This window comes from Delphinapterus leucas, chromosome 8, assembly GCF_059928025.1.
Source record: "Delphinapterus leucas isolate spDelLeu-1000000601 "Yukka" chromosome 8, BTC_Dleu_Yukka2, whole genome shotgun sequence".
In the NCBI taxonomy this organism is placed as follows: Eukaryota; Metazoa; Chordata; class Mammalia; order Artiodactyla; family Monodontidae; genus Delphinapterus; species Delphinapterus leucas.
Genome location: NC_143136.1, coordinates 2,469,510 through 2,540,583, shown reverse-complemented (window position 1 = coordinate 2,540,583; position 71,074 = coordinate 2,469,510). Strand labels below are relative to the sequence as shown.

The 71,074-nt window shown below is 51.4% G+C and overlaps 1 protein-coding gene across 1 annotated transcript; it reads left to right on the top strand.

The window, feature by feature from the left end:
- Window positions 1–15,186: 15,186 nt before the first annotated feature.
- Window positions 15,187–64,895, top strand: TWIST2 (twist family bHLH transcription factor 2). The gene is made up of 2 exons (XM_022568133.2): window positions 15,187–15,884; window positions 64,183–64,895. Exon 1 carries the CDS (start codon window positions 15,367–15,369, stop codon window positions 15,847–15,849), a length of 483 nt encoding a protein of 160 aa, XP_022423841.1. The 5' UTR covers window positions 15,187–15,366; the 3' UTR covers window positions 15,850–15,884; window positions 64,183–64,895.
- The last annotated feature ends 6,179 nt before the right edge of the window (window positions 64,896–71,074 follow it).

Sequence of the window (71,074 nt, the reverse complement as noted above, 5' to 3'; positions counted from 1 at the left end):
ACATGAATTACCCCATGTTTGGTGGAGCATAAAAAGGGGTAGTTACCACACAAGCAGGCAAAAAGAAACAGCTGAAAGTTAATGATCTCTCAGATGCTGAATATGGGTGTATTAGATTGAATGGTGACCCTCAAAAGCTATGTCCAGGTCCCAATCCCAGGAACCTGTTACCTTACTCGGAAAAGGGGTTTCTGCAGAGGTAACTTAAGTATCTGGACATGAAATCATCCCAGGTTATTCAAGTGAGTCCTAAATCTAATGACAGGTTTTCCTATAAGAGATACATAGAGAAGACAGACACAGAGGCAGAAGTGATGTGAGGCAGCCACAAGCCAAGGATGCCAGCAGCTGCAGAAGCTGGAAGAGGCAAAGAAACAAAATCTCCCCTAGGGCCTCTCTACGGAGGACTTCTGTCCTCCAGAGCTGTGAGAGAATACATTTCTGTTGTTCTAAACCACCAAGTGTGTGGTAGTTTGTTATGGCAGCCCTAATCAACTAATACCATGGGCTCACATGACAGCTCAGCATCCCTGGCAATTCTAGACACAAGGGGAGTCTGCACTCAATGTTTTCCCATGGGCCTTTACCAAGTACTTTCAAGAAAGACGGAGGGCAGGGAAGGAGACCTCGAGGGTCTGTCTCAGTGGCGCACAGGCATGAGACCCTGCCTGCTTCCTTCTTTATTATGGAACCAAAGCCAAGCTGGGGGAGGGCCAGCCCCCGGGGCCCAGAAAAGATACTCTACCTCTGAGGAAAGAAAGAAGCAAAGGCTATCTCTCTTGTAGGAGGAGCTGATGCTGCACATCAGGCAGAAGTCTGCTTCTCAGTGCAGGAGGAGGATCAGGAAACTCTCTCCCACCTGAGACCCTCCCACACACTAAGAAAGCAGGGTTTGGTTGTCATGAGGGAAGGGCAGGAACGTTGAGAAAGCCTCATTCCTGAGACCTAGATGCACACCCAAGGCTGAGACTAGAGCAAGAGAACTGAGAAAGTTCTCTGGACCCTGCCACGGTGTGTGCATCACAGACAACCACTGGCAGAGGGTCAAGAATGTGGGGAAATCTCCTCTTTATGGTGTAGAAGTACAGGGAAAACAGAGCTGAGGGTGAAGCGGGAGCATGGAGGAAAAGCCTACAGCACTCCAGGCCCAAAGTAAAGACAGGGAAGAAGCACTCCTCCAAGGAAGAAATTCAAAGCCCATAGTCACTAATGGGAACCCTAGCAACAAAAACTCCACACCCAACTCAACTACAGAATGACTCAAATCCCACAACAGCAGTCTGTCAGAAGATGCATATATGCCCACTTCCAGGCATAAATGCTATTTGCCTCAGTCTCTGCTGTTCTTTCACATATAGTGTCCCAAATTTAAAAAAAAAATTTTTTTTTTGGAGATACACAGAAAGACTATAAGAGATGACTCATTGTCAAGAGATAAATAATCAGAAAAACCAGACCCAGAGATGATCTAGATGATCAGACAGGGACTTAAAATAACTGTAGTTAATATAATAAGTAACTTATTTAATATAATAAATAAGATAGAGGAGAAGGTAAACAATGTGTCAGAACACGAGAAATTTCAGCAGAGAAATAAAACAGAAAAAAGAACAGAAATAAAACAGAAATTTCAGCAGAGAAATAAAGCAGAAAAAAAATTAAAAAAGGAGTCAAATGGAAATGCAAGAAAAAAATTTTTTTAACCTACCATATCAGAGATGAAGAATTCTTTCAACAAGCTTATCAGAAATGTGGATACAGCAGATTAAAAAAACTGTCACTGAACTTGAAGTTAGGTCAATAGAAATCATCCAAGCTGAGACACAAAGAAAAAAAAGAAAAAGCAGGAAAAAAACCCCCTCAAAAAACAGAACTGAACATCCATGAACTGTGGGGAAATAGGAAGCAAATAACATATGTAATTTTAGTCCCAAAATGAGAAGGGAGGGAGCGAGAGAATTGGGTAGGAGAAAGATTTGTATGTCAGTAGTTGATAATAGACAAAATTAAAGAAAAACAACAAACTAAAAATCAAAGATGCTCAAAGTATCTCAAGCAGAAAGAAACAAGTAATGACACATCAAGATACATCACAGTCAAATATTTAAAAACCAGAGATAAAGATAAGGTCTTGAAAGAAACCGGAGAAAAAAATATACGTTGTATACAGAGAAACAAAGGTAAGATTACAGAAGACTCCTTGTCAGAGACCTTGTAAGCCAAATGAAAACAGAGAGACATTTTTTTGAAAGATTGAAGGCAAAAGTTGCTGTCCAACCAGAATTCTATAAACAGTGGAAATGTCTTTCGAAAGAGAAAGCAAAACAGAGAGTTTTTAAGACCAATAACAACTGAGTTAATTCATTCCTCGTCTGCTTTCACTACAACAAAAATATTAAAGAAAGTTCTTCAGGCAGAAAAAGTATGATACAATGATGCCAGGTGTATATCTGAGCCTACACAAATGAATGAAGGATACCAGAACAGGTAAAAATGAGTAAACGTAAAATTAGATTTGAATCTCTTTCAAACATAATCAACTGCCTGAAACAAAAAAAAAGTAATGATATGGTGGACTTAAAACATATGTGGAGTCAAAAGTTATGACAACCAAAGTACAATGAATAAGAGGAAAAAATGAAAATATACTATTGTAAGTTTCATGCAGTAGTATGTGAAGTGAAAACTAGTATTTGAAAATAGACCATGATAAGTTAAAGATGCATATTGTAAAGCCTAGGACAACAACAGAGAGAAAGGGGTGGGAGAAGAAGAAATAAGCCAATTTAAGGTAGAACTGAATACACAAGATCATTTAATTAACCGGAAAGAAGACAAAAATAGGAACAAAGTACAGACAGAAAAAATCGAAAACAACAAGCAAGACACAGATTTAAATTCAGCTATGTAAATGGTTATTTTCAATGTAAATTCTCCTTTTAAAAGACAGAGATTGATTGTAAAATCAGAAAGAAAGCAAGACTCAACTATATACTTAAAAAAAAAAACCTTTAAGTATATTGACATAGAAAGATTAAAAATAAAGAGATAGGGCTTCCCTGGTGGCGCAGTGGTTGAGAGTCCGCCTGCCGATGCAGGGGACGCGGGTTCGTGCCCCAGTCCGGGAAGATCCCACATGCTGTAGAGCGGCTGGGCCCGTGAGCCATGGCTGTGGAGCCTGCACGTCCGGAGCCTGTGCCCCGCAACGGGAGAGGCCACAGCAGTGAGAGGCCCGCGTACCGCAAAAAAACAAACAAAAAACAAAAAAAGTAAAGAGATAGAAAAAAAATATATCATGCAAACACTAGTCAAAAGAAAGCTGAAGTGGCTATATTAATATCAGAAAGACTAAAATTTAGAACAAGGAATATTACAAAGAAAAAGAGGGACCTCATAAATTGATACATTAGCCAATTCATCAAGAAGGCATAACAATCTTACTTGTGTTTGTCCCCACTAACGAAACCTCAACATACATAAAGCAAAAGCTGAGAGAACTAAAATGAGAAATGGACAAATCCACAATGATAGCAGGAGATTTCAACACACCTCTCTCCGGAGTTGATACCAAAAATATATACAAAAAATTAATAAGGCTGTAGAGGATTTTAAAAGATCAATCAATCTGACCTAATTGACATGCTTTAGAACACTACACCCAATGTTATTTTCAAGTGTATACTGAATATTCACCAAGATAGAACATATTCTGAGCCATAAAGCCAGCCACAACAAAATTTAAAAGATCGAAATAGTACAAAGTATATATTTTAAGTGCAATGTAACTAACCCAGAAATCAACAACAGAACAATATCTGGAACCTCCCAATATTTGGTTATTAAACAAGTAATCCAGTCAAAGAAGATGTACAAGACAAATTAGAAAAAAATTGGAGTTAAAAAGGGGAAAATACAATATATCAAAATTTGTAGGATGCAAGTACATCAGTGCTTCAAGGGAAATTTATATTATTAACTTCTTATATTAGAAAAGAGGAAAGTTCCCAAATCAACTACTTAAGCTTCCAACTTAATAAACTACAAAAAGAAGCAAATTAAACCCACAGCAAGTAGAAGGAAGGATACAAAGATAAGACCAGAAGTAAACAACATAGAAACAGAAAAACAATAGAAAAAAATCAATGAAAGCATTAAATTGATTACCACTTATACAGACTGAATAAGAAAAAAAAGAGAGAATACATAAAGTACATATATTAAGAATAAAGCAGGGACTTCCCTGGTGGCTCAGTGGTTAAGAATCTGCCTGCCAATGCAGGGTACATGGGTTTGAGCCCTGGTCTGGAAAGATCACACATACCGCGGAGCAGCTAAGCCCGTGAGCCACAACTACTGAAGCCTGAGCGCCTAGAGCCCTTGCTCCACAACAAGAAGCCACCTCAATGAGAAGCCCATGCACCACAATGAAGAGTAGCCCCTGCTCGCTGCAACTGGAGGAAGCCCGTGCACAGCAACTAAGACCCAACGCAGACAAAAATAGATAAATTAATTAGTTAAAAAAAAGAAGAAAGCAGATACTACAGAAATTAAAGGGACAGTTAGAGAATGTTATTAACAATTTCACAGCAATCAAATTTACAAGGTAGATGAAATGGAACAATTCCTTTAAAGACACAGGCTGTCAAAATTCTCCCAAGAAGGAACAGACAACCTGAATAACCCTACCTCTATTAGAGAAATTGAACTTACAGTGAACTGAATTTCTTTGGATTCTACACAGAAAAGTGCAGACACAGGTGGCTTCATAGGCTTCTATTATCAAACATTTAAGAAAGAAATAATATCAATTCTATACAATGTCTTCTAGAAAATACAAGTGGAGGGAACACTTGCCAACTTATTTTATGAGGCCAATTTTATCTTGATACCCAAACCAAGGAAAGATGTTACAAAGAAAAAAAAAAAAAACACATTAGACATTAAAAACTCTTAAAATATTAGCAAATTAAATCCAGCAATACATATAAAGGATGATATATCATGTTTAAGTAGGATTCACTCCAGAGTTGCAAAGTTGGTTCAACATCTAAAAATTAGTGAATGTAATTTGCCACATTAACAGACTAAAAAAGAGAAAACAATATGATCAACTCAATGATGTAGAAAAAGGATGTGGCAAAATTCAACACCTATTCATTATAAAAACTCTAAACTAAAAATAGAAGGACATTTCCTCAACTTGATAAAGAGAATCTATGAAAAACTTACATCTAACATCACACTTAATTGCAAGAATCTGAATGCTTTCCTCCGATTGGGAAAAAGGCAAGGAGTTCTGCTCTCAGCATTTTGTTTTCTTTTTGGCATTGTATAGAGGTCCTACCCAGCACAATAAGGCAAGAAAAAGCAATAAAAGGCACATAATAGAAAAGAATGAATGAAAACTTTTTATTCATAGGCATGATTGTCTATGTAGAAATGCAAAATACAGAAATACAGGATAAAATTTACCATTAGAGACAATCAGTACATTCACAATGCTGTGTGGCCATTACCACAACCTAATTCCAGAGTATTTTTATCAGCCCAAATGGCAACCGTACACACATTAGACACTTCCTACTCTCCTCTGTTTTAAAATGTACCTGGGATTTGTTTTAATTAGGTACAGGAAGACACACAGAAATAGATACGACTGTCATGAAGGATGACGTTTTTATACCCACAGATCCATAGAAACAGGAGGCAGGGCCACACGGGGAAGTACCAGGGGTGGTTAAGAGGGAGAAGAGAGGGGGAAATGTGGATGGGAGCCTTTATTGTGGTTTTTGTGTGACAGGCTAGGCAGGGCAGGGTAAGCAAGCTGAGCCAACTTCAGGTTAGATAGTGAAACACTTTGAGCAGCCGGGGCTGCAGAGGGGGTCACTAGTTGTTGGCAACTGGTTCTGGGGTGATTTAGGGCAGGGACTATGTTCGAGACTGATAAAATGAGTAGGGTTGGGATTTGCACTCGGGACTGGCTGGTTTGCATATCAAAGAGATGTCCTCAGGCAAGCTGTTTGCTATCTCCAAGAATCCACTGACTCTAGGAGGGGCAATCCCTCTCTGGGTCCACAAGGCCCCAAGATGTCAAAGCATCATAAAATACAGAAAATATAACACATGATTAACACACCCCCTCCTCCTAACCCTTGGCAGCTACTAATCTGATTTCTGTCTCTATGGATTTGCGTCTTCTGGATATTTCATATAAATGGAACCATACAATATGTGACCCTTTTTCTGGCTTCTTTTGTTCTGCATAATGTTGTCAAGGTCCATCCATGTTGTAGCACACATCAGTATTTCATTCCTTATTTTATTTTATTTTATTTATTTATTTATTTTTTTGCGGTACGCGGACCACTCACTGCTGCGGCCTCTCCCGTTGCGGAGCACAGGCTCCGGACACGCAGGCTCAGCGGCCATGGCTCACGGGCCCAGCCGCTCCGCGGCATGTGGGATCTTCCCAGACAGGGGCACGAACCCGTGTCCCCTGCATCGGCAGGCGGACTCTCAACCACTGCCCCACCAGGGAAGCCCTCATTCCTTATTTTAAAAAAATTTTTATACAATTTTCAAAGGTTACTTTCTGTTTACCGTTATTACCAAATATTAGCTACATTCCTCAGGTTGTACAATGCATCCTTGAGACTCTCTTACACCCAGTAGTTTGTACCTCCCACTCTCCCACGCCTATATTCCTGTAGTCTGCTTCTTTTTTGTTATATTCACTAGTTTGTTGTATTTTTTAGATTCCGTATATAAGTGATATCAAACAAGTACTTCATTCTTCTTTAAGACTAAATAATATTCCATTGTATGGCTATACCATGTTTTGTTTATCCATTCATCCATCGATGGACATTTGTGTTGTTTCCATATTTTGGCAATTGTGGATAACTCTGTTATGAACATTTGTGTACAAGTTTTGTTTGAACACCTGTTTTCAATTCTTTGGAGTATATACCCAAAGGTGGCATTGCTGGGTCACATGATCATTCTATAATTAACTTATTAAGACATCACCAAATTTCTCCACATCCTTACCAATACTTGCTAGTTTGTTTTCTGTTTGTTTGTTTGTTTTGTTTTGTATTATTATAGCCATCTGCAGCTGGTCTTATATACATTGTTGGTGGGAATGCAAAATGGTCCAGCCATTGTAAAACAGTTGGGCAGTTCCTTCTTAAGTTAAGCGTACACTTACATAGGACTCAACAACCCCACTCCTAGGTATTTACCTGAGAGAGACGAAAGCATGTCTAAACAATGATTTGAATGCAGCTTTATTCATAATCACTGAAAGCTGGAAACAACCCCAATGTCCATCAACTGATAGATGGATAAACAAATTGTAGTGTCTCCATACAACGGAATACTCAGCAATAGAAAGAAACAAACTATAGATGCATGCAACAGTGTGGACGAATCTAAAAAGCATTATTCTAAGTATAAAAAGCCAGACACAAAGGGCTATGTCCTGTACAACTTCGTTTTTATGACTTTCTGGAAAAGGCAAAACAGGAACATAAATTAGATCTGTGGGTGCCAGTGGCTGGGGAGGGGGAGGTGACTGACTGCAAAAGGCACAGGGGAACTTTATGGAGTGATGGCAATGTTTTGCACAGTTGTCAAAAGGTATCACATTTTAAACTCACAATGGGTGCAGTTTATTTGCAGGTATGTTATACCTTCAAAAAAGGAGATAGGGACCCAGTTCTCCATCCCATACTTAGATCCGCTTTCCTACCTTTGTATATGGAATATACTTGCTTGCTGGCTGGGGATCTCAGTGTCTCAAGACACACAACGAGGGAGTCAAGAGGGTGGCGTGGTGGTGAGGGAAGCTGGGCCACTTCTCCACCCACCCCAGAAGCAAGCACAAGACTGTTTTCTGTTTCTTGGGTTTGTTACTTGGTGTATTCAGCTCCTCCATCACCTTCTCTCCTCCTCCTTCACCTTCCTCTCCATTGAGTTGACCATCTTCCTTCACTTTGAGCATAAAGAAAACAGCTAGTTATGTGAAGGTTCCCATCATGTGCATGGTTATTGATTATATACCAAAATTTTACTCACGGAATTTAAAAAATAACAATATTCCAGATTTTTTACATGACTTTAAAAATGGAAAATGAGTAAAAACATTTTCTTCCTCTTAAATTGCAAACCTCTGTACAGCCAAAATATGAGTGAGTGTGATCCCTGCTGCTCAGCCACGAGTTAGCAGAGGCCACGGGTTTCAGAATGGATCCAGGGTACAGAAGTCCCACCCAGCGAGTGTGATCCCAGCTGCTCAGCCACGAGTTAGCAGGCCACGGGTTTCAGAATGGATCCAGGGTATAGGAGTCCCACCCAAAAGATGTACCACATACCTACAAAATATTTCCTGTGCGACCCAGGGAAATAAAGGTGACACTTTCATCCTTTGATACTAGTGTTCATTAACTTTTCCTCCGGGGGGAAAAAAGTATCCGTCAAAAAACTAAAATAAAGCTAGTTTCCCTTTATATTCAGAGTTCAGATGGCGTCTCCTCGGAGTTGGGTGCGAGGCCCTTTTTGAAGAGGGGTAAGGAAAAGTCAGCAGGGCTGAAGAGGGAAAAAGCAGAATCGGAGGGAGAAGCCTGGAGCCAGCAGGCCTCACGCCCCTCCCGGCTTCCAGCTCAAGGGAGCCCAGTGTCCTCCCCAGCACTTTCACCCGTGAGGAAGGGAAACTGAGGTACACCTGGGTTGTTATTTATCCATCTTCCCTAAAGTAGGAGATGAAGAAATGAAGTAGGAAAATGGAGTCAAGCAAAATAATTAAAAACCTTCTAAAAAATGTGTAGCCTGGAGAAGTTACATCTCACCCCTTACCCCTATGTAAACACACACACACACACACTCACACAGACACACACACTCTCTCACACACACACTTACTCACTCACACACATTTTCTTCTTTAAACAAGGACAGCCAATTGTTCTGTGTCCCGGTCACTTGGGAGAGCTCTGCGCCCACTTCCCCACCGCTCTGGTGGCCTCTATAAAAGAGAAACTTGCCATACACCCTGAAGTGTTTCCCCCAGAAGACTTCTTTGATGAGCTTTTATACTTAAGACATAACCAGAGTTTTAACACATGCACGTTTAATTCCAAATTTATTCTTTGAAACATTTGAGGTCAGATCTGTATGTTTATTTAGATAAGCGTTCAGGACTTTTTCAGTCGAATTTTCAACTTGTGCAATTAAAGTTTTCTGAAGAACATTTTAAAACATGTATACAGTTTTAATTTAAGATCTGCTAAAGCTCAAAAGTGTCACGTGGAAGAGAGACCATAATTTCTAATTATAAAGTATTGGGGAACGATACATTCACATGACCTTTCCAGGAAAGTTTACGACCAGGCCACAACAGGACAGGGGCTTCATGAGGGGTCAGGGCACGTGTGGTCACCAAGGCTCCCCTGCACATTACTTAGATTAAAGAAAAACCCAGTCCCCAGGTTCTGGAAGTACCCACCCTGGCCCTGGTGTTTCCAAAATGCCACAACGTGTCCAAGTGTGACATGAAGCTTAAGTTCCCCAACCCGGATATCAGTTTCTGAAAACAGAACCTAGACCTTGTCGTGTTAAGGGAACCTCACGAAACTTTCACTCCAAGCCATTCTTTCACAGAGGGGAAACTGAGTCCCGCTGAGACGAAGGGACTAACCCAAGCTCATCCTCTGGTCGGCGACGGAGCACTGAATCCTGATTCCTCCTCAGTTCTTTCTCTGCTCCTGCACAGACTGGACGTGGCTGGGTTTTACCTTTTTTTCTTACAAGATGGAGCAGTGTTTAAATTGCATGTCTTCCTGTTCCCAACTGGTAAACCTAAAAGTGAAAACATAACTAGATACAGCAAGAGGAAAAATGGATGAATGCAACCTCCCCAGCTGGCTGTCACTTTCCAACTTCTCTCAAAGTAAAAGTCGGTCATCACATCTTTCCTTAGAACTCTCCTTCAGTTCCCATTGCCTTCAGAAGGAAATCCAAACCCTGTAATTTGTCCTATGAGAGCCTGGCTCCAACATTCCTCCCAGGTGCCACCGCAATGTACACGCCTTGCTCATGGGCCCAGCCTCTCTTCCAGGCGAGACCTCCCCAATCTCAGGGCCCCCAGGCCCCCAGCCACATGGTGGAAGTCCAGCCAGTCAGGGTTCCATGCTTACCTTCTCTGCTGGGGCAACAGAAGAAAACTTGTTTAATTAGTGCTGCCATCCCAAGATAATATGACACTGAAGTGTCACGCCTGTCATCCTCAGGCACAAGGGGGGGGGCCCTTGTACTAAGACAGAGTGAGGCTCACACACAGAGGGAAGCAGAGCTGCAGGGTGAACAGGGAAAAGAGAGACACAACATCACTGAAACTCCTGGATCCAGCTAAGCCTGAAGCCAGCCAGAGCCTGAGCTTCCGAAGTAGTGAAGAAATTCCTTTTCTGTTAAGCATGTCAGATTGTGTTTGTATCATCAGTAACCAAGAGAGTGCTGGCCACGGATCCCCTGAGCTCCCAGGTGCAGGGACCACCCATTGTGGGGACACCCATGACTCTTTCACCCCGTGGATCTTGACACATTCTCATCTCTCCTGGTAGACTTGCTCCCCCTTTGCTGATGTCTTCCCCAGCACCCCAGACCTCAGCCCGGGTCCAGCACACTCCACTACACCCCTCAACGTGCTGCATTGCGACGTCTCTGCTGCCTGGCTCCTACCCCACTTCTTAGCGTGGCATGAACCGCACAGTCAGTGATAATGAAACAGCCTGCACTAATACTCTTCTGTCTTCCATCAATTCCTCCCTCCAGTGTACAATAAAATGCGTGTTTTTATCAGAGTGTAACCATAAGTCCTCTTATCTCTCCACCCATCAGAGTCAACAGGATCTGCTGGGCTCCACTGGAAAGTGCAAAGTTTGAAGAGCCGTGGGGGAGGGAAGGAGAGGGCAGAAGATGTGACAGATTTTAAGATTAAAAACAAACACGACAGGACGGTGAGAACTTAAAGGAACTATCTGAAAGGGGTGGGGGGCCGGGGAGAGAAAACAAGCCTTCCTGAGTCATGAATTCAAGTCAGGCTAAGTTAAATCCAGCTACTCCTAGAACCACAGTGGATGGCAGCCTCTCCCAATCCACCGTGGTGGGAAGCTCCCGGGCAGTAACACGATCCCAGCAGGACCAGGAGTCCCTGAAAGCTTCCTTGCTCTCTGGTGTAAAAAGATGCACCGCGTTTATCTTGTACACGTCTTGCCCCAGACCTTAAGTCAGCCATTTCTTCAAGGAGAGGCCACCATATGGACACCAGGGGTGCTCACTGCCCCTGGGTCACTCAAGGCGTCTGTGCTTTTCCGACGGTCAGGGTCAAGAAATACATTGTTTAAGAGGAAATACATTATGAGCTCATACTGATATTTCCAACAAATTTAGAAAGCCATGCCCTTACCTAACTTCTCTCATTTTATATTTGTATCTCTTTTCTTTTAGGGTGGAAATCTCGTTTCCCAAAGATGTAAACATAATAACTTTCTTTAGCTCACAGTTTCAGAATGACAGCAGCAATACTGTTACTAGAAATATGAATACCGAAAACAGATTAAGCCTTTATGCGGTTCTTTTCTCTCTCCTTTAGTCTATCCCTCTAGGGATGGATAGAGTCAAATCACAGCGTTTAAAGTGATCTTAAATTATTTCTGTCTGCATGGTTAAGCCACCAAGATGATACAAAATTAGGTACATCTGTCTGATTTTGTTTTTGACTTTTTAGGGTTTTCTATTTTTTTCTCATTTTGGTTTAATTTTTAAATAATTATGTGAAACATTTATATGGTTTCAAAGTCAAATCTACATAACAAGGTTTATGCAGAGGAGCCTGGCTTCTGTCCCAGACCCCTACACCTTGTTCTCTCTCTCCCATTCTTTTTAGGCCATGGTTGATCTTTCTGGTGTTGTTTTTATTTATTTTTCATTCTTATTTTTAAAAATTTATTTATTTATTTTTGGCTGTGCTGGGTCTTCGTTGCTGTGCGCAGGCTTTCTCTGGTTGCGGCGAGCAGGGGCTACTCTTTGTTGTGGTGCGTGGGCTTCTTGTTGCGGTGGCTTCTCTTGCTGCGGAGCACGGGCTCTAGAGGTGCGCAGGCTTCAGTAGTTGTGGCTCACAGGCTCTAGAGCACAGACTCAGTAGTTGTGGCACATGGGCTTAGTTGCTCCACGGCATGTGGGATCTTCCCAGCCCAGGGCTCGAACCTGTGTCCCCTGCATTGGCAGGAGGATTCTTAACCACTGTGCCGCCAGGGAAGCCCTCTGGTGTTGTTTTTAAACTGAAATTAGGTATACATTCCATGTGAAAAAAAAAATCATAGGATGAGTTTGTTGCTGATTTGATCTTAAAGGCATTAATAAATGTGCGGCAAAGGCCCATGTTATTCCCACATTACAAGTGAGAGATGTCAAGAAAACAAGGCACCCTGGGAAGAGCCCTAGTGTTCATCTTCTACACTACGGTCCACAGTCGGGGTGTCTCAGAGTTCTTTTGCAGAGAACAGGGCCCACACTGGCTAGTTTATGCAGGAAACAACTTATTAGGGAATATGACAGAATTGCAATGGAGCTGATAAACAGACTCTAGACAGGGCTTTTGGGACCGGCTTGCAAACCATACTGCAGACTTGGAGCCACTGCCTCACTGTACCAGGAAAACAGTGATTCCAGAACCAGCCTGGAATCAAGGAGCTACTGCTACTGCCACACTCCCAGCTTGCTGGGTTCCACTCCAGAAAAGGGTTGCTTTTCCCCCTGCCTCTAGATGTGAGCAGACACTGCACTTCCAGGAGCAGCCGAACATCTCCACCCCAGGACTGCATCTTGCAGACCAGGGCTGCCAGAGTTTGAGAGAGGTCATTTGTAGCTTTTCAACTCCTGCAGTTCGGGAAGGATCTGTAGGAGAAGGACGGAAAGGACCGTGGAGCACCCGTCCACCACGTACAACTGCACACACTGGAGGAACCATCCTTTCGAGCCTTGTCGTGGTAACATTAGCCGCGCGAGGCAAGGGTCTAACTGTTATAACGAGGGCTTGTCCTATGCCCTCTTGAGCGATTTTTCAAAGGGAAATTTCTAAAAGGGATTTTCCTACAGGAGAATCTTACCTGTAGGTGATCTGTGCCTTGGATATCAGGTGTTAGCCCCTTGTAAGCCCAACTCCACCCTATTGCTGTGGCTTAGGCAGGTGATCGGCTCTTAGACGGGACTTCCAGAAATTGTTCTCATGCCCGTGGGCAGCTGGGCAGACAGAGTGGGGTGGTGCACCCTACAAGGCAGGCTCCTCTCTTCCTTACACGCTCGCTCTCTGGGCTCATAGGCAGGGGGAGGGGGGAGGGACGTCTCTGGGCTTATGTAAGCTGGGCGGGAAACGGGGGTCTGGACCCTCGGTCTCCGCAAACTGAGTGACGCACGGAGTTGGAGAGCAGCAAGTCGTTGCTGTTCCCATACGGCGCAGGCCCTTTAGACGCGCAAAGCCTCGGGAAGGCTGGGACCCAGCGAGGCCAGGACGCTCCCCACGCCCCTCTCACTCTCTCTTTTGTTCCTTAAGTTTTAATTTTAGACTTTTAAAGAGACATGGAAAGCTATTTTGCTGCGCTGGGTAATCTGAGCGCCATACCAGAGCTGGAGAAGGAGGTGGTCAGGCGCGGCAGGCTGGGCGCGGCGACTCCCCAGGACCCCGTAGTCTTAGGATCCTGTAGTTTTCAGATCGTGAAGCCCGCGGGTGGGGAAGAAACTGCAAACCAACAGCGCTCTGACGCAGCCACAGAGCCTCTCCCCCCCAGCTCTGTCTCCCATTGCTAACTGCGGGGGTGGGAAACGTCCCCCTGGGCCGCCCGGGCCGCACACGCAGCCGCTCGCCCTCGGGTTTCCTAACGCGGTGGGCGCGGCCGGGCCCCGCGGAGCAGCCGAGGCCCAGCCACGCCGGCCCCGAGTTCAACTGCAGTAAAAGGGCCCAGCCCGCCCTTGATCACGCGGCTCGCCTGACAGCCCCGCTCAGGCCCGGGTCTAATTGAGCCCTGGTCACCTGGGAATAGGTTCAAAGGCATCCAGGCCGTAAACCACCTCCAGGCCCCGAGCCAGAACGGCCTGGCGAACAAAGAGCCCCCGAACCACTTCAAACGCGCCCGCGCTCGGCGTCCAGATGGCGCGGGGCCGACGTCCCCGGTGTCGCCCGCCGAGGCCGGGCCCCCGCTCTGCGGCCGCCCGGGCTGCCCCGCGGGCGCCCAGCGCAGGGGAGGCCGCGCGGCTCCCCAGACCGCCCTCTGTCCACAGCCGATTTGCGAAGGAGATAGTGGGCCCCGAGGCTGGGGCCCCGCACCGCGGCCTAGAGGGCGCCCCCGCCCTGCTCCCGCACCCCCGGCGGGGGCCAGGCAGGTGGGTGCGGTGGGCGCCGGGCGCTCCCGCGGAGGCTCGCGGTGGCGCTGAGGTTTTAACGCACTTAGAAGGACGGCCTGCTAAGGCCGTCGGGGTCGGGGCTCCCCAGCAAGTTGGGGTGAGAAACTCCCCCATACAACTGCTGGGCAGAGCAGGCCGCGTCTCCACGGATTCCCGCGTCGCGTGCGTGGAGAGCGGCGTCTCCAAGGGCACCCGCGTGTCCGCACGCCCGCTGTCTGGGCGCCGGGGCTACTGGCCCCGCACGTCCCCCACCCCTGGCCGAACGTGCGGGCCACAGCGCGAACTCGCTGTGCGCCCCGGAGCAAGCAAGGCGCACACTGGCCCGGGCGCCCCCGGGGGGGGTCTCCCCGCCGCGTCCTCACCTCCTGGGAGCGCCTCCAGGGTAGGACTCGCCACCCGCACCCCTCGCGGCGCGGGAGAGACCCCGCAGCCCGGCGGGTTTCGATCTCCAGTTAAGGAGCAGACAAAGCCGGGTCGGCTGAGCCCAGGGCGCGGCGCGGCCGGAGAGCGGTCAGGGCCCGGGATGGAGGCGCGGGCGGCGCGCGAGGGCCCGGCACTCGCGGGTGCCCGCCGCGGCCGGGGCCTAAGGGGGAGGCAAAACTGAAAGTGCCGCGCCGGGGGGCGGGGGCGGCCAGCGAAGGCCCCAGAACTTGCCCTGCCCCCGGGCGCGGCGGCCAATCAGCGCGCCGCCCTCGCTCCTGACAACTATTTAGCAACCCAGCCCGGCTAGGGTTTCCAAAAAAGTTAGAATAACTTCCTCTCCCGGAGACCTCGGTTTTGCACAAGCCGGCCTTGAAATCAGAGCCTTTCGAGCAGCTCGGAGAGCGTGTGCTCGGCGACCGCGGGCTTGGCCAGCGGCGCGCGCTCGGCGCCCGGCGCCCCCAGCCCCACGCGCGCCGGGCGGGCGCCATGGAGGAGGGCTCCAGCTCGCCCGTGTCCCCCGTGGACAGCCTGGGCACCAGCGAGGAGGAGCTCGAGCGGCAGCCCAAGCGCTTCGGCCGGAAACGGCGCTACAGCAAGAAGTCGAGCGAAGATGGCAGCCCGACCCCCGGCAAGCGCGGCAAGAAGGGCAGCCCGAGCGCGCAGTCCTTCGAGGAGCTGCAGAGCCAGCGCATCCTGGCCAACGTGCGCGAGCGCCAACGCACCCAGTCGCTCAACGAGGCCTTCGCTGCGCTGCGCAAGATCATCCCCACGCTGCCCTCGGACAAACTCAGCAAGATCCAGACGCTCAAGCTGGCCGCCAGGTACATAGACTTCCTCTACCAGGTCCTGCAGAGCGACGAGATGGACAATAAGATGACCAGCTGCAGCTACGTGGCCCACGAGCGCCTCAGCTACGCTTTCTCCGTGTGGCGCATGGAGGGCGCGTGGTCCATGTCCGCCTCCCACTAGCGCCGCGCCACCCACGTCCGGACCGGCGCGCCAGGGTAGGTGCTGCGCGCGCGACGGGCGCCCTCCTCAGCGGGCGGGCCCCGGCGGCGAGGATGGGGTGCGCTTTTCCTCCTAGCGACAGACGGGGGTCGATCGGGAAGCTTCCAGGTGCCGGGGCACCCCTGTGGTTTTGTGCAAGCTCCCAGGCAGGGTGTCAGTCGCGAACGTGCCGACTGGTGACAGTGGTATTTTCCGTCCTTGCTTCTGTGGAGGTGGGGGCCTGTGGGTGAGTGTCGGGGGAGTGGGCATCAGAAGAACTGCCCGGAGCCGGCCGGGGCAGAGATCTGAGGACCAGCTTACCCACTGCGTCTCTCGGAGCGGAGGCCGCCCGGGAAGCTGCCTGGGCCGTGCCGTGCCGTGCCGTGCCAGGCTGTGGCTTCGCCCCGTTCCCGGGGAATGGCAGAGCGCGCTCGTCGTGCGGACACCCAGTTCTCCTCGACTGCTCTTGCAGGGTGTCCCGGCCCGCGCCTCGGGGACCCGGCCGTCGGCGCCCTGGCCCGACCGGTGGGCGCAGAGGTGCGGACCGGCGGCGCCTGGGTTTGCCTGGGGAAGGCGGGAGGACGCTGCCCTTTGCTGGCGGCTCCGGGGGCCAGTGCAGCCCGAAAGCCGGGGACCATCCGCGCCCCGAGCGCGGAGGACAGGGCCGAGGCTGAGGCGCGGAGACCGGAGCGCGGACACCGCCGCTGGGAACCCCGGCTGCCCGCAGGCAGGTGGAGTGGACCTTGGAGCTGGGAGCCTCTGGCCCCAGCCTTGAACCTCGAGAGTCTGGGAGGGGGCTCTAGCCGCGCTGCGACCGAGCGTTCGGCCCTGCAGGAGAGCGCGAGGGGTCCAGGCTGGGAAACAGGTTTGCAGGGAAAGGGAGGAGGTGCGACAGGGCCCGGCGCCGGAGAAGGCAAAGGGACACGGCTGCCGAGAGCATTGGAAGTTCTGGATTCCTCTAGTAGAGCGCTCAGGACGTCCTGCACCGGCCTCTTTTCACCAGACACCTTAGAAGCCCCTTAGGCAATGTCTAACTGCGGAGATGCTGTCCTGTCCTTTCCAGAAGGCTCTGTGACCACGCCTCTCTCAGACGATGGAGTGAAGGGTGCAGGATTTTTGGTGGAGAGAGAGCCGGGTTAGAAATCCTTCGTACTTGGTATGTTTTAGTTTCTCGCTCATCGTGCAGTGTTTTTATTCACGTCTCCACTTCACACAGAAGGAATTTAGATTAATCAAGAGCGTGCAGCCGCCCATTCTCCCAAGCATATCCATTCCTTTCCTGTGTGTTTTATAATATCTGCAAATGTTTTTGCTGTGGCTCTGAAAGGCTGATCTAGCACAGGTGGATTTTATTTTATTTTTTTAGTTTTTATTTCTGTGCCACTGAAAATTCTTTTGGTGAAATAGGCCCCTAAGACAATAATCATTTTATAGGCTTTTTAAAAAGAATTTTTAGCAGAGAATAACTTACGGGGATCTTCTCCTATCTTTGTCAAAAGCAGATGGAAAGTGTCTCAATCACATATTTCCCTAGGAAAGAAAGTTTGGATTGGCCGAGTACTAAAATGCTACAGTGGGATAATACATTAATTCTGGTTTTTGCTGCCTAAATTATGAGCTTCCATTAGTTAATTCCATTTACCCTCTCTACCATGCATAGTTTATAGCACATCTGAAATAAGAACAAACAGATGAGGAACGTCGTCTTTTTAAAACATACACATATATAGCTTTGTTGAAGAAAAAAGTCAACAGAATTATCATTAAGACTTCCCTCCAGAAAATTATTGAAAACAAAAGCAAGAGGTATTACCTTAATGCAGGAATTTCGTAGGATCTTTTGAAATTCATTTGAAAAGAATCGCATTCCTAAAACAGAGAATCAGACATAGAGCACAGTTCACATTATATAAAAATAAAAGGTATTACTTATAATGAATAAATGAAAAGCATTAAGAGTTTTCTTGGGAAAAAAGTCCCTGACATGTAAGAGATAAACACATTCAGCTGGAGAGCAAGTGATCTCCATGGGGCCCATTTATTTTTATTTTTCTGTACTTGAATATAACTGACTAGGTCTGATAAACCAGTTTCCTTAGGTGGATAGATACCCACTCTGTACAGAGGAGAAGGGAAATGGGAAAATCTTTGACCCACTGATGATCCTGGGCGCACCTTGTTTTTACTTATCAGGCATGTTCGACAAGCTTCTGCATTCTTTCTGTTTTTAAGCTGCTAGTCTGTATGAGTATAAATACAGTCATAATTGGTTTGATTTCCTGAAAATGTTGCTCCATGCCATTTGTTATTTATTTGCAACATTTTTAAGACGCATTAGGTGTATGTATTAGTAAGGAATTTCTAGACCTTTCCATAGATTGTATGTGATTTTAACGTCTATTGAGCGATATGAGACAAGCTGTGTCTAGATGAGCAGCAGCCACATTAGACGCCGAAATTGCCCCTTGATGTAAAGAGAAACACAGGAAGAATCAGAGTACTGCTGGTGCTAATGTTTATCCTGACTCTTTCCTTTGGCCTGGTATTTAAAAATACAAATACACAATAAATCAGGTGTCTTTGGACAGTCAGCAGGGTTCATCTAATCTGAACATCTCCAAAGGAGTTTTCAGTTTTCTCGTTAAATGCCTGAGTCTTCGGTGCAGGGTTGGCGGGGCACCTGGCTGGGAGGGTGTGGGGAGGTGATGATTACTTATCAGACATTTTTCATGTTCTCTGCTTTGTGGTTAAAGACGATATCTCTCTAACTTCTGCCATCTGCATAGATTTTCAGTAGGTTCCCACCCTCAAAATACTACTTATTTTTCCCTAAGAACTTTTAGTTACTTTGGAGAACAGAGTAGGACCCTCTAACCATCCGATATGTGTAAGCCTTTTCCTCTCTCCTGAAAATCGACTTTTTGGAGGTGTTCGTTAATGGCTAAATTCAGAATGCTAGCTGGTCCTGAAAGAAAATGAATCCCCTATGGTGAATGGAAATGCAGAATCCTAGGAGAGCTTTTGGTTGGTCAGGGGAAGAAGTAGAATGAATGGCCCAGCTACTTGAAATATAAATGATGTTTTGTTATAAAATGCCCACTGAAAAGATCTGATGTAGAGGCTGACCTCTGTTACGTGGGTATTGTTTCCTTAAATGTTTGTAGTTACTCTAAATCTTGCAGGAAGCAGGTCTTGCTACCCATCTGGCCAGAGTGGGAGCCGGAGGCTTGGGACTTGGAGAGTGGCTGTTTGAGGTCATTTGAAATGTAGTACTTTACTGAGGTTTTCTGAAAGCTATGCTATTTTCAGACAAGTCTTGAACCTGAAAGAATTGAGTTTTCATCCTCCTTGCTTCACTATATTTTGGATAGACGGCACAGATGCCAGATTCCTTTCGCCTGGTGAAAAGATCATAAAGTAAACTCTTTCTGAGCAGATCACTATAACTCATAACTGTAGTTTAAATCTGGGCTTTAAAAAAAAACAAATATTTTAATAAGCCAGTTTTAAAGGCTGAACTTTTATGACAGTTTTTAAGCTTAGTATTTATATTAATCTATTCTCATTGGTGTCTTTAAAAACCCTGTGAGTGTATGCTGGAAAGTCTGTTTATGTTTGTGTCTTGTCCTGGGAAGGGATAAATGTGCTGCAGAAAGCAAACCAAATACAAAGCTTTCTGCTAGCAAAGAATTCACGGATGAGGCAATAAAATTCAAAGAAGAGATGAATACGTTAGTGTAGCCAAGAAGCAAAGCCATAAAGAAGACATAGAATCTAAGAGATACAGACATGGATGCATTCAAAGGTAAAGCCAAGATGAAACACTAAAAGCAGGAAATGCTTAAAAACATATTTCACATGGTCACCTGAGTCTACACATGTGATAAAACTGTATAGAATGAAACACTTACACACACACACATGCACACACACACGGGTGCGTGTAAAACTGGCGACATCTGAATAAGGTCTGGAGAGTGTATCAATGTGAGTTTCCTGGTTGTGATATTGTATTATAGTTTTTTGAGGTGTTACCACTGGGGGAAACCGAGTGAAGAGTGTAAGGGAATCTCTGTGTACTGTTCCTTACAACTTTCTGTGACTCTACCATTATCTCAAAATAAAAAGTTTGAAAGAAAAGATATTCCACAGGAATTTTAAAAATTTCTATATTCAAATGAGCAAATTATATAAGGAATGATTATGCCTATCTCAGAGTAATAAACCCAAAAAAATGTGCTTTGAGCAAAAATCCATGTTTTTCCCTGATATCATTTGCATTATTTCACTTTTCAGAATATTAGGAATTTCTCATATTTGCAATATATAATGAATTAAAAGTGGTTCCTTTTAATTCTAAAACAAAGAGTAGAATCCCAGAAATCTAGAGGAGAAATACCAATCAATACATTTATCCCTTTGCTAATAAGGAATATATTTTTCAGAGGAATTTCAGGAAATATTCACCTGAAACTGATACAACATTTGCTTTTAAGATACTAAGTCTATATTGACTTACATATCTCCCCCCACACACACACTGTTCTGAAGCCGATGATTTATCAAAATTATTCATCCAAGAAGTGTAGAGATTGAAGTCTTAGTACACAGTTGGGGGATGGGGAGAGAGAGAGACAGAGAGACAGAGAGAGAGAGAGAGAGAGAGACTGATAGAGAGATATCAAATCGTAAACTGAGTCATGGTTATTTTAAATTAATATTTGTTTGTCTTTAATAGGAACGTATTTTGTGTTTGGGTAAGTCTTTGACCGCAATTTAGTTATATTAAATGTGCCTTAATTTAATGTTTATTTTGGAGTGAGATACAGTGACATTAACGCTGCGATTTCCATGCTGATGTCAGCTAAGGCATGGTGGGATTTTTCTTCAGTGATTGCTAACAGTTGTCATGCTAAAAGGAGACTTGATCAGAAACTGGAAAAGCCAGCACGTAACTTTATTCCGACCTGAGAAATGTTTCGTGGTTACTTGAAAATAGAGTCATTTTGAGTCAAAACAATGTCTTCCGTGCTTTGAAATCTGTATTATTTTATCTGCAACTCTCTTGTTTAGAATAACATGATCCTGTGATTATGTGTAAGAGGGAACAGGATTGAGAGAGCGAGGCATGGTGTCTGTGGAGGCTGTTATTGTTCAGTTTCTTCCCATAATATCGTTTTCCTCTGTTATTTGATCAGGGAAAGATTTAGATGACCCAGCTTCTCGTGATGTCTCCTGTAGAATGGTAATTTTACTTCTCACATCCTAAGAGCAATGCCTCTAAAATTGGCCACATCCCTCCTTTCTTTAGACCAGAATTTCCCCATCAATTGAATGAAGGACAGGGTTGAGCCCAACGAGCTTTAAGTTATCAAAATCAGTTATTCTGAAAAATACTCCTCCTTTCTTTTGAGCTCATATTCGACCTTAAAAATAGCCACCTACATCTTTGGGGAGAAATGGTAAATTATGTTGTCTGCCATTAGATTCCTTTTCCTTGCTGTTTGCGATAGAAGGTTCACATTTGTTCTTCCGGACGTGCAGATCTGGTGTGTGACTGATGGGAAAGATTTGGGCAAAACCCCTAATTTTATTAACACTGCGATAGAGAGCAAACAACCAGCCCCAAGCCCAGGGCTGAGGTTTGTGCTGGGGTCACAGCCAGGGCCTCTCCGGAGCGTCAGGGAGAGCAACTCAGAAGGGAAACCGGTGGTGGGTGTTCAGCCTTGTGCCTGGGGAGGGGAGGTGTGGGGATCCTTTGTCCGACTCCCCATGGAGAACAAATGCCCCAAGTTTTGTTGTTCGTGCTGTTTCTCTATTGCTGCATAGATGAAACACCACACTGGCCTTTCTGTTCAGTTCTCTCTGAGTATGTCCCTCTTCTTAGAGATTCAAGAGATTTTTGCCTGCTCCAGAGACAAGTGAGGGCTCCTTGAGGAACAGCTTGTAAAATAAACAAACTCCCTGAAAGAAAACACAAGCCAATAGTTTCTAGTCTCTGCCTCTGCGGCCGTGGTGGATTTCTGTGTGTGTTCGACCTTGATTTAACATTCTGGAAGTCAGAATGCAAGCAGGCATCATGTTCTTTCAATCACGAGCTCTAGAAATGAACATTGAGCTGCTATTTCCTCTCATTAATCTCAGCTCTTTAAGTAGATTTGTTTGCAGGGAGTGTAGTGGGATCAGAAGTCAAAAGCCATTTGCCTTGTTTGACTTTCTGGCCCTGTGGGCGCGAAAGTGCCTGCTACCTAGTCGTCTGCTTCCATAACTCAGACTTTTAACTCGGGAAGAGTAACAGGGAAAGCTAGCCTGCAGGGTTGGGAAGACCTGTGCTTACTGTGTCACTTCCGGAAGGCTGTGTGCATTGAAAATCCCATTCCTAATGAGATTGCCTTGATCAATACACAGGTGCTTATCATTTCTTTGGGAAATGCCTAAAATTACTGCAAATTGGAGAGGAAAGGAGGGGGGAAGGGCTTTATTTTCTTTCTCGAGTTGAGAGCATCGCCACGTCTCTATTCATATAACATCGTCACTGAAGATTAATTTTCCTGAGTTTAAATCATCCCAAATTGCCTACTACGTATACATCGGGTCGTAACTAATGAAAGTCTTCAGAATACACATGGGTACCTTGTTGTCCTTTTTCATATCTGTATGCGTCGGCAGGAACCTAAGAAAGAAGATTGGATCCTTCGTGCGTTTTTCTGTCTGGTGAGCCTTTCTTCCTCAGCTGCCCCCCCGCCTGGACCCTACAAGCCCGCATCCTCTCTGGCGCTTATCCTTTAGCTGAGATCTAGCATTATTAATAACTGAAGTCCACGAAAGCTTTCATATCGCAGTAAGTGATAAAGGATGAACAAAAAGCCCGTCCTCAGGCCGCGCCAGCAGCACAAACAGGCGTGGGGAATAAACACCCCGTCTCAGGTTCCCTGAGTAGAGCAGGCCCGGGTGTTCTGGAAATTCAGTGCAGTTCAGTAATAGATGTGCAGCCAGACCCCCCGCCCCCCAGAATGTGCGCTGGGTGACGCCCTCTCCTTAGCTGGCGATCGTGACTCTCCTCTAAGAAAACTGTTCCACTGATACTAGAACAAAAGTGCCCCTAATGGATATCTGTACCCTAGAAAGCCTGGTGTGTCCTGTGTTGTTGATTTTTCTTGTGCAAAATGACCTGCTTCAACCACCTAGAACTGCATGAAACCATGTGGTGACTCCACCGGCAGGCGCTTCCGGGATGATCGTTCACGGTGTCCGTGGTGGGGCTGCACGGGATCTCCACGCACACCCCTCTTGTGGAAAGAGTCCACGCAGTCAAGTATTTTAAGGGCAGAATTAACTCAAGGCTATTTTGCCGGATGTTAAATTATTGCCGCTTCCGGAACTCTCTTTTAGACGATTTTTTGAGGATAGAGATTTTCTTTTAATTAAACAATAAGCAAAAAGCGTGGGCTGTGATATATTTATCTGCTCGTTTCAAAGATCACTATTATGCGACATCCACTTTTGTTTTATTACATTTCAAAAATGAACGATTTCACATAATTTCACTGTTGAGTAAATTTAATCTTCTTACGTGTCTCCAGCGATTCTGGAAACGTGAATCGATCATTTATGATTTATATATGACAAAGGTAACTTTTTCAGGAATGGCAAAGTAAAAGAGAAAGTGAAGATCTGAACGGGAAAAGTGATGTGTGGAGAATTTCACACGGAATAGGGCGATTGAGGGGATCGGGGCCCCTGAATAAGGAAACGGAAGGATCAGGTGTGTGTGCGGGCGCGGACCTCCCTCTGCTGGTCCCTGGAGACCCATCGCATCTCCCCAGGGATCCCTGAGAAACCTAGAAGACAGTGGTTTATCAGAACAAACACCCTCCCGGCCTTCCCAGAAAAGGGACACTTTGTAAAATCCAGTAGGGCTGCCTCAACGCTGCTGTGATGATGCCCCAGGCGGGAGGCCACGGGGCCGCATGACCTAACAAGGACCTGAGAGCCTTCACCTGCCACCTGCCCCGGGGCATCAGCGTCACCCCGAGAGGGCCATCCCAGACGTCCCAGAGGTGGCACCCGACTTGCAGGACCCTGCCAGAGGCAGCGGGTGCCCCAGGTACCAGAGAAAGCAGAGGTCCCTGAGAGCTCGGTGGCTGAGGCGAGCACCCTGCATAGGCGAGGGGAGCCCAGGAGGCGGGTGCTCAGCTGGGCCGGACCGGCCTCGGAGCTGCTGCTGATCTGCCCTCAGGTCACGCAGACGAACGGCTGAGCGTCAGCCAGCGTGGCTCAGCCTTTGCCAGGGTTAACGAGAAGACGTGGGAACTCAGCACTGGTTTCCTCCTCCTGTAGATAACCCCACTGTCAAATTTCACTTTGAAGCTTTCGCTCGTCCAAAGACAGCAGACTTCCAGGAGATGACACCCGCCCACCACTGAGGTTCACAGGGGAAACAGAATGCGCCTGGCTTTGCTGAGAGAAGCCAACTCACCATGCTGGCCATCTTGTGAAGCATCCTTCTGCTGGAGCCACCGAGTTCTCTGAATGGTAATAAAGCGTTATTTGCACGGATGACAGAGTTCATCCTCCTGGCTCGTTCCTCAGAAGCGTGTCAATGTGCAGATTTTATGAAGCAAGCTCTTGGACAGTCAGCTTGTGTTGTGTATTTTTTGAAAGTTACAGCGAGTATCATTCAATGTTAATTACATAATTTCACTTTTGCTAACCAGAAAGAGGCAAAGGGGAAGTGAGGACACAAAGAGCAAAGCTGGTGTGTTTCTGGCTCCTGGCACCCACCGTGCTCTCTCCTGCGTGACTCTTCACAATGTGAATTCTGGAGGTTTTAAATGTTCACGACTACATGTGGTCAACGAGCCTCTCCCCAATGGATTTTGCTCTTCAGTGAAATCACCGTTTCCAGAACAAATCATATGCAATTCTTTCCCTTAGTGAATTTCTCTGACATGGTATTTTTCTATTGGGGGAAATTTTAATTAGACAGAAAGCAAAGGCAGTTGCTCTTGTAGGGGCGGGCTAGGTCCCCAAGTGAGTCTGTTGGGAAAAACCCATTGTCTTGGGTCCAGGGGATTGAGAATCCAAACAGGACTTTTCCTGAATTTGAACATGCAGTGGACCTCAATTTCCTGCTCTCAGCCCTGCATTTTTGGGCTGAGGTGTGTCATAGCTTCGCTGGGACTCAGTTTTCCTGCCTTGCAAAATGATGGGGTAAGTTTCTCACAGTCCTGCGGTTATCAAAATTCCAAGAGCCAGTAGGACCCAGCCATTCCCTCCTGGGTATGTACACATCAAAGAATTGAAAGCAGGTGTTCATACAGAAGGGCACACTCATGTTCATAGCAGTGCTGTGTACAATAGCCAAAGGTGAAAACAATACAGGTGTCCGTCAGCTGAGGAAGGGGTCAGTACAGTGCGGTCTCTCCATACAGTGGAGAACTACTCAGCCAGAGGGCGTGATGTCCTGGCTCATGCTACAGCATGGGTGAATCTTGAAAACATTACGCTGAGTTAAAGAAGTCAGACACAAAACACCAAATAGCGTCGATTCCATTGACATGAAATATCCGGAACAGGCGAAAGTAGATTCGTGGTTGCCAGGGACTGGCGGGGAGGGAGAACGGGACAGAATTGCTTAATGGGTGTGGGATTTCTGTGTGGGGTGATGAAAAAGGTCTGGAACTAGATAGCGATGATGTTTGCACAACAGTGTAAAATTCTCCTGAATTGTATACTTTAAAATGGTTAAAATGATGAATTGTGTATTTTACCAGCAAAAAAAAAAAAAAAAAAGAAAAAAAGTCCTGAGTCAGACTGTGGCCCTCTCTGGCGACTTGATGGGACTTGGGGGTGGAGGTGTGCTAGACCTTTACCTTTTCTCCACTTTCCAGAGACGTAATCCAGCTTATCCACTTGATTCAGCGCTTGTCAGATGCTTCTCATCTAGTCAAGTTGTGTTGCCTAAAAGCGTTTTCCTTTTGAAATCTCTTTCCTAATGTGTTCATAAAAAAAGTCCCTCAGACAATTCTGATAACACACTTGGCGGCCTGTTGATTGTGTCTCTGGCAGCCTCTCCACGGTGGACTGGGGTTACGGGGGGGAGGGACGCAGGGGCGGGAGTGGCCCCAAGGTTCTGCACTGCCAGCCATCGACCCAACAGACAAGAACGGGGAGCATCTTCATACCTGCTGCAGGGGTGGCCCAGGAGCATTTGGACCCATCGCGTCCAGCAATGGGCTCCCTAAAGCCCAGGGCCTGCCCACAAGTGAGCCGATCTCAGTCTGGTTCGCAGGCTCAGAGACCCTCAAAGGGGATGCTGTGGCCACCCCGAGCTGGTGATTCCTGAGAACGGCGTCCTGTGGCCCTGCGCTGCTCTTTTGGGTAAATCCCTCTCTTTCTCCAGTGCCACCTTCTAAGGGCTGGGACCCTAGCCCAGTGCAGAGTGGACATGTGACCAGCATGGTGGGGCCTGCCCCCAGAGAGAGGGACATGGGAAAAGGGGTGGCATGCCATCATTCAGGGCCAGTTGGGTGGTTTTTTCTCCTTTGATCTTTTTTCTCTCCTTCCCCCACTGCTGAGTTAACTCCTCACCTGCTTCCTGAGCCACTGTGCCCCAGAGACCCACCAAGGGAGACGGGTGGGAGAGTGCTTCCTCCGCCGTGATTCAGTTCCGCTTCTAAAAACACCACCACCTTCATGGTGTCATGCAGTCAGCACTTTGAGACACTTGCAGAAACCCCAGAGAGAGTGTTGGGCTCATGGACTGTGCTTTGAGAATCAGACTGGAGGGCTCAGGAGAACATGAAGCAGGTCCGAAAGGATCTCACCAGGAGGGGTGAGTGGCTGAAAGCAAATTTGCTGCTGCAGTTCCCCCCTTCCTGGTCCTCTGTGCACCCCTCCCTCCAAAAGAAAACCACCAGGGGGGGAAGAAGAGAGGCAGACAGTTTCCCTCAAGCTGCTGAGAGAGAGAACTCAGATTGAGGCAGGAGGACAGGACTCAGGTTGCCTGCCGGCCCCCTAGTTAAGTTGTGTCGCCGCCTGACAAGAACCCGGGTCACCCCCTCAAGCCAAACGCATCTTGTCCCGGGGCCCCGATGCATCAACGCCACGTGCTTCCTCCTGCAGCTGTGAGGACGGAGCCCAGGTGCAGAGGGGATGCTCTTTGATTCACGAGTGCAGCCCAGCGCTGCTGTACCTGGGGACACTGCTCCACTCTCCGGCCACCTCTGCTCTGAGTAACTGAACCGGGGGCTCACCATATCCCCCTGGGTGCCACACACTGTGGACACTGGGCCAGCACCCGGGGTAGGGCAGTGTCATGTTGGGCGGGTGGGCTCCATCCTTCCTGCAGCTGGTTTTCATATAACCGTCCGGGTGACGGGAACTAAGTCGGCACCCTTGGGTGCACACACACAGGGTGCCCCCTCCCACCTACCCCGTCCTTCTCACTGTCCCTGCAGCCAGTCGGGTGTCACAATGTCCACCCACCCAACCTCTCCATGAAAACATCGGCTGTCAAAGCTAATAGAAAATCAGGCCTCCTGGTGAATCCTGGCGGACAAAATGAATGTCGTTTTGTCCCGTCAAGGTCCATGGCTCTGTCCGGCGGGGATCACTGACACGTGTGTCCACCCCCAGCCCACCGGCTGGGGCGCAGCAGGGGCGCCGCAGAGCCTGACAGTGGACACGGAGGGGACGGAAATGACGGTGCTGATGTGGAGCCTTCACTGCCCTGGCCCCTGCGGCTGGTCACCTGAGGAACAGCAGACACAAGTCACGAACAAAAGGAATAACTGCAACTCAGTTAAAAAATGAAACTTCCCAATACCAAAAAACTAGGATATCCAGAATTTTCACATGAACTGGGAAGGACATGTTTACGCTGTGTTTTATAATAGATCAATATTCTTATGAGACAAAGAGCCCTTAAAAATCCATAAGAGAAAAGACGATCATCCAGTAGAAAATAAGGGCAAAATATATGAACTTACAAAAGAAGAAATTCAGTTGGTCATACACATATAAAAGTGTTGAACTTCAACAGTAGCCAAGAAATTCAAAATAAAACAGGAGGATACTATTTTTTTACTAAAGTGGAAAATACATAGAGATAATGATAATTCCCATTATTGAGGAAACGGTGAGGAACCAGGTCCTCTTGTCCCTGCCAGGGAGAAGATACATTGTAAAATCTTTCTAAAGAGGTTTTGACAGTAGGTAAAAAAAAGATTGAAAAAAAAAATTGGAAATAAGCTTGGATGGAGCAAATGCACTTCTAGGAGTTATCTTTGAGTGAATCACGGTGGCTCTGCCTAGCAGCAGACACATTCATATCAGCTTTGTTAATACGAGGGAAATGTTTAAAATGTCCTGAATGAATTGCTTGAATAAGCTGTGCGGTTTAGCCATATTCTGGAACACTATACCGTCAGCAGATTTGGTATCGTAAGCAAATATTTAATAACGTGAGGGAAACGGTTATACAATGGAACAGAACATATGATCCCAGGTTGAAAATTCACAGTGTGCTTGCATGGGTATGTTCGTCCAGAGAGAGAGAAAGGTAAGGACACGTGTCTCTAGACCAGAATGTTAGTGGAAAATCTTCCTTTCCTTCTTATTTTTATTGCTTTTCTTTATTTTCCAAATTTTCCGCAAATGCCATGTATCACTTATGCAATTTGAGAAAACCAACCAGGACGTTTGAGAGGGAGGGTGGTAGGCTCTTACCACGCATCCCTTCCTCTGGACTCTGGTTAACCCTCCTACCCGCAGGCCCACGCTGGTAAAGCAGGGCTCCTGCAAGACAGCCTTCTGCCCTCCTGCAGATCCGCCCTCACTGGAACTTTCACTCCATGTCACAACTTTGGTTCCTACTGAAGTAACATGTGAAATATATATTTTTTGTTATCTTCTGTAATCCACCGTCACTACCCTGTCCCCTGTCCACCGTTTTCTCAGAGGGCCTCTAATGCTGGGATCATTTGATGTCTTCTTCCAGAACCCATCAACTTGGCCCAGCTGGGCTCCCTACCGGGACCCCAGGCCGGCTTCTTCTGGTGGGGGCGGGGCAGGGGGGGACCATGTACCTTTCTGCTTTCTGCCCTTATCTCCCGGGCAGATCGGCATAAGCGCTTAATTACAGAAATTAGCTCATCCTCTTCCCCTGTGGTCACCCCGCCCTCGGTTTGGTTTCAGCATCCTCATTTGTCTTTCTTTTCTTCTCTGTATTTGCTCTTAATCATAAACCACTTCAGATTTGTGGAAGCAAGTGGAGAAAATACAGTGAACTGACTGTCCCCGAATCCAGACTGAGAGGAACCCCAAGAGAGAAGCCTCCTTACCTTCTGGAGGTGCTTGTGCTCACCAGTCACTGGAATCCAAGGTTCAAATCAGTCACCCCCCGCTCCTGGCCTTCGGGGATGAACGGCACACGTTCAGGACTGAAGCAGAAGCTGGCGGTGCCGGTGGGTTTACGCCCCCTCCCATCCTGACAAGTCAGGTTCTCTAGGAGCCTGGACCCCGGTGGTTTGCAGCCTCACCTACTATCTGAATCACACCTGCACCTCCCAACCTAGTGTCCCTGGGCTGAGCCCCCAGCTCTGAGTCTTACGTTTCCTTTCCAGTTTTGAACCATAATCTAATTTGCTCTGAGGCTGTCTTCTTTCACACCCTGGGCTGCGTCGGATGCAGGCTTCTGGCACATGCTGGGACCACCCTTGCCAGATGGCCAAATCCTTTTCAGAAAGATGACTGAAATGTTTGTAAGTTTCCATCACCGCCGGGTGAAGTGGCCCTGAGGTCTCCAGGAGGGAAAGCCCTGGGTAGGCACTTTCCTCCAGGCTGTCTGTCCTCTGCAGTACACCCGTGAGCACACGGATGCAGTGAGCTGTGCTTGAATTCTCAATCCGAAACCACAGTTGCCTTTGCTGTAGAGACATAAAGAAACCAGGAGGTTAACGGCCGGGTTAGTCCCCGCTGTGGGCCTCCTGCATGAATCAGAGCCGACGGGGGAGCATGAGTGAGTCAGAGCGATGGCTTTTTGTCTTCTAGCTGCGCAAATAAACAGAGCAGGAAGGCCGAGTGGGGCGCCAGGAGCACAGGGCAGGAGGCGGCGCCCTGCCCCCGACGGTCAGCCTGGGCCGGGGGAACAGGGGTGCAGGAGGTCGGAACGCGGGCCGGGGCCTAGACCAGGTGGGACCAGGACAGGGAAGCTGGTGCCGTGGGGCACAGCCGGGCCGAGACGGGTCTGGGGGAGGCGGGTGCAGGCCTTGGCTGCTTTGCAGAGACAAGGAGCCAGGGTCCCCCCTGCCTGGGGACCACCCGCCCCTTGGTGCACCCTGCCCAGCCTGCACGGGCATAGGAGGGACCCTGTTCCACGCCCTGCGCTCGGCCCCTTCTGAAGTGCCCGTTGGGCACCTCCCCTCAAGCAGCCCCCTTCTCTGAGCTCCCGGGTGCCAAGGAAGGGGGTTTGTGAAGCCCGCCAGGTGCAGCTGGGTGGCACCAAGGTTTGGGGGTGGCTCGGAGGGATGCCTCCCACCGCAGGCCTGGCCTCGTGGTGATGTGAGGGGCCTCCTCTCTCCCCGCAGACTGGTACAAAGGGAGGAGCCATGCTGCCCCAGAGAAGCTCAGGGAGCAAAGGAAGACCAGTGAGGGTGCTCGCTGAGGCTGTGATGTGGAGCATTTAGGGGTCCCAGCACTTGGCACGTAGAGTTACTTTAATCCTGAAAATGGCCCAGTGAGGTGTGTGCCCTTACTCCCAATGCCCAGATGGGGAAACTGAGGGGCCTCAGCTGAGACCTTCTAGCTGCAGTGGGCGGAGCCAGGAAGTGCACGCAGGTGGTCTGTACCTTCAGCAGCTGGTCTGAAACGTGAGGCGCCCCCTCCTGTTCCTGGGATGGGTGGTCACACTGGGGATCTCTATTTCAGACAAGATGGGGACCCCCACGTGCCGTTCCCTGGGGAGAGAGCAAGGGTTGGGCCTGGATGCTGGCTGTGCACCGGTGGCATTTCCTGCGCCCCTGCCCACTGCCTGCGGGAGCCCATGCAGCTCTCTGCCAGGAGGGTGGGGATGGGGGTGGGGGGAGGCTGATTCTGCTTCCGGCCACCCCCCACAGGTCGCCACACCTGTGCGTTTCTGTTTCCGTGCTGTCAGGATTCAGCAAGGCAGGCTGGTCATGATTCAGCCTGAACACAGGAGCCCCAGGTCCAGAAATGGATTAAACCCTCCCCAACCGAGGTTACCCTCCTGGGCATCAACCCACTAGGCAGGGGTGAAGCCTCTGAACTTACAGAGCCCGGGGACGAGGTGAACCTATAGACTTGTCACCGGAGCTTGTTTTGTTTGCTGTGGTATTAGAAACATCTTCCTTCTAACCCAGAGAATCCCTGCTACCTGTTTAAATGTGTGGTGTAAATAAACAAGCAGATGTAATGCTCTCTGTCAGTAGGGAAGACTCCCCACTGTCTACACAATGCCAGCATGGATCAGATGTGCTTCCCAATAAGGGAACATTTCCTGTCACTCAGTGCCCTGCCCAGCAGGGGACGGTTGGGGCCCTTCTTCTGGGCCCATCTTAGGACAATAAACAATAAACAAAAAAAAAATTTTGTTTATTTAATTTATCTTTTTTATTCAACTACTTTTTAAGAGCAGTTTAATTTTCGCAGCAAAATTGAGGGGGAAGTACAGAGATTTCCCATATACCGTCCGCCACCCCCACACGCAGCCTCTCCACCAGAGTGGAGCATTTGTCACAATTGATGAAACTGCATGGACACGTCATCATCCCCCAGAGTCTGTATCCGCGTTCACTCTTGGTGTGGTACATCCTGTGGGTTTGGACAAATGTATAATGATGTGTATCCACCATTGTAGGGTCATACAGAATAGTTTCACTGCCCTAAAAATCCTCTGTGCTCTGCCTTTTCATCCCTCCATCCCCCCAACCCCTGGCAGCCCCTGATCTTTTTACCGTCTCCATAGCTTTATCTCTTCCAGAATGCCATACAGTTGGAATCATACAGTATGGAGCTTTTTCAGATGGGCTTCTCTGTCTTGCTGACGTGTATTTAAGGTTCCCCCATGTCTTTTCAGGGCTTGATAGCTCATTTCTTTCTAGTGTTGAATAACGTTCCATTGTCTGATGTGCCACGGTTTACTTATCCATTCACCTACTGAAGGACATCTTGGTTACTTCCAAGTTTTTGGCAATTGTGAATAAAACTTGTAAAAACCTCCACGTGTGGGTTTTTGTGTGGACGTAAGTTTTCAGCTCCTTTGGGTAAATACCAAGGAGTGCGTTTGCTGGATCACAGGGTGAAAGAATAGGTTTAGTTTTGTAAGAAAGCATAAAACTCTCTTCCCAAGTGGCTGCACCGTCCTGCAGCCCCCACCCCCACCCCCGCGCTGACCAGGAGGTCCTGTTGCTCCACAACCTCACCAGCCTTTGGTGATGTCAGCATGCTGGGTTGTGGCCCTCCTGGTAGGTGTGTAGTGTTATCCTGTCGTTCAGGACATCCGTCACCTAGTCAGCCAGGGCATGTCTGCAAGTCACTGATCTCATCTAATCACCTCCATGGTTGATGGAGAAATATCCGTAACATGGCGTACGAAGTGCCGCCTCCCCTGGGCCCCGTCGAACGTCGATTCTTTGGCCATCCCGCTACCCCACCCCCTGCCCTCAGCACTGCTCCAGGTTCCCTCGTGGCTGCGGCTTCTGCGCACTTTTAACCCCGGGCATCCTCCCCGATCAGCTCCACCAGGGGGGCAGGTCTGTCCCTTTCACACGGTGCTCTGCACCTGCAGGGGAGCTACCTGGAACAGGTGTTCCATTGGAACAGGTGGAGTGAATGAGCAAATCCTAGTGTTGTGTCCTGAAAACACCCATCTCCTCATGCTCTGTGCTAGCGTGCCCCCGCCTCCGCCCCTCTGGTACCCCCGTCCCATGTCCCCTTCTCTGGGGGGACTGTGGCATTTGTTGTGACCCCCGCCATGCTCCCCTCACAGTGGCCCTGTTGCTGTAACTCTCTCCAGGCACGTCTGACTGCCCAGTATCTCTCGAGTGCCTCCAAGACCACGTCTTGCTTATACTTCCACCAGCCTGGCCCAGCCCGAGGCCGGGCATGTGGTTTGTACACAGCGTGTGTTTGTATGATGCAAAAATGCAGGGGAGGGGATTGCAGGAGGACCCTCTGTTTCCCTACCAAGTACACAAAGAAATTATGCTGTATCTGTGATACAAAAGCACATTTTGTCTTGTGACAGGAAAAAGTATTTGTGATTTATAGTTCCCTCGCTGCCTTCTGAGGGGAATGCTCCTGGAAGCTGGGGGGCCTTGAGTTTGCTGAGAACAGAGAGTCGGCCTCTCCCTGTAAGCGTTCTCCATCCTAGAAGCCTGTGGCAGTTTGCCGGAAGGGGGGGCTGTGACATTGGAAGGAACACAGCTCCTGAACTTCTGTCTGCAAAAGGAGGGGGTGAAGAGGGAAGTGGGGGGAGAGAGAGAGAGAGGGAGAGAAACTTCTTCAGTGCATCCTAGCAGAGGGGAGAATAGCGGGAAGAGATACATCTGGATCTGGGGGGGGCGGGATTGTGATTTGGGGGGGCGGGATTGTGATTTGTGATTTGAGGATTGAAGTGCTGTACACTAAGTGCTATCTCCTTTGCCCTCAGCACACACAAACACACACACACTCAGTAAAATAATCATTTCTCACAAGGCTTTATGCAGTGGCTTTGAGGGTAGGGGTGCAATAAGGAGAATCCCAGCCAGGGTCCTGGCGTGGGGTGGGCTGTGATGGGAGAGAGTCGAGGCTGAGTACCTTCGAGAAAACAGAAGAAAGCATCTACTGCAGGGCTGCGGAATGCCCGGCCTGCCTGCTCTGGGCTAGTTGCCAGCAGACAGCATCCAGAGACTGAGGGCTGGCTGGACAGGCTGGCCGCCAGCTGTGGGCTTTACATCACCCCTGGGAAATGCCTCGAACCCAGGACAGAAATGCAATAGCATCCTCACCAGAAAGAAGCTGATGAGCGGGCTGGGAGGCCGGGGGCAGAGCATCCCTCCCAGAGGTCTCTGGGTGCATCCCCAAAGGCCTGGATGATGCGGGCAGGAGGGCGCCTGGAACCAAAGGGTAGGGATGTGTCAGGTGGAGGCCGGAGAGAGGAAGAGCCAGACATGGCGCCCGGCAGGACTGAGGCACCAGGCAGCCTCCCCCGCAGCCAAGTGAGGCTCTTCACAGGGAGTGAAAGGATGGTTGAAAGAAGGAATGGAGTTAACGGAAGCCCAGGGAGGCGGCTGGCACTCCTGGACCACCTCTCCTGACAAACACAGACCAACATAGACCAGACATGAGTCCCTCAGATGTAAGCCCGAGTCACTGGGACTCCTCTGGCTGCACCAGCCCGAGGCTCCCGGAGGCCTCCCGGGCCCTTGGGCGTCATCTGCTGAGGCCCCAGGGGCCTTCTCTGGGGTGGGGTCTAGAGCAGGTGGGCTCCAAGCCCCCAAACTGCCACCTGCCTGGAGCTGGTACACGCTGGGCAAAACCCGAGCCCGGTGGTGTTGGTTCAGAGGTGTCTCAGCAAGGGGACGTCACGCAGAACTTGTGCGCAGGATCAGCCCGGACTGGGGTCTCCTCTCCTCAACGTCACTCCATCACGCCATCAGTGGCTGGACCACAGCTGCTGGTCCTCACAAGACAGAAGATGCTGGGGGGTGGGGTGGGCAGCAAAGCGGCTCTGGCCGTGGCTCTGTCTGTGAGATACGCTGTGTTCTGAGCTGGGTGATTCTCTGGGACCAGGACCCCCATGCTCTCCTCTGTCCCCGCCCCCCCCACCCCCCCGCAGACGTGGCTAGCCGGGCTCAGCATAGACAGGACGTAGTCTGATGGCTTGGAGAGTACTGGGGGAGCCCTGAGTGCCGGGGCTTGTACCCACCAAGTCCCCAAGACAGTCCGATGATGGGGTGGGGGTGTGGAGAGGCAGGGGATGAAGAAGGAGCAAACGCAACGGCTCTGCACGGCTGCAGCCATACGCCCTGCACTGTGGGTCCTGCCCGCGCTGACACCGGTGACGGGGGGACACTGTGTGGTCGGCACGGGTGGACCGTGGTGTCCGTGGGCAATCAGATCATGTCGAGTGGGCATGGGGGATGCAGGTGCCTGAAAGTGAAGGTGTTTTGTGCAGAGGCAGAGCCCAGGGAGGACTCCACGGAGAGGAAGCACCGCGTGTGTGGCTCACTTGAGGAGGGGGCACCGTGGACGCGAGGGCACAGGAGGGAAATCAGTCAAGGGCGCGAGGGACTTCACAAGAAGTGCTGGCACTGGCTGCCGCTGCTGCAGCTTGTTTACCCCATGGAGATGGAATTTTATCCGTCCAAAAAGAACAATCTGGGCTTTCTCAGTAAAACTTTCAGGAGACAGGCAAATGCAAGCAAAAATAGACAAACGGGACTCCGTCCACTTAAAACTCTTCTGTGCGTGAAAGGACACAATGAACAGAGTGAAAAGGCAGCTACGGATGGGAGAAAATATGTGCAAATTGTGTATCTGAGAGGGTTAACGTCCAGAGTATATGAAGCACTTCTGAACTTGACAACAATGACGATAAAGATCGATTTAAAAATGGGGAAAATACCTGAGTAGACGTTCTTCCAAAGATGATATACAAATGGCCAACAAGTACAGGAGAAGATGCTCAACGTCACTCATCATGAGATAAATGCAAATCAAATCCGCAGCAAGGTACCACCTCACACCCACTAGGACGGCAGCGAGTGTCGGCAAGGAGGGAGAGAAACTGGAGCCCTTGTGCACCATTGGTGGGAAGGTAAAAGGGTGTCGCTGCCGTGGAAATCAGTACAGAGGTTCTTCAACAACTTAGAGATAGGATTACCAGGTGATCTAGCAACTCCTCTTCTGGGTAAACACCCAAAAGAGTTGAAAGGGGGGTCTTTCAAGAGATATTTGGACACCACGTTCATAGCAGCATCATTTACAATTTGGCAGCAACCTAAACATTCACTGAGGGTTGAACGGACCAACAAAATGTAGTTTATCCATATGGTGGAATATTATTCAGCCTTAAAAAGGAAGGAAATTCTGACGCAGGCTCCAACATGGATGAACCTGGAGGACATTAGGCTGAGTGAAATATGCCAGATGCAGAAAGAAAAATACTGTCTGATTCCACTTATATGAAGTCCCTAGAGTGTCAGACTCCTAAGACAGAGGCTGGGCAGAGAGGAAAATGGGAGATGTTGTTTAATGGGTATAGAGTTTCAGTTTTTCAAGGTGAAAACGTTCTAGAGGTTGGTTTCACAGCTGTGTAGATATTCTAAACCCTACTGAACTATACACTTAAAATAGTAAAGATGGCACATTTTATGCCGTGTATTTTTTTTCACATTTAAAAATAATTGAAATATAGTTGATTTACAGTATCTTGTTAGTTTCAGGTGTACGGCACAGTGATTCACTGATTCTATACATATGTAGAATATATTCCATATTCGTATGTATAACTGAATCACTCTGCTGTACACCTGAACTAACAAGATATTGCAAATATATATATACATTCTTCAGATTCTCTTCCCTTATAGGTTATTACAAAATATTGAGTATAATTCCCTGTGCTGTACAGTAGGCCCTTTTGGTTATCTATAGTAGTCTGTTATGCTATGTGTTTTTTACTACAATTAAAAAAAAAAACTTTCAGGAGGTGTTCCTGTCATATTGATGCAAAGAGGAACAGGTGTTGGGCAGTGGGTCCCCACCGAGGGTCCTGCCTTCCCCGCTCCCTCCATGATCTGCTGGTGTCAAATCCCCCTGAGGGCCCCTAGCTGGGAGCCTTGGGTTAGTTCTGTTTGGGGCCAACTTTTGGGCCCTTTGACTTGGAGGCTGGCCCAGGCAAAAGCCATTTGGTTTGCTCATTTTACCTTCCTTCCAGGGGCAGGAATTCTGGGCTGACAGTGGCCTGAGCTGTAAAGCCAGGACTCAGGCATCTTTTTTATTCATCTGCATTTAGATCTGGTAACTTTTTGGCCAACCCTATGGAGGGAAGTGGGATCCTGTTTCTTTTGGTGCGTTCAATGTCTATTACTTTGATACAGATATGTATCTTTAAGGTCATTCAAACAGCAGGCCTTGGATGTTCTTGGAACGGAGAATTATGAAATAGGACATGCCTTGGGGGTGGGGGAGGTGGGCACGTCGGGTCCGGCAGACGCCAGTTCACCTTCTGGACCATGTCTCCCCCTCCTGCAGGTGGCAAATCTGAGGTCGCAGACATACGGCCCAGAGCACACACTGCGTGGGGTAGTTCAGAATAGCTGGTATTATGCGATGGAGCTATTTCTTCAGAGCCCTGTCTTCACGTTGCACACACATTTGTTGGGCGCTGACTGTTTGCAGCCCTTATATTTGGGTCTGGAGATTAAAGGTGATCATGACTTGGTCTCCCCCGTGGAGGAGTTGCCCCCCGCCGCCCCCCACCCCGCAGTCAGGGAGACAGATACGTGAGCCACCAGTTATGATGCCGGACGTCAGCGTGCTGTGACAGTGGTTTGCAAACAAAGAAGCGGTGGATTTATCTCCTGGACGCCGTGGGAAGGCCAGACAAAGGTGCAGCGCTTTGGTGGACTCGATCCCTCGTTTGGCAGAAATTTATGGAGCTCTGTCTGTGTGCTGGCCTCCCAGTTAGAGGCTGGGATTCCGGGAAGAGAAAGATGGTCCTCGCCACCACGGGGCTTGGCCTGGGACAGCAGGCAGGAACACACACTAAGAAGCAGATGTCAGTTCAGTAGTCACAGGTGCTGTCCAGGAAAATAAAGCCAGGGACAGGGAGTGGGGTGGCAGGAGGCTGGTGTCACGGCGGTCACTTAAAGCTTCTCTGAAGAGGCGACTTGGGCAGATGACTGAATGGAGTGAGGGATCCCGCCAAGATCAAGGGTTAGCAGGCCTGGGCAGGGAGTGGCCAGAGGAGCCCCACGTGGAGGGAACGGAGCTTGAGAGCACCCAGAGGGTGGGGTGTGCATGGGGGACGGGTGGGGCTGGCTGTAGGCGGCAGGCTGGGAAGACAGCAGAAATCCACACCTGCATGTCCCCTTACACAACTATGTGTTACCAAGTCACCCCGCCAGGGAGGCAGAAGCCAAACCCGACCAAAAGTCACATTTATCTTTGAAAGATTTGATAAGTGAGCCAGTAAGGAATGTTCTGGAACATCTCAACGCCAGAAACAAAATAACGAAGTGTGTGTTGTCAGATCTCACTTGGGAGAGGCTGGAAGTCTGGGCTTCTCTGGTCTACTGTCCCCGTCCCCAAACCCGGGGACTGTGTTGTCTCAGAGCTGTTTTGTAACTCGCTCTAACCTTGCTGATCATATTTCTTCAGGGAAAAAAATCATAATTCACTTGCAGTTCTACACCAGGCTGGGACTCGGTCTGTGTCTTGGAGAAGTTAGGAGCCCTTCTGGAAGACGCGGGGCCCCTGGCAAGATGATGATGGGTGGGGACATCTTCCCAAATGACGGGTTTCTTGAGGAATGGCGGACCAAGGCTGGCAACTCCGTGTGGATGGGGGGTGGTTAGCCGCCACCACTGTTCAAGGGAAGCCACAGTGCGAGGACACGGCTGTGTCTCTAGGCGCTTTCGTTAACGCCTCCTGCGTTGCCGAGTCCAGTACAATGGAAACCTCATTTGCTTAAAGCCCTCGCCTTTCCTCCTGTGGTATCTTAATTGCAAGTGCAGTGTTCCGCTTCAGTCCCACATTACTGGGGCTTAAAAAGTCCAATTTAGTATTTAATGTTCTTCTTTTGCAAAAGAATGGAAAAAACGTTAGGATGCAGCCCGATGAGACATTGCAGTGTCCCTATGCTTCTAAACAAAAGGCTGAACTTTTGCAATGATTTGTGTCATGGTTGGACACTGGCCCACTGACTCTCTCCCTGCTGGGTCCAGTCTGCACCAACCCCGACTCCGGTCCATTTCCAAGTGCCGGCAGGTATTTTTATGAAGACATACATTCTGGCCCTTTTCTCCTCTCCTGGAGAACCTACAGAGGCTTCCTCCCTGACAAGGCCAAGGTGAGCACTGTCTGGATGCCTGCTGTGCTTCAGGTAGAGAGGTACCTGCCCTGGGCTCCCATACTCCTGAGCCCTCCAGGTGCAGGTGAACCTGTGTTACTGGGATATATTTCCTCTCTCTCTGCCACACTGGGCCCCTCCCTGTGGAGTGCCAGTACTCATGTACGCTCTTTCCATGGCTTGGTGTAGAATGCATGAAGGCGCAAAAATGAATGAAGGACGGCGGGGCATCCACAGCTTGAAATGATTTATTTTCTTACTACCAGAAGACTCAGGGAACAATGTGAAAAATAGGAAATACTTTCATTGGCTTTCCCAGCTCTTAAATGGCTTGAATCAAGTGGGCAAACCCTGGCTGGGGAGATGGGACGTCTGCAGACCGTCGTGGTCTCAGGCCACAGTGGAGCCAGCTCTGTCTCTTCATTCTGGGGTGAGACACGGTGGACACTTGGCCCTTCAAGGAGCCCTGATGACAGAGGAGAGGGGAGCCCCAGTTGCAGGGCTTAGCCAAGGATAAAAGGCCACTTCCAAGACTCCTCCAACAGTGTGACCCGCCGGGACAGACTCCCGCTCCTCCAGTAGCCTCCTCCGTGGGGTAAAAATGAATCGGCTCCGCAGATCAAAGAAGAGAAAAGTAAAAGTCTATGTGGTGCCTGTCCTCCAGCAGGGGACCTGGCCCAGGCCCAAGCTGTCATTCCCCAACCTTTGCGTAAATCGTAATCTAATTCTGTAAGCAGGTATATACACGGGAGCTGGTTAACTTAGGTAGAATTAAGCTTTGAAACACAAGATAATAAACAGGAGTTAAAAAAAAAAAAAAAAAAGGTCTGTGTGACGGTGGGCAGGCATTCTGACACAGGTTCATCCCGGTTGCTTTATTTTCACGTGGCTGACGTTTGTTGCTTGTAAGGAAACTGCAGAATCGCACATCACCTTGAAAGAGGGACTGGCTTGCAGTGAGCTGGACATTTAGGAGTACGTGGGTTCCAGGAAAATGCCGTGAACTTCAGCTCCCTGACCTGGGTCACGGGAACGCCGTAAATCAGGCCAGACCAATTCCCAGGATGGCCGTTTTCCCTCGGCCCGGTTTCTGGGAATCATGGGTGTCTGTGCATTTCTACCCAGTCCCCAAGTACCAAAAAAATAAATAAATAGATGGAAGGGTTACCTCACCGATCCTTGGCAAAGACCCCTGGACTCTCACTTCTCAGTCCCAAGTGGAAGTTTACTCAGGAGATTCTGATGCAATAGAGAAAAAAGTCAATAAAAGACAAGGGAACCAGTTTCTTGGGGGGCTTCCCCATCTGGCAGGGCTGGAGGGAGGCACCAGGATGCCTAGGGGGGTGAGGGTGGGGCCCTGAGGCCCACAGGTCAGGGTTCAAGGCCCCATCCACTCACTGCCCGTGGGCGAGGGTGCTGGTAGAACTAAATCCCTGTCGCCCGCCCCTGCCTTGGCCCCCTGGGTGCCTGTGGAGGTGACCAGGGCCTCTTGGGAGACGCAGCAGCGGCCGAGGCCTCACTAGAGGGAGGGAAGCCAAGATGGCCCCAGGCAGGATCTGCAGGGGGACCAGGGGCTCTCCAGATGGCTTGTAACTTTCCTCCCCCAGAAGAATTTTGAAATCGGGAGGAGCAAAGCCTGGGAAAAAATGGTTGTCAAATGTTTCATGAAGCGCCTCCAGAAACGTCAGGCTTCAGGTGGGCTCTGTCCCGGGGACTCTCTTCTACTTTCAAGGGTCCTTCAGACAGGAAGTAGCACCCCTGGTGTGCCCGCTCCCCTGGGGACTGAGGAAAAGCCTCCCCCGCTGGAGACCGTCTTGAACATCACGCAGAAACTAGTTCAGAAAAAGAGAAAACACCTCAGTGTTTGCCATAATGATAAACCAAAACCTGTCGAAGATAAAAGAAACAAACAAACACACAGACCTGTCTCATTAGGAACTTAGAAGAAACTCTACGTAAAGTATAAGAAAAATAAATTCAGCAAGGTTTCCAAAGAATAAAGCACATGACAAGGAGGCTTTATTTCTGGACTAGAAGACCAGTTGACACACTGTCAATATGTGTCAGAAGCATTAAACTTGTTCCTAATCCTCCCGAGCCATGCCGTTCAGCCCACCCACAGTCAAAAAAGAAAATAAATAGAATCATCTGAATAGATGCTGAAAACGCATCTGAGAAAATTTAATGCATTTCTGATATTAAAATCTCTTTTTCTGGTATTTAAAGTCTCCAGAAGCTACGATAATGATTTGTCCTCACCCTCACGGAGAGTACCTCTTCTGAAAGCTGACGTGGCAGTCACTGCCTTGGCATGAAAGTCAAGAGCATCCTCACCAACATTCTGTGTTGTAACACTGCCTGGAACACTTAAATGATTCTGTAAAACAAGAAAAAGAAATAGAGACAGAACGACTCGAAAGCAGAGCAGCAACAATGTTATTATTCCGAGGTAAAGCAGTTATCTACCTGGAAGCTTTCCCCCCTCTCCATCACCAAAAAAAAAGAAATCCCTTCAGAACCATTAGAACCAAGGAAACCATTTAGGATAGAGGCCGTTTACTAAGTGAAGATAAATTTTAAGAACGTCCTCATATACGCTAACAATAACCAATTAGATTATATGATGAAACAAAAAAGATGCCATTCATAAAAACAAAAAATAAACAACACCTCCTATGTCCTTAACAAGAAAAGTGAAGGCCTTTTTTGAAGGAACGTCTCGTAGCTGGGGAATCCAGCACAGGGTGTTTTGAATGAGAAGCTCTGCTTACTGTGAGGCTGTTTGCAAATACATACGATTGTGAAGTGCCGTTTCTTTCTCAGATGAATTCCTATGTTTAATGTAATTTTTAATTCAAGAAAGTTATTGTCAGGGATGCAGGGAAGACGAGGACGGCAGAAAGAAGAAATCTATGACAAGGAAACGTGAGGAGGGAAGCTGGGGTGGCCAGATGTGAGATTTCAGAGCTCCGGTACTGAAATCACAGGGGCAGCCTGGGCACCAGAAGAAAGCAGCATGAAGTCGGGCTGCAGAGAGCTCGGAAACACCCCAAATCTCTGTCATCCCCAGGTACAGGTAGAGGGGGGCTATTCAGAGTGTAATTCCAAAAAGAGGGGTTGCCAGGTCTCGCAGGAATAGCCACAGGGGTTGTGAAGACCCAGGCTCTCTGCAAATGACCATGGCCCCCAGCTCTTGAGGGGGCCCTCCTCCCGGCTGCGCCCCACCTTGTTCCTGAGCCCCGGGATCTCTGCGGGACTTGGACCCCACGGCTGGCCTTTTGTCGCAGCCCGTCTGGAACCCCTGCAGGCAGCCCACTCTTGCCTTTGGAGTTACAGTTACACTTGACTGTCTCCTTCAGTGTTCTGATCTAGAGTCAGATGGCAACCAAAGACTGTGAACTCCAGGGCACCGTGAAGAAAGAGGGGCCAGCCCCGCCGGCATCCGAGCCCCTCCCGTCAGGGCCCTCCTGGGTCCTGGCCATCGGCAGGGTCTGGCCAGAGGGATGCGGGCACTGCTCTTCATGCTTCTCGTGAAAGTGCAGGTGGCAGCGCCAGGTTGATCTGTCTTCCAGGTGAAGTCGAGGTCCCCAGTTTCACGTGGAGTCTGTTCCTTCCGGAGATAACACAGAATGGAAACGTTTCCCCAGGACTGTGTGGGTTTCATCTTAATCGTGGCCTGAAAGCTGTGTGTGGCCGCGGGGACAGATCTCATGGAGGGGACAGGATGCTGGTTGGGCAGGGTGGGGTCGGTGCTTTCAGCTGGAAACCCCATGTGCCCACCACCTTTAGGAGCCCAATTTTATGTTTCACTCAATGTTACCTCTGGAGGCTGCGGTGAGAATTTGTCTGTGAAACATACCAAGTGAGGGCACGTGATCGCACAGAAGTGCTGGGACACCCAGTAATGAAAGGGAGACCATAATTCTGAAAAGAATTCTAAGTGGATAATATCAAATGGCACAGTGTGCTCTGTGCAGAGAAAGAACCCAGCAGGCGCCAAAAAGCAGGAAGGGGTCACTGCTGTGGGTGGACACGGCTCTCTCCCCTTTGAGCCTGTGGTCTTGCGGGGACCTGAGCACCTGGAGAGGTGTGGGGTTAGTGCCGTCCTGGTGAGATCAGTGACCAGGGCTCCGCTGGACTGAGTGGAGGCGGAGGGGTCAGAAGTGGATGCCCTGTTGCTAGGGTGACCGTCCCTGCCCTTATCCCCAGGACCGTCTTGGTTCACTCCTGTTCTCCAAGCCTGATCAGTAACAGTGCCCCTGTCATTCTCAAAAGTGTCTCACTTTAGCCGATGCGCCTTGTGGTCGTCCTCTCCAGCACGCACACACATGCATGCGCGCGCACGCACACACACACACACACACACACACACACACACACACACATGCACACAGCCTCCTGCCGGGGATGCCGAGCCATTCTCCAATGCTGGGAAGGGGATGTACATTAGAATTGTTTGTAGATTTTTCTACAATACTCCGTCCTCTCTCTGCCCTGCTGCCCCCTCCCCATTCCAGTGTGCCCAGCTAGGGGGGCGTGTGCTGAAAATCACTCCCCCGCCATCCTGATGTGCTGCCTCCAACCCCCGAAACCAGGGACCTGGCATCAAGCCGGGGGTTAGCAGGACCTCATCCTGAGTTAAGCCCCAGTCCCTGGGCTGTGGACATCACAGCTGTGCAGACCGGGGCCCCTGGTCAGGCCGCACTGGTGGGAAGCATGCTGGACATGTGGAGGGGAGGCGGGGGGGTGGTCAGGAAGGGCTTCCTAGGGCTGGCAGCCCTGAACCAGGCACCCCAAGACCAGAGGACTCGCCACTCCCCACAAGGGAGGAGCAGTGATCTTTCTCGGGGCTTTCGTTTGTGGTTCACCTGCTCATGGCTGTGCAGGTGTCCATGTTGGAGATCCAGACGGGGTGAAGGGAGGCCACCAGGTGGGGAGTGACTCAAGGAGGGGAGGGAGGGAAGCCCCCGTATGCCCGGTGGGCAGAGAAGGACCTCGGACAGAACCCTGGGGCCGCTGACACATTCAGGCAGGGAAAGCAAAGGGGCGTAACTGTTACTGTCATTATTACTGTTGAGCGAGTGGTGGGCGCTCACCCGTCCAGCCAGCAAGCCCTGTGCACTCACATGGTCTAATGGGGGTCGTAGAGAGCAGTCAGCGCCCCTTCACCCCTGTGCCCCTCACTCATCCGTTGATCCACTCACTCTCTTGTGCCCGTAGCCTGCCTCTACTGCAGGGAGGAGTGCGGTGGCTCATACCTGGGCTGGGTTTGGAGGATGTGCCCACCTGGCGTGGGGTCGCTGCCCCCGAGCTGGGACGGGCTCACCTCCCTGGCTGCGAGCTCTCTGCCCCGCCTCTGCTCAGTTCCATTCAGCAAGTCCGTTCTGAGCATCACCTGTGCCTGCAGTTCTGTGCAAGTCCCAGCGGGAGTTATGTGTCTGCACTAGTTTGTGTGAAGGGTGCTTTCTGGGGAGCTGCTCAGCCTTCAGATGGGGACACTGGGCATCACAGGGCTGGAGGGAGGAGACGGTGCCCACCTGAGTGCACTTGGGCTTCCCGTCCACATGCACCGCAGGCCTCACACCACCCCCACGAGTCAGGTAATGCCCTTCTCTGTCTCTCTTGTCTCTCTGTCTCGTCTCTCTCTCTCTCTCTCTCTCACACCGTCTTGTTCAGAGAGGCACACAGAGGCAGGATTTAAGTTCAGGCGCCTCTGGCTCTGAGCCCCTGTCCACACTCCGGGCCCTGCTTTCCTCCTCCTCCCGAGGGCTCTCGCCTTCCTCTCCCAGCAGCCCAGTTGCTCTGAGCCCAGGGCACCATGTGGGACAAGCTGGCCAGCTCTGTGTTCTCCTGGAAGCACTGGAGCCCCGGCCCTTCTGCATCGGCACTGCTGCCCACCTGCACTGACTGGCCTCCAAACTGCCGGGACCTGAAATTAGGCGGCGGCTGGAAAACAGATTAGGGCTTTGTTCCACTTTTGTGCTGTGGCCCAAACAGAAATGCAGAAGCCGTGTGTCCCTCCCTGTGCCAGGGTGCCTGGCCTCACAAAACAGCGCTCAGAAGCATGTGTAAATTTAATCTGGGTGAAGAATGACTCCTGTTATTATCATTTCAGAGCCCCTTAGCCCAGCTCTGATTGGCCTCGGGGCAGCAGCCACCAACACCCAGCTCAGCTTCCTCCCTGCTCTGGCCTCTTGGCCAAGGAGTTAATGATCTGTAAAAGCACTTAAATTCATAAGGAGAACTCCTTGGGAGGAGCGAATTTGTTTGTAACTCACGGATTCATTTTGTTCCATGTGAGGGACCTTTCAGGGAACAAATCTGCTTGGATCACTGAGAAGTGATAACTCAATCTTAAGAGCTCTCCAAGGACAGAGCTTCTTTTAACAAAGTAGAAGGATGCTTCCTGAGGGGCTCTGCAGAAACCCAGGGCAGTCCCAGCTGCTGAGAGCCAGGGCTGCGGGGGGACAGGTAGACTGGTCCAGGTGTGCTCCCAGGGAGAGCCAGGCTCCCAGGGGACACACATCCTAGGGCATCTGGGTTTGACAGTGGAACCTCCTGTGCGATGGGCCCAGGGCATTGTCCTGTGAGGCCCAAGGATCAGAACCTGAGACGTTCGTCGGTTGCAGCTGCCCGGCATGCACAGGGCTGCCCCATCCTCAGAGCTTGAGTCCAAGAGTGTTCAGACAGGGCTGGACGCCCTCTGCTCAGCATGGCCCCAGGGGACTCAGGGAAGGGGCAGTTTGGGGCGAGATGGACATGAACATTTCTTTGATGATTCTTTCCCTCCAGCATCCGTTTTTTCTGCTAATTCTAAAGACCTCAGCAAGGCTGTTGTGTTTCTGGGGCTCCATTTTCTGCCTGTGGTGCCTGATGTCCCTTGGAGGAGAGTGTGGCATTTGTGCAAATCCTGTCTTACTGGGAAGACGGGGCTGGGGACTCTCTCCCCCGACCACTGAAGTCACCCTGTGGCCTGTCCTCACCCAGAAGCGGGGACCTGTGAGCACAGGTGGGGCGGCAGGCTCATGGGAGTGCAGATGGTGGGGTTGCCACGTCACTCATCTTAACTTCTCTGCGGATGTAAAATCCACCGCACGCTCCCGTCTCCAGCTGCTCTCGGAGGAGCTGGGCTGGCTTTCCTCGCATTAAATAGGAGAAATAGAGAGAGAAAAGCGGAAGTGCAGGGACAGGAGACACAGGAGGAGTGATGGCCAGCCCATCCTTCACCGCTCACCAGCTTTTAATTCCAGCAGAAAGAAAAAGATTGGGATTTTGAAGACAGATCAGGGAAAATATTCAGCACTTGAGCAGAAGAGTTTTCTAGAAGCCTGGCCACAGAGGAACTCTGACGCCCGGGGGGAGGTGGGTCAGATGAACCCCAGCTCCTGGGGTGTCCAGAGGGGACCGGATGGGTTTTTGGGGGCGGGGTGCGGTCTCTGCCTTGTGGAGAGGGAGGTGGGTCTCAGGAATGGAAAGCTGTGTTTTTACTGGTTTCCCAGCTGTAAGATGTACGGAACTGGCTTTTCTCTCGTTTTGCATCTGCAAGACGTCAGTAATCGGTGGCCGATCAGAGTTGCTCTCTGAAGCCAAGGGTCCGTGGGCGGCATGTCTGGCTTCAGTCCACCTGGACCCACAACTTTAAGTGCGATTCGCCTCCCCTCCGGTCCCCCGGTGCTTATCTGGGTTCCTTCTAGCCTCCTTCCCTTCAGAAGTATTCCGGTTAAACCAGCCTCCTCCCCAAGAAGGCAGTGCGTGTACTCACAGCATTGAGCATCTTCTGGGGCGAGTGAGGGTTCCACAGCTTTAACCAGGTCTTAAGACAGATTTGTCAGGTGCCAGCTGTGCCCCCGCGGGGACATGCGAATGAGCTCTCAGCTGTCCCCAAGATTCTCAAAAATCACCAGACCCCCAGGGCCGTGGAGACCTCCAGCCACTTCCACCTGGGAGAAGTGAGGTCCAGCTTGGGGACAAGACGTGACCAAGGTCACTCAGATAGCAGGTGGCAAAGGGGAGACAGGAGGGGTTAGCGGGGCCTGATGGGACCTTCCTTTGCGAAGCAGCCTGAGCCCTGAGGCAAGTCCCAACACTTCGGCTCTGCAACTCCTCTTGGGGTAGGCTGCCCTGCCTGTTTACAGATGATGGCTGAGATGAAGGGTCCCAGGGTCAGGCCGATTCAACCCTGTGTCGGCAGAGCTGGACCAAGATGGGCCTCCCCGCAGGGCCTGGGAGTCGTGGGAGCTGCTGGAGGGTGGATGGGAGACGCCCTCCCTGCAGGCAGCTCCCACTCCAGGAGGAGGGGTCCAGGACCTGCACTGAGCACACTCAGTTCCCCTTCCACCATCCACCAGTCACGCCACTTCACCTCCCCTGGGCAGGGTGGGTCAGGAGGCAGAGGGGCCACGGGGTCACCGCTGAGTGTCATCGGTGGAAGAAGACATGGCAGAGTGTAGGATACACACGCAGACGCGTCCCTGGGATGCTCAGGGTTTGGGGTCAGCTTCTCGTGCCTTCAGTGCTCAGACCCTCCCAAACGGGGGAGATGGGGCGAAGCTGTGCCACCTCCTGCTCGGGGTCCCTGCTGCCTGGTCCTGAGGGTCCCCGCCTTACTCTCAGGCTGTCATTGGCGCTGGAGGGGCCCCTCCTCCGGGCGTGGTCCACTCTTCCCGACCTCCCTCCCAGTGCCCACGGGGTGACCTGCCAAGGCCCTGATGGGCGCTGCCTGGTTCAGCCAGTTTTATTTAATCCAGGCGAAGTGGCAGAGGATGAAAAGCTGGCCTCTCATGCGTGTATTGTGCACGTTTGACCAAGGAAAGAATACAGCCCAGGAATTTTATTTGTGGCCCTGCCCCTGTGGCTACGCAGTGTCCTCAGTGTCTGCTGTGTCGGCCCACAGCCCAGCAGAGGACGCCCGGGTCTGGGGACTGTACCTTCCCGATGTCCTGTGGGTTGGCGCCAGTCAGCAGGTGAGATTGCGTTGGATGATCTTGAGGGTGATGATAAGAATTCGCCATCGAGATCTCCGAGAATCCTGCAAACCAGATCGTAAATGCCGCGTAGCCCTGGGGAGGTGGGGTGGGGGGATATTACTGAACACTGTAGGGTCATTTCCTAAAGGGATCCAAGGTAGTTTTTACATTTTTAAAGTATGTTTGTAATTTTAATTTGCAATCTTAACTTATAAAAACGAATGGTTTTCCTGCTAAGATGTAAAATGTGCTGTGAACTTTTTTCTAAAGACTGACAGCACGGCTCCCATGCTTTCCTGCCTGCCTAGACCCTCTCCTGGGATCTGAGTCCCCAGCTTCTAGTGAAATGACATTAAGCCCTGAACCCCTGTAAATATCCAAGGACACAGCTCTACTTAGCGTTAATCATGCCTTCAACTCAGCAATTAAACTTCCTGAAACTCAAACTGAACTATATTGGTGGGGAGAGCGGCTTCCTTCCACATCTTTCTGGTTCACTAAATAGCTTCGCTTTTGCTTCTCTAGCCCACAGTACAGGGTATGAGGGAGAATCCAAGCTCCTTCCCAGAGACGCCGTAGGGCTGCTGGTGCTCAGAAGATGAGCGCAGTGCACACGGTCATCCCTCATCCAGCCCTGAGTTCACCTCGCTCAGAATGTGAGAGAGCCAACTTTTAGGCTGTTTTCTGGAGCCACGGGGATGTTGGGTGTGTGTACGGCACCCAGGCCGCCATTTTGTGTGCAGTTCTGGGTGACGCCCATGAGCTGAACGGGGTGAGCAGGCTGGGAGGCAAGGTGGGGGCAGTGGAAGAGTCATGCATCTGGTCAGTGGGAACCCTGTTTTCAGCACAGAGCCCCACCAGCAGGAGAAGCTTCCCCATGAGGGACACTGCCCGAGCCAGTCTCCCAGCCACACCTCCTGGTCCTGGAAGTGAAGTGACCAAGGTGACTTCTGGGAAAGAGAAGGAGAGGCATTTGTCCAGGCAGCCCTGAAAGACCAAATTTGGAGCAAATGCATTAGCAATGTCCAAGAACATGCTTGGACGAGGACGACACCCCAGGGCAGCGGTGCCAGGAGGACTTCAGTGAAAGGCCAGCTCACGCGAGCCCTGTGGAGCTTTCTTCTGAGCTCAGCGAGGACCCTTCACAAAACCCTGGGACATCGAGCTGCGGGTCCCTCCAGCACGACGAGCCTCCTGAAGTCACTGTCCCAGCGGAAACTTCACGCCAAGGACACCTGCCGCTGTCCTGAGAACCAGGTGGCCCGTCACTTGGAGAGAGGAGAGGAAAGCAGGGGCGGCACCTCGAAGCCGAGTAATAACTCACCTCACCACCCTTGCAGCCGCCACATCATCTCAATAAAACAGGGTGTGAGCTAGTGAGTGAGACCCCGTTGCTACCAAGTTAACGTGGATTCACGTCATTGTGTTCACCTTGGTGTTTTGCCCTTATGGCTGACCTTAAAGACCGTTTTTTTTTAAAGTTAAGTTCTTTCACACATTCATTCAGTATCTGGCTGTCTGCGCCTTTTCCCCCAAAATACCGAGCTTCCCCAGCCGTGATTCTGCTACCTGTCAACCTTCAGGACTCTGACGCCCACGTTTGGAGAAGGTAGTGTAATCAAATGATCAGATGGCTTCCCAAGTGATCATCTACACCTACTTTTGGTGTTTTGGACAAACCTTTGCTCAAAAACCTTGCCTTGGCCCTTGGGGCCGACTCAGCGGCACCACCAACGCTTGGCCCTCCCCCTCCCACTCCCCAGACCCTGTGGTTGGGCAGGGTGACTGGTGCCAGCCAGTGAGCTTCAGGAGGAAGTGGCAGCAGCATCTCCAGGAGGAAGTGGGGGACACTTCAGTCTGTCTTCCACTGCCCGAGTGGCTGGAAGGCCACATGCCCGCAAAGGTGCAGCTACAAGACGGTGGATGGAGACCCTGCCAGCCCGAGTCCTGAGTGCCCTGTGGAGCCGGGCCCCAGCCGGCCTGGATGAGCAGAAACAGCAGAGCAGGGGCCACACGTCGCCCCGGGAGAGGCGGGACCTTGTCTGCAGTTGCAGCCTCGCCACCCTCGCTGCCACTGGACCAGCCCTGTGATGGAGGGAAGACAGTCTGACACCGCAGAGGTCTCTGTCGTGTCCTGGAGCCTCAGACATGTTTACTCTGCTTTGCGAAATGGGTGTGTGCATTGGGAAAACTGTCTAAACTAAGTTGTTTCAGATTCATTTTGGGAGAAGCTCAATTTCTAAAGGCACTTTTCACTGAAGTTTTTAACATACAAAACTATTTCAGAGTGTAACCCTGGCTTCATTTATTTGTTTACCAAACGTGAGCCTCTATACCCCAGATTTCCTTGAAGTAACTCCTGTTAGATGTTGAAAGCGTTTGGGTTGTTCTGTGCCTCCCCTAAGCATTATTCGAATTCTTATCTTTGGTTCAAGGTGTATTTGCTGATTTTCAGAGTCCTGCCTCCATTTGGGGTTTTGTTAAAGCTTTCTTCTGTCTGTTAACTTTCCTCCTCTGTATGTGCCTCCAGAGTTGTGTTTTATTTTAAAGTGGATTCAACCTGAATTCTTTAAAACTACACAGAACATCTGTATCTCATCTATTTATTGACAAAGCTTGATTAAAGAGAGTCTAGAAGGGAAGGTGGATTGCTGGATCTAAGATTTAAAGTAGCTGTCGAATCCCTTTATAAACATTGACATCAACACTGCTTTCCATATTCATGGGTCTGTCTCGGCAAAAGAAATTAGTATAGGATGCTAAGCTGGAGAGTTCAAATGGTAAATAAATGCATTAAAAATGGGCAGATTATGCAAAAGAGTGATTCCCGCTTAAGGAGCGTAGCCTTTGATTTGGTCAGAAACGTGATAGCAAATATTCAGACTTCAGCTACCCTGCTTTGGTCATAACTCCAAGGTCTCATCCCCTGTCTCTGGGTCTTAGCGCTGTTATCTTTCTAATTAAAGTAGTTGCTTCCGGCTTTCAAACTCAGGAGTTGCAATCAATGCAAAAATACAGGGGGATACTTGGGAGATACACAGCTCTGCTTGTCACGTGGGCATCTGTGATTCGCACGACTGACTGTCAGGCTGATTCTTCCAGAAAGGAAGAGATGGGAAGTCTTGGCACTTGAGTGACTGAAAACGTTCTTTTAAGAAGAGGGAGTCCTGTCCGCCTTGGGCAGGTTCCAGGGTGCAAAGAGGCTCTTCTGCATCTGCTCTCCAGTGCCCAGCCATCCCCAGAACTCCTGGAGCCGTGGAGCTGCACTGAGCGGTCACGCCCAGGAGAGCAGCAGGGTCTGATTGAACTCTGCCCCGAATTCACGCCGACTTCTGTGCGACGGGTCCGTTTGGACCAATGTGACTGCCTAACCTCTACCCCCAAACTGTGAATTCAGTAGTTAACGACTGCAGCAAACTCAGGACAGAGGTGACCCTCCTTAGAGAAGGCTGTGGCGTCATGCGTATGAGTGTTTGTACGTGATATTCGTACGTGTGGGGTGTGTGTGTGTGTATGTGGTGCGTATATACACACGTATATGGGATATGATGGCATGTGTGTATACACACGAATACACATACTATCCAAGTACCAAAGGGCCTGAAGCCCGTCGGCCCTGCTCCACCCTGTCCACCACGCCTGCCCGGGTCTACAGCAGAGCTCCACGCACGCTGTGTGCGCAATAGATACTAGTTGTTGAGCGGCCGCATTTCAAAGAAAACTCTATTTGTATTTGGACCGTAAAGTCAGGCTACTTGAGTCGCTCAGCCTGCAGTGCACAGTCATCCCAAACCCCAGGGAAGCCAGAACGTGTGACATGGAACAGGATTCCATCCCTTGAGCGCCAGTGGCCTCATTTGTAACGCCCCCCATGGATTTCTCAGCGCAAGGTGAGCATCCATTACGTGCCAGGTGCTCACTCACCTGGAGCAGGTAGAGCCAGCCCACTTTATAGACAGGGGAGACAGGACCAGTCTGCAGGCTCAGCGATGCTGGGCAGCACCGCCTTGGCAGGACGTCCCAGTGTCAGGCCTGGTCACAGCCCTGGGGCAGAGGTCAGCCCCTCCCTGTCCGGGCATCCAGGGAGGGGCTTTGTTGGCTCTCAGATGCTTTGCTCCGGCAGCCCCCAGCTTAGGAGGGGTCTCCGAAGAGCCAGTGGTTCCAAGAAGCCTGTAGAAAAGAGGGGACACATGGTGTTACCGCACAATCTAGGACATGGGGTCCCACTGAGGTTTGCTTCCAGAAATACATGTACACACACGGGTGGTCACTTCTCATTCGTGCCATCTTCTGTGGCTGTGTGGGAAAATGCAGAATAATTCAGGGTTTCCTTTTTTCCTACTCAAAAATATTTTGAAAACACAATACATTCTGTAAGATTTATTTGCGTCTGCTATAATTTATTTGAGTCTGCTGTAATTTATAAATGTGGGATTTCAATCCAGGAAATTTGAACTTTTAAAAATTGAGCAATAATGAAAGTATTTCTGTATCTCTTTACTTGGCCCTGGGGGCCGAGAGCCGTCTGGGATGAGGGCGTGACTCAAAACTCTTGCGTGGAAGCCAAGGCCAAGAAGGCCCCTGAGAGTACCTGTCCCCCAAGACCTGCCCTTCCCAGAATGGACTGCTCAGTCCCCAGGGTCAGTCAGCACGGGGCCGTCACCAGTGGGCTGACAAGAGTCTCATACTAAGTGAAGTAAGACAGAGAAGGACAAATACTATGTGATATCACTTATATGTGGAATCTAAAACAAATGAGACAAACGAACTTATTTACAAAACAGAAACAGACTCACAGACACAGAAAACAAACTTACGGTTTTACCAAAGTGGGAAGCAGGGTCGGGGAGGAGGGATAAATTAGGAGTTTGGGATTAACAGATACGCACTACTATATGTAAATAGATGAACAAGGACCTACTGCACAGCACAAGGAACGATATTCAGTATCTTGTAATAACCTATAATGGAAAAGAATCTGAAAAAGAGTAGATATATATAAAGAATATATATATATGTGTATTACTGGAGCACCGGTTTGCAGTATACCAGAAACTAACAGAACATTGTAAATCAACTGTCTGTCAATTAAAAAGAACAGAGTCTATCGCCCACATTCACAGGTCCTTTTAGGTTCAGTGCAGACAAAGGAGCCCCTAGATTTGTGTATTGCGCAATTAGAAGTTTGAATCTCAAAAGCAAATGGTTGGGAATTACAGCTCTCTGTTGGAAGGAGAGTGATGGATGCCTTTTTTAGGAGGAAATATCTAACGCTTTTTCCAGAGGCGACACCAACTCCAGGTGCTTTGAAGATCAGCAGGGTAACACTGACCTTATCCGGTGGATGGGGACCCCTGGTTGACCCTCTCCGGCTGACAGCAGACCCCCCTGTTAATGCCCCCGGGACCCCACTCCCTCTACCAGCAGCCGGAGCATCTGTACGAGATTCATCACAGACTTACCTCGGGGCTGGCTGGCGTGAACTTGACTTCTGTTTCTGTGTCTGCTGCCCCTGGGGCTTGAGGGCTCCCAGGTGTCATCTGGGGGTAAGAGGAGAGTCCATCAGATGTCCTTCCCCTGGCAGGCCTACGGGGTGAGCGAGTGAGGGTGTTGGCTTCACCCACCAGCAGGAGGCCATGGCTGTGAGCAGCGCGTGGAAGCCCAGCGAGAAGACACACGGGAGCCACAGGCCGGGGAGTCGCCCTCTCGCTGGGGCCGGGAGCTGGCGGACAGGGCCTGCGGGCTGCCTGGGAGGGGTGGCCGGTCTAGGAACCCCGAGTTCTCTCTGCGTTTGCCCTGAGACACCTGCGCGCCTGTCCTGGGGCCCATCAGGTGTCTTTCGGTTGGAGTTAGTGGCCACTGGGGGCAGGGAGCCGGGCTGTGCAGGAGGGGCTGGATTCTTGCAAGCACGAGAGGTGCCGTTTAGCAGCCGGGCTTGTTCGTGGACCGCTTGCCGTCTCTCTGCCATTTACCTGCTAAGTGGACCGTCCATTCACTCCCCTTCCGCTTCAGCTCTCATCGGCCGTTAAGCACGCACGTTCAGTTTTACTTCACCACGTGCCGGGGTGTTGACTGGTCCCCATGGAACCCACCCCAAGGCCACTGCACACACCTTTCCTCGGGGCCCCAGGGCTGGCCTCCGCCGGGAGGGTCAGTGCTTTCCCACCTCAGCCCTGGCCGCTCACAGCCGCGTGGCCGGTCCGGCTGGGGGTCGCTCACTCACCCCGTCCTGCTTCTATGAGCTAGTTTTACCCGAACCCCTGAGGCCCTTCCACGCTTGAGTGTGGGCTGGTCGATTTCTAAGTACGATGTTTCCCAACAGAGATCAGTTTTACTCAGGTGGTGCTGAGGTTTGAGAATAGGAAATGGGCTAAAAGTAACTGAATCCAGAGCTTGGGAAGCAAAAGGCCTTGCCGAAGGGGTGGGTTAGCCCAGCCCGTGGCTGGTCTGCGGAAAGCTGGGGTATCCCTGTGCCTAGAAGGACATCCTCCCGCCAGGGCCCCCTGGGTGCTGTTGCTTTGTCAAAATCAATCCCATATCTCAAGAGGCTGCCAAAATAAGGGTTCCCAGAGATGGGCAGGACCGGGGATTGGGCCATAGCAGGATTCTTAGTAAGGTTTTTGCATTCTTCTGGATGTGCACACCTATTTGCATAATATTTCAAAAGTAGCGTATTTTTTTTCTGGGTAGTCGGAAAAAGGAGGGCCCAATAAAATAGATTTAGGTGCAGTTATTTCTGTAAACCATTTTGCATTTTAAAAATTGCCTTCTTTTCTGAGATTAATCGGGGAACTAAAAGCTGGCAGTAGTCAGGCAGAGGTTATCGTCACCACCGATGCATTCCTAGAAACAGTGTTTCTAGCCCCCATTTTCGTCGTTCGTGGGAAATGTTCTTTTGCATTTTCCAGGCTGTGCCCCCCCGTAAGAGATGGGGTGGCACGCTCTGAAGACAGCGGGAGTCTGGGTTTCATTCCCAGCTCTCACTCCTCTGCTCTGTGACCCCACTGCTTTGCAGCCTCTCCAGGCCTGGGTGTGTTTACGTTGAAGATGTGGAAATGAGGGCAGAATCCATATAGGAAGCCAGTTCCTGGCACGCTCACTGCCCTCCAAACGTGCAGAAGACTGCTCCCAGCCAGCCCAGCCCCCACTGTACTGGGCCTGCCCTCCCCAAGGTCACCTGCTGACCGCCCCCATGGCCAGGTGCAGGTCCGAGCTCTCCCCTGCGATGCAGTCCTCCCGCCAGCATGGGGCGCTAGCGGCCAGCACCACCGGCCTCTTTCAGATGGTCCACACTCAGTCTCCCCACCTCCCCTGAAAGTGTGGCCCTAAAGGCCTGCAACCCCCAGTTCTGCCCCCGACAGGAGGCACAGAGATGGAGAATGAGGCCCGGGTTTGGGATCCAGAGGCCTGGGTCCAAATCCTAGCAAAGCCAGGTACCCTCATTCCTTCCAAGGGGAGGGTCTTGCTCATAAGTCTGAAGCCCCCAACCCTCTTCTGGGGTTCCAAGCCGCACATCCTGCTGAGTGAACTTAACCTTCATGGTGTCATGAAAGCACTGACAACTCAGCCCGACCAGCACTAGTCTTATTTCCCCACAAAAGCGCCTTCCCTCGTGACCCCCATTTAGTCCCTGGGGTCACGACCCCTCCTGTTGCCCGAGCTGGACCCTCGGTCGCCACTCACCTCTTGCTGATTCTCCAGCGCTGCTGCATCTCCCCAGAGTCCTCAGCCCTTTCCTCCTGGACCACAAGGGGGCCTCCCCATCCTGGCGTCCTTGGGACCGCCCCACCGTTATCTCGGGAAAGCCCAGCTCATCGTGCCGTGCACTGCTTAGTACCCCTTTCATTGCCTCCCCACTGCTCTGTGGGTCCTGCCCATCTCTGCCCCCCTAAAAGTTGCCTTCACCATTACCCCAAATCCTCACCTTCCTCCAGCCCACCTCGCGTGTGCCCGTGCACCCTCGCCTCTGCCCACGAGGCCCTTCCCCCTTCCCACCCAGGACCAGACTCCTTGAAGACCCAGCGCCAGCCCCTGATCCCGTGAAGAGCTCCCCAAAGCCCTGGAAACTTAATCGTCGTGTTCTCTGTACTTTTAGTATGTGCCTTTTAATACTTTCATGATAACATTTCTTATATTTTGCTATAATCATTGTATTTATATTTGTTTGTATTTTAAAGTAAAATAATTGTAGACCTTTACGCACCTGTATTATACCTTCGTTAGAACACATTACATTTTTGTTGTGATAATGTATTTTATCGTCCGTCCCCAAGGGAACTATGAACTAGTTGAGGACAGGGGAGCCTGTCCTCCTCATACTTACAGGCCAACATCCAGCAGGACACCTGATATCAGAAAACCTTCAGTGAATGTCCTCTCGAGCTGGTGCTGCCGTCACTGGGACCCTTGTATCTTCAGATACTCATTTGTCAAATGTGCAGAGACATTTATTAACTCGGTGCCCCCAGGTTTGGACCCGAGTGAAGGGTGTTGTGGGCATGAAGTCGGTCGTGGGAGACGAGGGATTTCCAGCCCAGGGCTTAGCTGACCTGAGTTCTGCTGCTGACTCTGCACCTGCCTGGTGACTTGGGATAAGTCACCCCCAACCCCAGGCCCCCGCCTCCGAAATGATGTCATTGGATGGACCATCCTGAAAGGCACTTACTTCGTGCACCTCCAGCCTGAAATGGGGCAACTGCAGCGTGACTGTTTACCCCACCCTCTAGCACTCATGGGTTTCATTTGGAAGCTGAATGTAGTGACATCTGGAGAAATCATAATTCACCGGTTAAACTAGTTCCTGGGCTTGGAGGCCTGTGGGCCAGGAAGAGGCGGCATCCCCCTCGTCTCTGGTTACTCGGGACTGCTTGCCCTCACTGTCTCTGAAATGTGGGAGGACCCTTTGCAGCGTCGCGTGACTCATGGAGAAGAAATGGGACGGTCTCCCTCCGAGGCAGCGCTGAGGATGGGTCCGCGGGGACCCCTGGCCTTCCTGCCATAACTCCCCTGGGAACTGAGCAGGGCTGGCCCTGGGGAGTCTCGGGCTGCGGGGGGTGGGCTCTGCAGGGCGGTATCTCCAGGCAGTGACACTGGGAGGCACCAAGTAGGAGGGACCTGCCTGGACGCCCAGAGGCAAGCATGCCCCCTCCCCAGCCTGTTCTCAGGGCTACTTCCCCATGGCAGACAGGTCACTGCAGACATAGCCTGAGTCACTGAAGCCAAGCCCAAGCCGGGGCCGGGGAAGAGACAGAGAGAGAGAGAGGGAGGGGGGGAGAGAGCGCTGTTTCCACTTGTAAGTGGATGTGAAGTTCTTGGTCCCCTGGAGAAGCAAGGCCACCAGCTCCCCTGCAAGCCACCAGGGAGCCATAGGAAAGTCCTGGCATCGTAAACGCGGTCATTCCAAAGAGGATTCCTCTTTCTCACGCACGGCGGGCTGGCTGGGGTCAGACGTCTGAGTCGCGGAGCTTGGAGAGAGGGGCCACCTGTCCTCACCCTCCTTACCCTTCCACTGACCCCAGACCCTGAACAGGGCAGGGGCCCCTGGCAGGTGGCGTCTGCAAGCAGGGGGCGTCTGCAAGCAGGGGGCTTGTCTGGGACACAGAGAGGGGGCAGAGAGCACAGGGAGCGTCGGTGGCTCCAGCACAGACGGGCACGGTCCCTCTGGAACCCACAGCCTGCGCCCGTGTCCGGGCAGCAGTCCTGAATGTCACACTCGAGCCGAACGCGCAGGTCCTGGAATCTTTTGACGTCCCCGCAGAGCCGAGAGGAGCAGGCAGTGCCTCAGGCATCCCCGCAGGGCAGCAGAAGCCCCTCCACCCGCTGGGGGTCCTGGGAGCTTTGTGGTATGGTGGGATACCTCCCACCCAGCCGTTCCCGGGAAAGCAGGACTGTCCAGAAGGGATGGGCCAGCCCCCGGCAGAGCAGCTCCGGGTCTCAACTCTGGCCCCATTTGCCACCTCCTTGCCGCTCACTGGCCTAATGAGACTCACATGGCTGCATCCTCTGCCCCACTCTTTAACAAAGGGCCCAGGGGCCTGTAAAGAGAGGCCAGAGTGTCCTGCCTTCCCAGCCGCTGCTTGGTTCAGGGACCACTTACAGCCCCTTAAAGGGCAGGGACTCGCAGAGGGAGGGAAGGACCGGGCGAGGGAGGGAGGTGGGACAGCCGTCCAGAGGAACCTTGTAAAAACGTCACAACCTCACAAGCCCAGTGCTTTCTGCTTTACATTTGCTGGGAGAGGAAGCAGTTTGCCTTTTGTCTGTCCCTCCTTCACCCCACAGGGATATGTCCTTAAACTGCTCCTTTGAAAATCAAGTCGCAGTTAATAGAGTCCAGCCTACGGGAGGATGGCTCTGGGCTCCCTCCTGCCGTTCTAGGGTTTAGAGGTGGATTCCCAAATAGTCATTGGGACAGGGTCCGTTTTGTCGTTTGGCACTGCCAGTTCTCTACCCTTCTGACCCTTGGGGCTTCCAGGCCCGGCTCACAGCCAGGAGAGGTGCCCAGAGGCCACAGGGAGGGAGGGGCCCTGAACTGGGAGGACAGAGGGCCCCCATGTGCAGGGGCAGCTGGACCCCCGCCTCTCCGATCACCCAGGTGAGCCCCGGCCGCTGGTCCCTAAGGGAGGGGGTCCTGTGTACATGCTTTCCCGTTACCCAGGCCTGATTGGAGCTCGCTGCTCAGAGCTTCGCATTCTCTCCAACGAAAGAAAAACCGCTCTTTCCCCACGTCCCTGGACAAACATTTGTCACAGAAACTGCCTTGGGGCAAGCGGCTCTGGGGAACGAGCTTTGTTCGGGCCACCCTCTGGCACTGCCCATCCCGGCCAGGCCAGCAGGCGGCAGGCAGGGAGGCGTCCAGCGCCTGCCTGCACCCAGTGCCCCATGGTCTCTTCAAATCCCCTACCCAGAGGGAAGAAGAAAACCCGTCCAGCTGAGTGGGTGATCCTTCCAAGACTCCCTGCAGGCTGGCACCCCTGCTGCCCACGCATTCAGGTGGGTGATCATCAAGGTGCAGCCAGACGAGCTGGACACGGGTCGGCTGCACAGCTGTGTCCACTGCGTGTCCCGGGCGGGCCCCGGCGGGTCTCCGCGTCTGGGGCTCTCAGGCAGGATTGTAGCGGCTGGCACAGCCTCAGGGCCGGGCAGCCCGCGGGGGCCCCGCCCCCGGCAGGGAGCATGATGAAGCTGGAATTCTTGTTTCTCCACCCAGCCACGTGCCCCGGCAGTCACAGCCCATCGCAGCCGCAGTTCATGTCTCTGAACAGGGATGTGGATGATGTAGGCTGTGCATGATCCCCCACTTCTTCCTGCTCAGGGAGCATCTCCGGAGAACTGGGATTTTGCCAGCGTGCAGGTGCTGATTCCTCAGTTCCGGGCCAGACCTGCCGTCTGCATTTCTCACTGGCTTCCGTTTGTCGCTGACCCTGCTTGTCTTGAGGAGCAGAAGCTTAGAATAAACGGGAGTCCGAGTGCATTACAGAGTGCGGGTGTTACAGGGAGCCTGGGGCTCCTGGTCACCTGGGTGACCTTCACCTCTGCTGTGTGTCTGACCTCCTCATTGTAGCCCCTCTTGCAGCAGGTATCTATTGAGCACCTACTGTGTGCCAGGCACTGCTCCAGACCCTGGGGACCCAGCTGGGGAAGAATAGCGCCCTTTGCCCTCTTGGGACACAAAGAGCGTTGACCACAGCGTCTTACCTGTTTGTCGGGTTTGCAGTGGGGGGGGTTGTTAGATCATTTGTTGCCATGCCTGCAGAGACAGAGCCCGAGCTACTTTTCATCTGATGGAAGACGTTTCCTAGTAGTGTTTCCCAGGAGCGGGACCTGATAGGTATACTTCCTGAGGTCTTAAATACCTCATGTTTCTTTCCCTCCCCACGGCGTCCATGGATTCTTGGGGAGCAGAGCTCCAGGGACGCCATTCTTCTCCACAGAAACTCTGGGCGTCCTGGGATTAACAGTTAGCGGGTAGTATGAGCACAGGGGAAGGCACCCCAGTCTGGTTCTTTTTTTGTTTCTTTTTATGTCTGGAAGCCTGTAGGAGGTTTTCTCTAGTCTTAGAATCCAGAACTTTGTGATGTGGCTCTGTTGCTTGTCTTGTTGGGTTTCCTTTCCAGAACTCGGTGCTCCTTTTAATCTGAAACCCTCGATCTTTCTTGAGCATGGGGACTCTTCCGTCGGTATCTCTCCTGTGACCGCGTCCGCTTCCTCCTTTCCACATACCTTGTCTTTTTGCTCAGATGCCGGGAGATTCCATGAGTCAGTCTCCAATTCATTAATGGTTTTTCATCAGTATCTCTTTTGCTATTTTGTTTCTATTATTTACAAAAATGTCTACTAATATTCTTTGTGTGATTTCCAAGAGCGCTTTTCCTGTCTCCTGGTTGTTCATGCCCTTTCAAAGCAGCATATTCTCATTTTATCCACACATACTCCTCTGGCTCCTCCCAAGATGATAATTTCCGCTGTTTTGAAAGCTGGATCCCCATTCGCTGGGCTGTCTGTGTGGTGCTCAGCTTGGCAATTTCCCCACTGTGGTCCTCAGTTGTCTGATGCGAATCATCGTTTGTTTTCTACTCGTATTTACGGCACGTTTTGTTGGTGATACAAAGTTGGCTCTGTCCCTCCAAACCACACTCTTGGGAGCTGTGTTCAAACGGTCAGGAGGCTGTGGGCAGGCTCGGCCAGGGGACAGAGGGCCCCCGTTGAAAAACAGTGCAGAGGGGAGGGGGGCTGGCCCGTGCAGAATGGGCGAGACCCACCAGGGAAGGTGGCAGCTGTCAGCTCTCCACCCCTGGGTCCATCACTACTCATCTACCCCTGGCACATTCTACCCCCGCCCCTGCACAGTATACCTGAGAGGCCAGGTGTCCAGGGTCTTTGTTTTAGGCGTAGTGAACGGGAGGAGGGGGCAGCAAGGGCAGCCTGACGGGGGGAGCCCCTTCAAGTGAGCTGGGCAGTGCCAGGGGCCTGTGGAGGCAGAGATGCTTCCACTTTTCATGCTGAAGGGGCAGTGAGAGCTGGCACGGCGCCCTGGATGTCTGCCCTGTGCTGGGGACTGTGGCCACGCCCCCGGGCTGCTGTGAACAGTTCCTGGTCTCCTGACCCTCGCCTTCTGCCCCCAGTCTCCACTGGCAAAGCCGCAGGTGTGCACATGTGTGCGTGCGTGTGCTGTATCTGACCAGGAGACATTTCACATCTGTGATCCTCTCCCTCTACCCTTATTCCTCACCCTTCCCTTCTGGTTGCAGAGTCTTAGCTGCACTTCCTCTAAAAAAGCTGTCACTGTCTACCCTGAGCTCTAGTTGTTTATAAACATGTTACTCCTCCCCCGCTAGATTGCTCTGATTCACCTCTGAGCTTTTTAAACAGCTAACAGCATTCCTGGCACATGAAAGATGCTCAGTACATGTTGGAAAGATAGATGGGTAGATGGAAGGGTGGATGTGGGGATAGATGGAAGGATGGTGGGTGAATAGAAAGAAGGAAGGGAGGCAGGGAGGAAGGATGGTGGGTGGATGGAGGGATAAATGGAAGGATGGTGGGTGGATGGATGGATGGGGGCGTGAATCAGTGAATGGATGGAAGGCCTTAAAATGAATGCTTCCCTCTTAAGCCCGCCCCTGCCTCACTTTCTGGAGAACTTTGTTGATGTGCCCCTCCCTGTGTCAGGCCCTAGGGATACAGATTCGAATAAGACCCTCGTTGCTTCTCAGTGCCCAATGGTTGGTGTGGGTGAGAGAGGGGGACGGCCAGCCTCTCAGTCCAGCCGCTGCCCGGCCTCTCTGCCTGCCCCGCTTCCTGGCCGGGCAGACAGATGCAGCGTGAACTGTGTACAGGACACGCGCACACGGTTTCAGGTGGCTCTCACACGTGGGAGGCTGCCGGGGCCCCAGATGTTTTTCATTTGTGGCTGAGAACGCCGTCCATGTCAGCAGACACAGCTGGGGTCAGGGTGACATCAGGGCGGTCGGCCCCGAAGGCTCTCGGTCAGAAAGACTAATGAACCTGCCGCTCGCTCCTGCCCAGGCCCTGGGCCCCGCAGGCATGTGGAGTGAACCCTGAAACCTGCGCTCCTGGGGCGGCCCTGTCGTTCCTGGCTTTGCACGGATGATGCTGTATTTCCCCTCGGAGGGCTGGCGCAGCTCATATATCAAAACCTGCTGTGATTGTTTCCTCCCACTGAGGAAGGCTTCCATTTAGCTTTCTCTAGCTGCCCCCCTTATTAATTATCTAATTACAACCACATTCTCCAAGAGAGAGCAGCCTTTGACTTTCTGCCCAGGACCACTTAAAAAGGCTTACATATTTGGAGTGCTCTGAACTTGAAAAAAAAGAAGTGCATGTGTGTTTCCACGCACTGGAGTTTGAGGGAAAATGTGTCTTTGCTTTTTTGCAGAGCTTTGTCTTGAGGCAGTAAAGGTTTCTAGAGTTCCCCGATCAGCTGGGCTTTAGTGTGGAGCTCAGGGTTCCACGGGGAGGGAGCTGGGGGCGCAGGAGGTCAAGGCACATACCTCGTGCTGCCCCTGCCCAGTGGCATCAGGCCACACACACCCCCGCCCCCCCGCCACACACACACACGCTGTAAATTTGGGATTGGCTGCAAGCTGGCTGGGTGTGCTGTAGAGCTGGGTCCTGCAGGACTGGGCAGTCAGCAGTCCACGGCCCCAGAACAGCAGGCGACAGGCCAGCAGCTGCCCCAGCCATGCGCTGCCTCTTTGGGGTGAGGTGAGGGGCCCACTGTGCTCACCCCCAGGGACCTTGCCAGCGCGTGCTGAGGTCCTTGGCCAGGTGCTCGTGCCCCGTGATATCCCCGGGGCCCTCCCGCCATCCCCACTGCGGAGACGTACGACCTTGGCTTACGGGGCTGCGTCACTCACTCTGTAGTCTGGTGCTCGGACACCCTGGCCCAGATCTTCTCTCCGGCACATTTTCTCTAGGACGCCTATGGGCGCAGATGGCAGCCCGTGAGGTCCTGAGCTCCCTGCCCGCGGGACCCGCCCAGCACACGCCCCCTCCCTCTGCGACATCACTTGGTCTTCCACCTCCCTGTCAGCAACAAGCTTCACTCCCCAGTGGGAAGGCAGGAGTGTTTCTGGTAGAGCGTGGCCTTTGTCACTTGAATTGGTTCCTGGGAGCCTCACTGGCCAGGTCCCGCGGGAGGTGGTGGACATGGGGGTGAGGGGCTCCGGAGACGGCGGCTGGAAGCTGGCCCCAGAGCGGCATTTTGATCGACCCACCTGCACTTTATGGATCAATTGCATGAGCTCCGGGGCTTCGTGGGGCTGGGGATTCAACAGTTGTGTATCTTGATTGCACTGGAGGGTGCCAGAATCCACAGGTGATGAAATAGCCTGGCGCACGTGCACAGACACACACACACACACACGCAGCTGGGTACAACCTCCTCCCATCTCAACACACACACACACACACACACACACACACCTGGTACAACCTCCTTCCACCACCAAACACACACACACACACCTGGTACAACCTCCTTCCATCCCCAACACACACACACACACACACACACACACGCACGAGTGAGGTGTGAAGAAGCCTCGTGCTGTGCCAAGGTCCCTCTTCTGTTTGTGATGCTTCACGAGACTAGTGCAAGGTGATACCAGTGGGGGAAACCAGGTGAGAGGTGCATGCGACCTCCCTGTACACTTTTGTTTTGCGTTGTCTGTGAATCTGTAGTTTTTTCAAAAGCACAGCTGTAGAAATTCATCCCCCTCTGACAGCTCCTGCCCAGCGGCCGTCCCATTTCTCTGCGTCCTCGCCCCCACCCCTCTGCAGCTGGCTTGGCTCACACCGCTGTCCTGAAGCCCCTGCAGCCGCCTCTCCCCAGCACCCCTTCCCCTTCCATGGTGGGCTGCTCTTCTCCGTGGGAGCTCCACTAGGGAGCGGCTCACCCACGGGGTCAGCACCGCCCTGCAGGGCACCTTGGGGGGCAAGGCTTTGGTGGGCACAGCAGACAGGAGATTCAGCCCTCTGGGTCTGGGTGCAGCCGGAGAGGGTGGAGGTGGGGAGGGAAGGGGGGCTCCAGGCCTGGTCTGGGTCCCTGGGGGCAACGGCCTGCAGGTGCCCAGTGGCCCTGACTACTGGTCACCTGTCCAGCTTCTGCCAGAGCAGACAGGGAGCAGACGGGTGCCAGAGCGGCTCGCACGTGTCCCGTCCCGTCCGGGGGCTCCTGAATGAGGGCGGTCCCTGGACACCGAGAGATGCGGCGGCTTCTCAACCTCCCTCTACCTTGTTTTCCAGACTGTCCCGCGGGGCTGAGCGCACGTGGAACTGGGGTGCATCCGAGTCTGTAACTTCTGAAACCCGAATGACCTCCGGGAAACCGCCCCCTCAGTGCTCCAGCACGGTGCCTAGACGAGGGCACAGCGACAGAGCCCGGACCGCACGGCCCCGTCCCCGAGACGGGCCCCGCAGAGGAAGTGGCGCACATGGTCTTTCTTGCCGGTGACATGTTCATTGTCGTCCTCGCCACTGTTTGAGGGTGGGAACAGACCCAGGCCTGGGTTTTTTTTTTTTATTTTTATGTTTTGAGGGGGCGGGGATTTATTATTTCTGAAAATCGCTAAATTCAGGAACACATTTACAAGGATTTTGGATTTGTATTTCCCTCTAAGTGCCTTTTTTTAGTGTATATTTTAAAAAATAAGCCAGAAATGCCTTCCTGTACAATTCTGTTTAAACTGGACCAAGGCTCTCAGAAAAAGAACCTCGTGCTCCCTTCCCACCCCCAAGCCCCTGCATGATTGTTTCAAGGAAGCCTGGAATTCTTCTCACTTCTCCCCTTTCTCTTTCTCCATGATTTGCTCAGCTAACATTTTTTTTTTTCTGTTTCAGTGTATATGTTGCTTATTTGTTTTATTTATTGAGATATTTGTAACAAGCTCAGTGACTGCAATGTGGCTGTGTATTCTGCTCCCTCCCAGGAACAATAAAGACGTCTTTGCAGTCCTGGTCCTCCGTCTCTTCTTTTCTCTACTTTGCAACACGAGAAAGGGCCTGAGAAAGTTGGGACGGGTTGCAAAAATAACTATCATTTCACTTTAAAGGGGACCGGAAAGGATGTGAGACATTTTATAGCATACATGATTGTAGAACTTTCTAGAAACTACCAACACTAATGCAGTTGAGTGTGTTAACAGACCCAGGCCTGGCAAAGCAGATGAGTTGGCCTCAGCCCCTCTAGGTGCCCATCTTCTCACCTACCCACGCCCCAGACTCAGTTGCTAGAGGTACGCTCTCCAGACCATTTCTTGTTCTTTAGATCAAGAGTCACCCATCCTGTGTCCCAGGCCTGCTCTTCAAGGTCAGTGCTAGCCAGTGCCAGCGCTGCAGAGCCTTCCCAGGTGGAATTCCTTACTCTCCCCAGACATGACATCCATGCCGTCCTTCACACTTCTCCCAGTGGGTTACAGTCTGCTCTGCATATGTCCAGTCCCCCTGATAACATGAGCTCCACAGGCAACTGTCCCACCCTCCATAGCCCTGTATATGCCACTGGGCCAGGTTAAGGTTGCAGCACTTGTATGTGCAGGTAAGGATGGAGCGCAAGAGCAGAAGTCCCAGGAAGGCCACAGTCCACAGTCTGCATCCAAGAAGGAGAAGCTGGCTGGGGTCTGGTCTAGGCGGGCAGGGAGACGGTGCAGACACACTCCCTGTGGGGCAGGAAGTCCCGTGCCCCACCTGCTGGCCTCCCTACTGTGTCTGTGGGCTTCACTGGGGGTTGGGGAGTGGCTCCCAGGTTAAGGGCTTCTGGTGGGGGGAACTACAAGTCCATGGGTCACCACCTTGAGCCACCAGAGACATGTCTCCTGGGGGACAGCCGATACCTGGGGCTGCTGGGTGGAGCTGTCCACAGATGAGAGGCCACACAGATCCCACCCAGCTCCCAGACGGGGTTCTCTGGCAAGGCTGTGGTGGCCCGTGAGCCCTCGTACCCCTGTCCTACTTCTGCTCCCAGGCCCACCAGAAAGGCAGGAGCTCCAGAAATACCAGCCTGTCCTCAACTTCCATCACCTGGCTGGCCCCTAGGAGTAACTGTGGTGCAGCACCTGGAGGGGTCCCTGCAGCACAAGCCCTAGCACCCACTGCACACAACAAAAGCAGGCGTGCGCGTGCGCGCGCACACACACACACACACACACACACACCTGGAGCTGAGACCTTGGGAAGACAGAGCTGGGCAAGCTGCCATCCTGGCAATGAGACTCCTGCCCTGTCCAATGCTATCCCACAGGGTCCTACAGAGGCCTTTGGAGGCCTTGAAGACTGCAGAGGTCATGGTCTCTTGCCATGGAGAGATTAAAAGAACACCAAATCATTATCACCTAAAACTTACGGGTGGGGTGGCCAGAATTTCTTTCTCGATTTCCAAATTGCGAAATCCATGCTCCCTCCTCCCAGAGCTGGAACCAATGTCACCCTGCAGAGTGACCAGCCCCTGGGTCTCTACTGTGGGTGACCAGGCCCTATGAACCTCCCCCACACAAGCCCAAGGCAGAGGGCTTGGCTAGGGGTGAGGCACAAGAGGTACCCATGCAGGTGACGCACGGCCCCCCTTGGGAGAGTCAGGGGACCCCCAGGCCAAAGTCCAAGGAAAGAACCCAGGGCATATATTGGGGGACCCGGGAAAACTCTACTCTTTGCCCCTGGATCCCCTTCCCCATCCAGACACAAACACGCTCAGAGGAAGCCCCACTTCCTCCAGGGCCCAGACCTTATAATGAGAATAGCCCTACCCCCTATCCAGCGGTTTTCTATTCACTCTCTACGTATCATGTTGTCTTTGAGTTCTCACCTAAATATGTCTCCCTCCCTCTACCTAATCAGGCGGGTTTTCTTCATAGACATTAAAATTGTCACCCAAAAAGTTTCCGTGGAAATATGGAAAGAGGGAGCAATACGTACGTCACAGGAAGCATTTTCCAGAAGGAACAAGCCGTGTCCACCTGGGTCTCGGGGACTGACAAAGCCAAGAGTACAATTCTAGGCAGGACCTGAACACACGTCACAGAAGAGACATCGAATAAAACGCCTACATTTCTGGGTTCCACCTCAAAACAGCTGGATGAGGGCATCGAGGCTGCCCGTTCTCCCACAGCTGCTTCAGGTCTGGTGTAAGGAACAGAGTCCACTGCACTAACGCCCCCATGGCTGAGGGTAAACGCCATCATTAGTATTTGAGGATCCTCCTCCAGGAGTGACACGGCCAAGTGTTTGTATCTCAGATAACACACTCACCTGGATATTGTCTGCCTTTACCTTAGAAGCAGCACATAGATTCCATTCATAGTTTACCTACTCACCAGCGGCTCTGGGTCCATCTGCTTAAATATCCCTCTTGTTGCCATGCTCTCCACCTTGGACTGTGGCCCCAGAGCATCAGAACGGTTACCCGCTCCTCTCCTTCCCCACCTGAAGGGGAGGTGGGAGGGCCCGACTTGGAGCCTTGAGGATTTCAGGTTGTCTTGATGCCATGACCCACCGTGGCCCAGGGTTAGGAGAGTGGTCGGGCTCTCTCTGCCTTATCCGGGGCATAGAAACGCGTGGAGCCCGAGCCCTGGGGCTTCTCAGCTTCCCTTCCCAGCCTGGAGATGGCTGCTCTGCCTTGGTTACCTCAGTGGTTACTTCATGGTGGGAGCTCAGGGGCAGGGGGGCTGGAGAGACACAGGTGGGGATGCGGGAGGATGGGGGACCGCAGAGGCCAGAGGTGCCTGTGGGGAGGGAAGAGTGGGCCGGCCCCAGGTTGAGAGTAGGGGAGCAGAGTTTCGGGGGGACGATGATGGTATTGAAAGTGGCTGGGGAGACAGAGGTGTTGAGACATGTGCCCCCCATGAAGAACACACCTTCCCCCCATACGTTTCTCGGGATACCAGTGAAGATTCGGAGTATCTCAGCATTAGGTGGTTTCTTTATTAAGAGGTGACTCCCGTATTACAGGGACGTCTGGAGGCAGGGACAGGTGCTAAGCTGGGCGCCCACATGGGGAACGTGGTGGACGTCTACCCTGAGACTGTGGGGACACTGAGGGAAGGACAGGCCAGGCAGGCTGGGCCTCAGGAAGACATCTTGGAGAAGCAACCAAATGAGAAGACAAAGAAGTGATAACTGATGCTCAAGCACGGAGAAAAAGATCCTCAAAATAGTAAAGCTACGAGCGCTCGCAATAGTAGAAGCATCCACGTCTTGTCACCACAGGAGTATCACGTTCTCCCCACCTGTCTTGGTCTCCCCAGTGACAACCCGGGGAACAGCAGTGCCTCCCTTGGGTGGTTGTCAGGACCGGGGAGGGGGGCACTCAGCACGTTTCCTGGCACCCAGTGAGTGTCCAGAGTGGGAGCCATGGTTTCTTTTTTTTTTTTTTTTTTCCGTATGCGGGCCTCTCACTGTTGTGGCCTCTCCCGTTGCGGAGCACAGGCTCTGGACGCGCAGGCTCAGCGGCCATGGCTCACGGGCCCAGCCGCTCCGCGGCATGTGGGATCCTCCTGGACCGGGGCACGAACCCGTGTCCCCTGCATTGGCAGGTGGACTCTCAACCACTGCGCCACCAGGGAAGCCCGGGAGCCATGGTTTCTGATCCCAGCGGGGAGCGGCTGCCCACTTCCCCTCTCTCGAGCTCGGTTTCTCCTTCTATAAACTGTGCCGTGGACCAGTGACCTGTGAAAGCCGTTCAGGTTTGTTATAGGTTCAGTTGTGTCCCCAAGTTCATATGTTGGAGTCCTAACCTCCTTTGAATGTGACCTTATTTGAAGTTAAGGCCTTTACAGAGGTCATCAAGTTACACTAAGGTCGTTAGGGTGGGCTGCGTCCCACGTAACTGGTGCCCTTATCAGAAGAGAAGATTAGGGCATGGGCAGAGGGGCAACCATGTGCGGACACAGGGAGGAGACGGCGTCTACGAGCCAAGGAGGGAGGCGGAGACAGATTCTCCCTCATGGCCTCAGAAGGAACAGCCCTGCCAATACCTTGATCTCAGCTTCCAGAGACACAACATGTTTATTGTGTAGGCTGCCCAGTGTGTGGTGCTTTGTCATCGCAGTCCTGGACAAGGCTGTAAGTTTCCTGCCCGTTTGTCTACTTTGAGAATAAAATAGAGAGAAATGAAGGCAGAAATGGAAGGAACTCGTGGGGTTGGCATTCCTTCCCAAACTGCAAATGCATGGACGCCACAGTGGCAGGTTCCAACCAATCGCAGCCCTGGTCCCGGCTTCTCGGGTTGCAAGGAGGGAAGTAGGGGTGCAGCTGAGGAAGACAAAGGGGTCTGATGATGTTGGGGTTGAAGACTAGCTACTTGGACAGAAGTGTGGCACTGACCGGAGAGGGAAATTACGTGTGGACCCGGAGAAGAAGTGTCCCTCAGCCCCTCCCCGCCTGTGGGAGAGGGGGAGAACGCCTTCTGCCCTCACTTTGAGCACGTCCGCCTGCAGACAGCCATCCTCCACAGAGACTAGCTGAGGCTGAGAAACCAGGGCGCTTGGCCGCTCGCAGATTTAGGGCCCGAAAGAGACACCCTCTCTCTCTCGGTGAGTTTCCACTCCACGTCAGAGGTGTCCAGCCTCGAGAGCTCTGTGGTCACCTCTCCCTTTGAAGTAAAATGTCCAGCTTGGAGCAAAAACCATCCAAATACAGGCACACATGCTTCACAGGCTGAGCTCCTACTTAAAGTGCACTTCTGGGGGGGCAGACCCCGTCACCCGACCCCCCCCCACCAAACTGCGGTGAAGTAGGACGTCACCGCAGTTTGGGAGTTCCTTTCTTGGGGCGGCCAGTGGAATGAGCAATCCGATCCTCCCCTGCTGAGCTCAGAGCTGCTGTGGAAGACTTCTGGCCTTTCTAAGTGATTTCCTGGTTCCTCTGGTCAATTTAAATTTATGAAACTCAGGGCTTCAAAATCAAGGTTTGATTTAAGGGAGGAAAAGGCGCGATTGCAGGACCATAGAGACTTAGTGTTCCCCAAAGCCCCGCACACCCACGGGGTGGAAGGGAAGCGGCCAGCTTGAACTGTGGGCCCGCTACCGTCAGACCAGAAACCATCTTCGGGTATTTTTACACATGAAAATGTTTCCCGTTGGAATGTGGCAAACTGGGTCTGTCTCCTTGGGCAATAACAAAATCAAAGGGCATGTAGAGATTAACTTGCCGAAATCCCAAGAGACCGTATCAGGAAGAAGGGGGAGGTGGAGAGTTGAAGGGCCGAAATCTCCACTGTTACAGGTTTTGCAGTAAAACGTGTGCCCTTCGATGGTAACTCTTGCTTTTCCGTGAGTGTGAACTGTGCTCGTGGGTGATGATTCTTCTTCTCCAGCAGCAGCTCCAGAAACTCTTGACACCTAAGTTTTGCTGGAAGGGGGCTGAGCTGTTAGCATCACAGCCTTCTCTCTAGACTGGAGGTTGGATGCGTCTTGCTTCCCGTGCTGTGGTCCGGCTCTTCTAACTGAAACGTTCCAGGCCGAGAGGTCTCCAGACAACAGTCATGGAAAGAGAGGCTCAGAATGGGGTGCAAGATGGGCTTGGGCTGGGAACCCCTCTGACGGGGTTTGGGCTGCAGCACCCATAAACATGTAAGGAGAAAACGTCAGCAGGTGTTCCTGACGAACGGTGTGGCCTGGCACCTGGCCCCTCCCTCACAGGTTACTCCAAACACACCTTCCGGACCCTCCGTCACCCATGGCCCGGCCTTGGCGCACAAGGGGCAGGCTCCACCCAGAGCGACACTTGGCATGCGTGGCCTGGGCGACAGTGTCCCGCCATGGTGGACAGGGACCAGTCCGGAGCTCCCCGCTGGGCTCCAAGGACCTGGAGCTTTGCCCGGCTGCACTCTGCACTCCCTTTCTGCCATTCTGCTGTTGGCATCAATCTGCACGCTTTGCCCAGGTGTTTGGGTCTTTTCCCAGCATTGCCGTGCAGCCCACGTAACCTGCTGGAAAGGCTGCAGGTTGAGTGAGAGGTGAACAGAGCTCTGAGCAGCCGCTCCTGGGAGGCAGGTGGATGTGCTGACCCAGGAATGGGGGAGACCTCTGTGCTCCCATCAGGGTGCAGCCGGCCAAGGCCAGGGCATGGCTGTCCACGGGCCGGAGAGCATCAGGATATCTTAGCCGTCATGCTCCAGGGTTGAGACTCAAGTTCACCTGGTGCT

Bases quoted from the DNA above. Each gene is read 5' to 3' on its own strand.
- TWIST2 (XM_022568133.2), top strand. From the start codon at position 15,367: ATGGAGGAGGGCTCCAGCTCGCCCGTGTCCCCCGTGGACAGCCTGGGC.